Consider the following 72089-nt stretch of genomic DNA (forward strand, 5'->3'; position numbering starts at 1 on the left):
TTGTCTGGAAAAGTATGGAAATTATTATTAATAATATGTACAGTGGCTTGTGAAAGTATTTACCCCCTTGACTTTTTACCTATTTTGTAATATTACAACCTATGTTTAAATATTTTGTAATCCAACTTGTGTGTGATGCATCAGAATTAAATAGTCTAAGTTTGTGAAGTGAAGAGAGAAAAATAAAGGCATCAATTAAATTTATAAGATCAAATAACTAAAAATTGGCATGTGCATATGTATTCACCCCTTTTTTCTATAAAGCCCCTAAAATTTTCTGGTGCAAATGTGGCACCCCAGTAGATTCCAGTTGCCACAGTGGCATTGCCTCCCTCACAAGGGGGTGATGCCATGCCTGGAAGCAAGCAGGGGTACCCTAATCAGGTTTTGCTAGCATGCAACACTTCCTGGCTCCAGACCAGCAAGGGGAGCTCCTCCCCTTAGCAACTCGGATCTGGAGGCTGGGTTAGTTAGTCTGAGGAGAGCAGACAGGAGTTGAAGTCAGGACATCGACGAGCAAAGACCCAGGGAGTGGAGCTGCACGGCAGTTCACCCCAGAAGAAGCGCAGAAGAACCGGACACCGGAGTCCGAGGTTATGGGGCACCGAAAGCCCAGCAGCAGAAACCGGAGGGCTGGAGACTGCAGTTCTCCTGGCCCCATTAGATGCCCGGGGCTCAGCAGCATGATAGGGCCCAGCACTACCATGTGGGAGCGACACTCCAGGAAGGCCTGAGCTGCCTGCCATACGGGTGAGCACAAAGACGTTTTACTCAGGGACGAGGGCCACAGCATAGCTATATGCAGCAGGGCCAAAGAGGTAGCGCAAAGGGAAGGCCTACAACTCCACCTGGCTAGGTGGATCCCCCAACTTGCTTCCAGGCCGCCCGGACCTCTACTACCTGCTAGTACCCATGCCCCGGTCTGCCTAACCACCGCAAGTAAAGATAAGAGGAAACCGCCATTAAGTTGTGGACTAATTATTAACTGTGCCATCCTCTGCACTACACTGCACCACGAGTGCTACTTCCATAACAGCAACATCTACACTGCCCTGGAGCTAAACTCTGCCTGTGGAGAGCTGAACCAACTCTGCTGCATTAACCACCGCTCCAGAGGACCTGATCCGCAGAGGCGGCTCCTATTAGCCGCATACCACAGGTGGCGTCACGAACTGTATATAAAAACTCTAAATTCCCTGTAAATATCCCCTTTTATTGACCGCCCTGGGTCACGGACCGGGTCACCGCCACTGTGACATCTCCTCTAGCAATCACCGGCCCGGCACCAAGTACCCCAAGGCCCAGGAGGCACGTCACAAGCATTCACCTTCATAATTCACGCGCTCAGAGAAAAGAAGTCCACCTGTGTGCAATCTAAGTGTCACATGGTCTGTCATTTAGATTGACACACCTTTTCTCCTATTCTAAAAGGCCACAGTGGCAGCAACACCATTAAGCAAGAGGTACCACTATCCAAACAATTCCATGAAGACTAGAGATGAGCGGTGTTCGAATCGAACTGTTTGCCAATTTCAAATTCGAGCTGTTTTGGGCGGTGTTCGAGCCGTTCGACGAACCCGAACGATTTGAAAAAAATCCGGCTGTTCGAGGTTAAGTTCAATAACTGTTCGTGCACCAAAATCGTAACTGGATTTTTTCACAGTAATGCTGATAATCAATGTTAATACACAGTTTGAGAGTACAGCGGGGCGGGGGGAGGGACATGGGATGGATCTCTGCAGAAATAATGAAGATCTCCATTTTTTTTTCTCTTTACCGCATTTACAGTGGGGAGGTGCAATCTGTCAGCCTATCAGCAGCGCACACACGGAGCGAAGTGTTTTTTTTCACACAAGCAAGGGCATGTGTCATTGGCTGTGTATGTCACATGTCCTTGCCCTATAAGACCCAGCCATTTTCCCTGTCGCCACCATTTTCTCACTGCTGCAGCTGAGTGTTAGACGGCACTGCTGCTGCTGTTAGCGCTATATTGTGTAACTGAATTGCAAGTGAATTTTCTCTAAAATAGACAGAAAGGTTTAGGGAGTAGGGACTAGTTTGTAATTGCAGCCCTTTTGAGGGCTAGGTTACAGCAGTTCCTAGCACTTTTTGCCTGGCAGGTCTATTATAGTGCTGTGCAAGTGTTTTTCACAGCATTTGGCCAAATCTAGCTAAGCAAATCCTTTTGGGCCTCTTGCAGTGTGTGTTAGTCAGTGGAGTAGAGTATCTGTGTTGCAAGCTACACCACCTGTGTATGTAATACATATTTTTTACTGCACCTAGCCAAGTAAAATCTTTTGGGCATAGTAGCAGTGTGCGGTACTCATTGTATTAGGCCATCTATACCAAGCTCCACCAGCTTTGAAATTAATAATAATTTTTAGTTGCCTCTAGCCCGGAAAATAATTTTGGGCATAATAGCAGTGTGTAGTACTCATTGTATTAGGCCATCTATACCAAGCTCCACCAGCTTTGAAATTAATAATAATTTTTAGCTGCATCTTGCCTGTAAAATAATTTTGGGCATAGTAGCAGTGTGTGGTACTCATTGTATTAGGCCATCTATACCAAGCTCCACCAGCTTTGAAATTAATAATAATTTTTAGCTGCATCTTGCCTGTAAAATAATTTTGGGCATATTAGCAGTGTGTGGTACTCATTATATTAGGCCATCTATACTAAGCTCCACCAGCTTTCAAATTACTAATAATTTTAGCTGCATCTTGCCTGGAAAATAATTTTGGGCTTAGTAGCAGTGTGTGGTACTCATTGTATTAGGCCATCTATACCAAGCTCCATCAGCTTTGAAATGAATAATAATTTTTAGCTGCATCTTGCCTGTAAAATAATTTTGGGCATATTAGCAGTGTGTGGTACTCATTCTATTAGGCCATCTATACTAAGCTCCACCAGCTTTCAAATTACTAATAATTTTTAGCTGCATCTTGCCTGGAAAATAATTTTGGGCATAGTAGCAGTGTGTGGTACTCATTGTATTAGGCCATCTATACCAAGCTCCATCAGCTTTGAAATTAATAATAAGTATTAGCTGCATCTAGCCCGGAAAATAATTTTGGGCTTAGTTGCAGTGTGTGGTACTCTTTGTATTAGGCCATCTATACCAAGCTCCACCAGCTTTGAAATTAATAATAATTTTTAGCTGCATCCAGCCCGGAAAATAATTTTGGGCTTTGTAGCAGTGTGTGGTACTCATTGTATTAGGCCATCTATGCCAAGCTCCACCAGCTTTGCAATTAATAATAATTTTTAGCTGCATTTAGCCTGGATAATAATTTTGGGCTTAGTAGCAGTGTGTGGTACTCATTGTATTAGGCCATCTATTCCAAGCTCAAGCAGCTTGGAAATTATTAATAATTTTTAGCTGCATCTAGCGCGTAAAATAATTTTGGGCTTAGTAGCAGTGTGTGGTACTCATTGTATTAGGCCATCGATACCAAGCTCCACCAGCTTTGAAATTAATAATAATTTTTAGCTGCATCTAGCCCGGAAAATAATTTTGGGCATAGTAGCAGTGTGTGGTACTCATTGTATTAGGCCATCTATACCAAGCTCCATCAGCTTTGAAATGAATAATAATTTTTAGCTGCATCTTGCCTGTAAAATAATTTTGGGCATATTAGCAGTGTGTGGTACTCATTCTATTAGGCCATCTATACTAAGCTCCACCAGCTTTTAAATTACTACACTGTGTTCCAAATTATTATGCAAATAATATTTTCTCAGATTTTTCCAAATTACCTATATGAATTGCAGTCATTGTAATTTTCCAGTCAAATAACTATTAGAGTACAATTGAAAGGTTTTTGTACAAACTGCCTATGATAACAGTATATTTTTAAAAAAATAAAAAACTCAAACTGCACTCAAAATGCATGTTCCAAATTATTATGCACAGCAGAGTTTTCAACCTTTTCATTTTAATAAAGAACAAAAAAAATTGTCAGTTTTGAAATTATAAGCATTAGCAAGTTATTACAAACTGAAATCAAACAGTTTTCAACTCAAAACTTTATTCTAGGTGATGTTACATTTGCACATAGGACCGCTTGTTCGAAAGGAGCTTCTGAACTCTCTCGTCCATTGTATTTGTCAGGTTTTGGATGGTTTCTGCTTCAATTGTTTTGTATGAGGACAGAATACCCTCCCAGAGCTGTTGCTTAGATGTGAACTGCGTCCCGCCATCATAGACACTCCTTTTGATGATGCTCCAGAGGTTCTCAATGGGGTTGAGGTCAGGGGAGCATGGGTGCCACACCATAAGTTTGTCCTCTTTTATGCCCATAGCAGCCAGAGATGCAGATGTGTTATGTGCAGCATGAGACGGGGCATTATCATGCATGAAAATGATCTTGCTGCGGAATGCACGGTTCTTCTTCTTGAACCATGGAAGGAAGTGCTGTTTGAGAATCTCAACATACATTATGGAGTTCATCTTTACCCCTTCAGGGATCCTAAAAGGGACGACAATCTCTCCCCATGATTCGAGCCCAAAATATTTCTCCACCTCCTCCTTGTTAGCGCCGTTGCCGAGTTTGCATGCGGTGTCCATCAACCAGCCATCATCCACTCCATCCATCTTGACCATCGAGATCATTTCATGCATGATAATGCCCCATCTCATGCTGCACATAAAACATCTGCATCTCTGGCTGCTATGGGCATAAAAGGGGACAAACTTATGGTGTGGCACCCATGCTCCCCTGACCTCAACCCCATTGAGAACCTCTGGAGCATCATCAAAAGGAGTGTCTATGAAGGCGGGAGGCAGTTCACATCTAAGCAACAGCTCTGGGAGGGTATTCTGTTCTCATGCAAAACAATTAAAGCAGAAATCATCCAAATCCTGACAAATTCAAAGGACGAGAGAGTTCAGAAGCTCCTTTCTAACAAGGGGTCCTATGTGCAAATGTAACATCACCTAGAATAAAGTTTTGAGTAGTGTTGAGTCACCCCCGTAGTGTTCGAGTTCGGTTCGGTTCGTCGAACACCTTCGAACACCGTTAAAACCAATGGTAGGCAAACAAAAACACATAGAAACACATAGAAAATACCTTCAAAGGTGTCCAAAAGCTGACAAACTGCTCAGAAGACATAACTAACACATGGAAAAGTGACAAGTACATATAGTCATGCGAAAAGAAAAGAGGTGGAGGAGTAAAAGGAGGGGGAGACACAGATATAGGCATGTCATGCCCTTCTAAAATCCAAAAAGTGAGAAGCCGACACGGCCAGTCCGTTCCTGCCCGTGCCACCTCCGTGTCGCCAGGTTTGTGCCAGAGCCGCGGTGGACCCTGACGGCCAGCCCCGCTCTCCCAATACTGGTGCCTGCCGCTGGTTGGTCGAGCGAGCCCCCTGTGGTGGAGGCAGGTCTAAGCTTTTTAATTTAAATTGTCTCTCTAATTTGAATGAATACACTTTAAATCCTTTTACAAGGATCTATTGGAGGGCAAGTCTCATGCTAGCAGCCACGTAATTCCAGCTCCAGTAGCGTCCACTAAAGCTGCTGCAGTTAAAAAGCTTTTAGAAGGATCGAGCTCGGCGGTCCACCGCAAGGCGTCCTACCGCCAGTCCCAGCCCCTATGCCTTGGGGTGCCTCCTGATGCTCTTCATAGAATCATAGAATGGTAGAGTTGGAAGGGACCTCCTGGGTCATCTGGTCCAACCCCCTGCTCAAAGCAGGATTCACTAAATCATCTCAGACAGATGTCTGTCCAGCCTCTGTTTGAAGACGTCCATTGAAGGGGAACTCACCACCTCTCGTGGCAGCCTGTTCCACTCATTAATCACCCTAACTGTCAAAAAGTTTTTTCTAATATCTAATCTGTGTCTCCTCCCATTTAGTTTCATCCCATTGCTTCTAGTCTTTCCTTGTGCAAATGAGAATAAAGATGATCCTTCTACAATGTGACAGCCCTTGACATATTTGTAGACAGCTATTAAGTCTCCTCTCAGTCTTCTTTTTTGCAAGCTAAACATTCCCAAATCCTGCAACCGTTCCTCATAGGACATGGTTTGCAGACCAGTCACCATTCTGGTCGCTCTTCTCTGAACTTGCTCCAGTTTGTCTATGTCTTTTTTAAAATGTGGTGCCCAAAACTGTACACAGTATTCCAGATGAGGTCTGACCAAAGAGGAGTAAAGACCGATAATGACTTCACGTGATCTAGACTGTATGCTTCTGTTAATACATCCCAGAATTGTATTTGCCTTTTTTGCTGCTGCATCACACTGTTGACTCATGTTCAGTCTATGATCTATTAGTATACCTAAGTCTTTTTCACATGTACTGTTGCTTAGCTCTATTCCTCCCATTCTGTATATGCTTTTTTCATTTTTATTGCCCAGATGTAGTACTTTGCATTTTTCCCTGTTAAAAACCATTCTGTTGGTTGCTGCCCACTGCTCCAGTTTATTTAGGTCTTTTTGAATCCTCTCTCTCTCTTCTCTAGTATTAGCTATCCCTCCTAGCTTTGTGTCATCAGCAAATTTAATCAGTTTACCCTCAATTCCTTCATCTAAATCATTGATAAAGATGTTGAACAATACAGGTCCCAGGACGGAGCCCTGTGGTACCCCACTTGAGACATTCATCCAGCTGGATGTGAAGCCATTTACAGCCACCCTTTGAGTCCGATCACTAAGCCAGTTATGAATCCACCTAACAGTTGCCTGGTCCACTGCATACTTGGTCATTTTTTCAATAAGGATGGTGTGAGATACTTTGTCAAATGCTTTGCTGAAGTCAAGATATACTATATCTACAGCATTTCCCTGATCCACCCAGTCAGTGATTCTGTCATAGAAGGAAATTAAGTTAGTCTGACATGACTTGTTAGTTACAAACCCATGCTGACTCTGGTTAATCACTTCATTCTTATCCATGTACTTACATACATGTTGTTTAATAATTTGTTCAAAGATCTTTCCTGGTATAGAAGTCAGACTCACCGGCCTATAGTTCCCTGGGTCCACCTTCTTCCCCTTTTTGAAGATAGGAACAACATTTGCTCTTCTCCAGTCTTCTGGGACTTCTCCTGTTCTCCAAGAATTTTCAAAGATTATGGAGAGTGGTTCTAAAATTTCTTCTACGATCTCCTTCGGTACTCTGGGGTGTAATTGATCTGGACCTGGAGACTTGAACTCATTTATGTTAGCTAAATATTCCCTCACAATCTTCCTGTTTACAGATAACTTGGATTCCTCTATTCCTTTAAAAGGACAGTGAAGATCAGTTGATGTTAAATTTTCTTTCTGAGAGAAAACAGATGCAAAATAGGAATTAAAAAGTTCGGCCTTCTCAACATCCTCTCTTACCATTTCTCCATTTTCATCCTGTAAAAATCCTATAGCATCTTTGACTTTTCTTTTACTTTTGACATACCCCCAAAATCCTTTTTTATTGCTTTTGACATCTCTTGCAAGCCTTAATTCATTGTCAGCTTTAGCTAACCTAATACGTGCCCTGCAGGATCTGCAGACTGCATTATAATCTTCTTTAGATATGCCTCCCTCTTTCCATTTAATAAACATTTCTTTCTTTCTTTTTAGCATGTGTTTAAGTTCTGTGTTCATCCATCCTGGTTTCCTTAAATGCTTCCCATTCTTCCTACTTTTCGGTATTGTTAACGATTGTGCTTTGAGAATCTCATTTTTAAAAATTTCCCATCCTTCCTGGACATTTTTGTCCTTAAGGACATCCAGCTATTGGATCCCTCCTATTCTCTTTCTGAGTCTCTTAAAATCTGCCTTTCTAAAATCTAACCTTGAAGTTTGAGTCTTCACATGTCTTCCTCCTCTAGTTATCCAAAATTCTATAATAGCATGATCGCTGCCTCCTAGGGTCCCAGCCACCTTTACCTCCTCAACCATTTCCTCCCTGTTTATAAGGATTAGATCCAAAGTAGCAGATCCCCTTGTTTTCTCCCCTACCTTTTGGAAGATAAAGTTGTCAGCAAGAGAGGATAAGAATTTGCTTGACCTGTTAGTTTTACTTGAGAGAGATTCCCAACAAATGTCTGGATAGTTGAAATCTCCTATTACCACTACGTCATATTTTTTGGAGAACTTGGTCATTTGATACATAAAGAGTTCATCCATATCTTCAGCTTGCCCAGGTCGCCTCTAGTAAATGCCTACAATGGTGTCCTTTCCGTTGTTCTCTCCTTGTATTCTTACCCAAACAGTTTCCACAGAACTCCCAGTCTCTGAAGCTTCAATCTTTGTGCAGATATACGCTTTTCTAACATACAATGCGACACCTCCTCCTCGTTTATCAAGTCTGTTTCTTGCAAATAAGTTGTATCCTTTTAGCCTTTTATTCCAATCATGTGTATCATCCCACCAAGTTTCAGTGATTCCAATGACATCATATTCCTTTTCCTGCATTAGTAGTTCCAATTCTCCTTGTTTGTTGCCCATGCTTTGTGCATTTGTATAAAAACATTTTAGTTTGTGATTGGTTTCTCTTCCTCCCATATTTTTATTATTTAAATATTTTGTCTTTGTTCTTCCTTTCCACTTCCAGTAGCAGAGATCTCAATAGTATTTGTCAGCTGTATGGCTTTTTCTGGCCTTTTGCTTCCCTTCCCACATTGTTCTAGTTTAAAGCCCTCCTGATGAGTGTAGCAAGGCGACTTCCAAATACATGTTTTCCAGTCTTCGTAAGGTGCACCCCATCTCTAGCAAGTAGTCCATCGTATAGGTAATTCATTCCGTGATCCAGAAATCCAAATCCTTGTTGACGGCACCATCGACGTAGCCAATTGTTCACCCGTAGAATCTTATTCCACCTCATTGCTCCATGGCCATCCACTGGGAGGATGGATGAGAAGACCACCTGCGCTCCCAATTCTTTCACTTTCTTGTCTAAGTCTTCAAAGTCACTGCAGATGGTTTCCAGGTCCTTTCTTGTGGTGTCATTTGTCCCCACATGTATTAGCAGGCATGGGTAGTGATCTGTAGGTCTGAAGAGTCTTGATATCCTGTCAGACACATCTTTAATTTTTGCTCCTGGAAGACAGCACATTTCTCTTGAGGTTATGTCTGGTCTGCAGATAGCGGCCTCTGTTCCTCTTAACAGGGAATCCCCCATGACCACCACTCTCCGTTTTTTCTTCACAACATTCTTCTTTCTCCATCCAGGAGGATTCTGAGGGCTTACAAGGTTATTCATTGCTGGCAAAGTCTTATTTTGCCAGCAATGAATATCTTCACTGAGTATCCCGGGGTCCCGAAGCATTTCCTTTGAAAAAATTAAGTGTCCAAACTACAGGTGGTGTAGCTTGCTTAGCAGCTGGGATAATCCGCTGACTAGCAGACACTGCTACTAGGCACAAAGTATTTCCTGGGCTAGATGCAGTTAAAAATTTGTAATTAGATACTCTCGTTGGATGCTGAGAAAGCATTCCATAGAGTCTCCTGGCACGCCATATATTATTCTCTTAAAAAGCTTGGGGTAGGGGTCTAGGGGACCCTTTTATAGCCAAAATCACGGCCCTGTATCGCAAAATGTCACCTAGGCTGAAGATAAATGGAACTGTAGCACCCCGAGGGGTTGGTTGCTACAGAGGTATTGCACCTCACCCAGAGGTGTGATATCTCACTCTCAGATAAGGATGGAGTGTGGATCAGGACCCCGACACCTGCATGCATTACACCACATTGCCGTGGGGCAGGGCGACCAATATGCCTCTGAGATGGGCACGACAGTCCCTGTCCCTGGCTGGAGTGGGGGGAGGGAACACTGAGGAAGGGGAACCCTGTAGTGCAGGAGCAGGGAGGAAGCAGTTCCTGGGTGCATTGAGAAGGAAGTATAAAAGGTGGGCACCATCTTAGTTCAGTGCAGAGAAGTCTGAGCAGAAGTGACAGGGAGCAGGGGCTCTGCATGAGCTCTGCTCCTGAGGCGGGCCTAGCAACAGAGGCCCAGGCCTGGAAGAGGGAGAAGGAAGGAAGAGGAGCGGAGAAAGCTCCAGGAACGAGGAACGAAGGGATCCCAGGGGTGCGGACGGGCGAGTCGCCACCGCACGCCCGAATCCACCTGCGTGGAGGGGTCAGGCCAAAGGGGGAGACCGGTCCCCGAAACTAGTGGAGGCGGGAAACGACCCTCAGCTAGAAACCGGAGGCTGTGACATTTTATGTGGCGCAGCCCCTCGCTACACCCGCTAGGAAGGCACCACATAGGGTCAGGGAAACTGGTGCCAAGTTTACCAAGAGGAGGCCCGAGGCAGCAGGACAGAAGCGTTGGTAAGAAAGGCCAGACAAAGGACACACAAAAGGGGTCCTGTGAAGCGATCCAAACTTATCTGGGAGTTGTCTGAGCCCCTCACCTGGTAAGCACAGTACGACGTGGGCAGCCATTATCTGCAGAAGTGGTCTGGATAATAAGAACTGTGAGTAAAGGCCCTGGACTGCATCACTGACTCCGTGTCGTTACTGCTGCTGCCCTGCACCATCACCCCCATCGTCCGCATACACTGCCCTGAGGCTATACTCCTCACTTGGGGAGTTATGCTACGCTCTGCTGCACCCACAACACCAGCCTCAGCGGTCTGCCCTGCAGCGGCGGTTCACTCTGACCGCAATCCACGGGTGGCGTAGTCGGACATTTAAACATCAAAACCACATAAATAGTTCCGCCACTGGTTTGACCGCCCTGAGCCACGGAACCGGGTCGCCGCCACGGAGACTACAACCACCAGCATCCACCAAAAAGGGTCCGGCTCCGGGTGTCCCAAGACCCAGGGGGCGCGTCAGAACATTTTCATCACCTTTCATAATCACCAATGGGACTAGGCAGGGATGTCCTCTGTCCCCTCTCTTATACATCCTAGTGATGGAGCACCTCCTCTCATCAATTTGCCATAACCCCAATATTAGGTGGATTGAGGTGGGAGGCACCGAGTACAAGTGCTCTCTATTTGCTGATGATGTCCTAGTATATATCACTCAATCACATATATTCATCCCTGCTGTTATGGCTGAAATAGATCACTTTGTTACATGGTCAAATTTTAAAATCAATGCAGCGAAGTCTGAGGCCCTCGATGTCTCCCTCCCAAAATCCATACAGGATTCCATCCAGTCCATCTTTCCCTTTGCCTGGCCCTAACATTGTATCAAATACTTAGGAATTCCTATTCATGGAGACCTCTCCTGTCTATGTTATCTTAATTTTGGGCCCTTTATTGAACAACTCCATACAGACCACGGTTGGCAAGTTAGAACTGTAAGATTCACTACGTGAACCACTGGTGTTTTGTGGAAAAGCACATGTACACTGTGTTCCAAATTATTATGAAAAAAGTGTTTAGGAGTGATAAGGGAAGAATTTGTTTGTTTGTCAGTTAAACTCATTGATGGTGATGTGTGTCAGGGCTCTTTATATCACTGTAAGCAATTGCAGACACCTGTGCTAATTAGTTTGGCAGGTGTGTCCAATGAAAGGCAAGACTACTTAAGAAGGCTGTCCCACATTATTAAGCAGCCTACATTTTCTGCCAAAATGGGAAAGAAAAAGGATGTGTCGGCTGCTGAGAAGCAACAAATTGTGGAGTGTTTAGGTCAAGGCATGACTACAATCAACATTGTGCGATGATCAGGATGAAGTGTCTTGGCAATCAAGAAGTATGTAGCTGATTCACAGTACACACGTGTGCGTGCTGATAAGGGCAAATTGAGGACTCTTTCCTACAGGCAATTACGTCAGTTTAAAAGAGCAGCGGCAAAAAAGCATTGTCATAGCAGCAGACAAGTTTTTGAAGCTGCTGGTGCCTCCAATGTCCCCCAAACAACAAGATGCAGGGTCCTTCAGAGGTTTGCAGCTGTGCGTACGCCATCCTGTCGACCTCCTCTATCCACTTCACACAAGCAGAAACGGCTCCAGTGGGCCAAACTTTACATGAAGATTGATTTCAAAACTGTTTTGTTCATGGATGAGTGCTGTGCAACGCTCGATGGTCCAGATGGATGGAGTGGAGGATGGCTGGTTGATGGACACCCCACGCAAACACGGCTACAGCGCCAACAAGGAGGAGGTGGAGTAAAGTTTTGGGCTGGAATCATGGGGAGAGAGATTGTCGGCCCCTTTAGGATCCCTGAAGGGGTAAAGATGAACTACATAATGTATGTGGAGTTTCTCAAACAGCACTTCCTGCCATGGTTCAAGAAGAAGAACCGTGTATTTCACAGCAAGATCATTTTTTTGCATGATAATGCACTGTCTCATGCTGCACATAACACATCTGCATCTCTGGCTGATATGGGCATAAAAGGGAACAAACTTATGCTGTGACCCCCCCCGCTCCCCTGACCTCTACCCCATTCAGAACCTCTGGAGCATCATCAAAAGGAGTGACTATGATGGCGGGACGCAGTTTACATCTAAGCAACAGCTCTGGGAGGGTATTCTGTCCTCATGCAAAACAATTGAAGCAGAAACCATCCAAAACCTGATAAATTCAATGGACGAGAGAGTTCAGAAGCTCCTTTCGAACAAGGGGTCCTATGTGAAAATGTAACATCACCTAGAATAAAGTTTTGAGTTGAAAACTGTTTGATTTCAGTTTCTAATAACCTGCTAATGCTTATAATTTCAAAAATGACCATTTTTTTGGTATTTATTAAAATGAAAAGGTTGATCGAAGAGTGTGGGGGATCTAAGAGTGTGGCAACCCAGTAGTCAGGATTACTTCGAATTCTGACAATCTGAGGGTCATGTTGCAGGTAGTGCAGCAAGAAGGCACTTATGTGTCTTGTGCATCTCGGAGCCCCAAAATTATTTTCCGGGCTAGATGCAGCTAAAATTTATTATTAATTTTAAATCTGGTGGAGCTTAGTATAGATGGCCTAATAGAATCAGTACTGCACACTGCTACAAAGCCAAATTTATTTTCCAGCCAAGATACAGATAAACATGATTAGCAATTTTAAATCTGGTGGAGCTTAGTATAGATGGCCTATTAGAATCAGTGCTGCACACTGCTACAAAGCCCAAATTATTTTCCAGCCAAGATACAGATAAACATGATTAGTAATTTGAAAGCTTAAAATGGTTGGTGAGGTGATTTTAACCAATCATCAAGCTTTTACTCTCCCCAGGTTGACACAGGGGTAGAAAAGTCGTTTCGGATCCATGATTTGTTCATCTTTATGAACGTGAGCCTGTCTACATTATCAGTGGAGAGCCGCGTGCGCTTATCTGTCAGCACACCACCAGCAGCGCTGAACACACGTTCAGACAGAATGCTGGCTGCGGGGCATGACAAGATCTCCAAGGCATAAGTGGCTAGCTCCGGCCATTTATCCAGATTGGAAGCCCAAAAAGAGCAAGGGTCCAGTGACACAGTCATGGCTTCAATGTTTACTTGGAGATACTCCTGTACCATCGTCTCTAGGCGTTGACTATGTGTCAGACTTCTTGTCTCCTGTGGCATTGCAAAGGATGGGCTAAAAAAGTGGTGAAAAGATTCCACAAAATTGATGTTACCAGCAGATACTGTGTTTCTGTTACGGTTTGAGTGCTGAACACTCGACGGTCCCACGGTTGGCAAGTTGGAACTGTGAGATTCACTACGTGCACCACTGGTGTTTTGTGTAAAAGCACATGTAAGATTCTGCAACAGTCTCTGCTGATACTCCTGCATGCATGCATCCCTTTCTATGGCAGGAATAATTTCTGCAAATTTACTTTTGTACCGGGGATCTAACAGTGTGGCAACCCAGTAGTCAGGATTATTTCTAATTCTCACAATTCGAGGGTCATGTTGCAGGTAGTGCAGCAAGAAGGCACTCATGTGTCTTGCGCATCCAGGAGCACCAAGTCCCTGTTGTGTTGGTGGCGAGGTAACAATCATGCTTCCTTCCTCTGTCCTCTCCCCCCAACCTCGCACAACAGAAATGTGATCAAGGTCTCCCTCATCTGATGAGTCTTCCATCAGTTCGTCCTCCATTTCTTCCTGGGCTCCTGCACCTTCCTCACTAGTTTGGCTGCTACCATGCGCCCTGGTAAAACCATCTCCCCCACCCTCACATGCCTGCCGTTTTGGTGCTGCCGACCGTCTGGACCTTGCAGATGTTAGCCCTTCCGCATACAACTCCTCCTCCTCTACTTCCTCCACCTCCTCTTGTGCCACCAACTGACTCCGAATTCTGTTTAACATGTGCTCCAGCATGTAAATCACCGGAATAGTCATGCTGATAATGGCATCGTCAGCACTAAACATCTTCGTCGCCATTTCAAAACTGTGCAGAAGGGTGCATAGGTCCCTGATCTGAGACCACTCCTCCAGTGTGATTTGCCCCACCTCTGGATCTCGTTGGCCCAGGCTATACGTCAGAACGTATTGCACCAGGGCTTGTCGGTGCTGCCACAGTCACTGCAACATGTGCAGAGTTGAATTCCACCGGGTAGGCACATCGCATTTTAGCCGGTGAAGTGGCAGGCCCAACGACTTCTGTAGAGATGTAAGTCGCTGAGCTGCGGGATGCGAACGGCGGAAGTGAGCACACAGCGACCATGCGCTCTGCAGAAGGCCATCTAGTCCGGGATAGTGGGCTAAAAATTGCCGGACAACCAGGTTCAACACGTGAGCCATACAAGGCACGTGTGTGACATTGCCCCGGCGAAGGGCCGCACCCAGGTTTGCAGCATTGTCACACACGGCCTTCTCTGGTTTCAGGTCCAGTGGAGACAACCATTCATGAAATTGGTTCTCCAGAGCTGACCACAACTCCTCAGCTGTGTGACTCACATTTCCCAGACATTTCAAAGTAAAAACTGCCTGATGACGTTGAGCCCTACTGCCAGCATAGTAAGGAGGTGTGCAGGATCCCTTCTGTGCAGTTAGAAAGCTTGTGGCATGACCAGACAGGCTTTGGGTGCAGGTGGAGGACCGAGAGGAGGTTGAGGAGGCAGAAGCAGTGGAGGAACTTTGAGATAAAGAGGATTGACGCACAACTCGTGGGGATGGCAAGACTTGGACAGAAGCCCCTTGTCCTGCTGTCACCATAGTTACCCAGTGCCCAGTCAGCGACATGTAACGCCCCTCTCCATGCCTACTCGTCCAAGTGTCTGTGGTGAAATGCACCCTGTCACACACAGAGTTTCTCAAAGAAGCAGTGATGTTGTGTGCGACATGCTGGTGGAGCGCAGGCACACCTTTCTTTGAGAAGTAGTGCCGACTGGGCATCTGGTACTGGGGCACTGCGACGGACATAAGGTCTCGAAAACCCTCTGTGTCCACCAGGCAGAAAGGCAGCATTTCTGTAGCCAAGAGCTTGTAGATGGTGAAATTCAACCTCTTAGCTTTCTCATGGCTAGGAGGAAATGGTCTTTTACTTGTCCACATCTGAGGGACCGAGGGTTGGCTATTGTGCTTAGTCGGGGTTGATAAGGGTGTCCCCGGCAAACTGCCGGTCTGTGAGGAAGATGCAGGCGGACATGTTAGGTTGCCTTGATCCAAAGGTGGTGCTATCGATGTCGGACAGCGCTCAACACCAGCTGGTGTTACCACCTCCAAAGAAAATGATGACCTGCCAATCACGCTGGCTGTTGCGGGTAAAGAGGTGGCAGGTCTGCGTCTCAAAACAGGTGTGACTGCTGTCCCCCCAGTCACAGAGGATGAAGAGGCCGCGGATGCACAAGATATGGCAGACGGTGGTTGGCCCGGCTAGCTAGGCCGCATTGTAGCACAGTGAGCTTCCCACTGCAACTTATGCTTCATGTACATGTGCCTGTTCATGCATGAAGTACTCAAACTATGTATTTTTTGGCCTCTACTTAGCTTTTGCTGACAAATGTTACAGATAACACGAGTTGGGTCATCTTTATTGATCTGAAAAAATGCCCAGGCTATGCAAGGCTTAGCACCCATGCGACCTGAAGAGCCACCATGACTTGTGGTGAGAGGCAGAGTTGTGTTTGAGGATGCAGTTGTTGACGTGCTTCCAGTACTACGTCTCTGTCCAGGAATGCGCAACCTGACCTCGTCGTCACTAGCATTCTCCTCCACCTCCTCTGCTGACCTCATCTCTTGGCTGACTGTGGGTTGACAGTAAGTGGGATCTCCAACCTCATCATCATCACCCTGTGCGTTATCACACCCGTCGTCCTCAGAGCCAACCTGTTCCTGCCCTGACAAAAAACTAAAGTTGTCGCTCCAATCAGGTATTTGAGTCTCATCATCGTCTTCCTCATTGTCTCCACCAACAAGAGTTACAGTTTGGGAATGAGGGTCTACATTATGGTCAGAACCTTCAGCGTCTGGTCCTGGATCTGACTCATAAAGATTCTGGGCATCAGTGCAGATCATTTCCTCGTCTGGATTCACAGAAGCGCTGGAGCCGACCTCTGATTCCCAGGCTATAGTATGAGTAAACAGCTCTGCAGACTCAACCATCTGTTCTACCTCATACTCAGACGGGCAGCTGGAGATTTGGGACCTGTGAGGAAGCTAGTGCGATTGGGGTGACACCTTTAAGGACTGGAGTATTTGTGATGTTGATGTTGATGTGGAGGAGAGCACAATTAAAGGAGCACTTGATATCCGTTGAAGCACCTGCTGTTTTTTGTGCCTCATCTGGAATTCGTAGCGATTGGCGTGGCCGTAAGAAAGGGATCTTATCACATTGTCCGCTAAAAGAAGTAGACATTTTAGTTTGGCTGGAAGATGGTCTTTCTTCTGCAGATGTTACTGTTGCTTTAACACCTACCCCACGGACACAACCTTTTTTCCCCTTCCCAACACGTCTATTCCCCTTTCCACCAGCAGCAGGCCTTTTTCCACTCATTCTGGTGGTTAACTAATTCACAACTCTGGAGTTGTTTGCACAAAAAAACAATGGATGGGAACCGAGCAGAGCTGAGTGGCCAAACTGTGGTATTAGGCCAAAACTATTGGCGGGGTTAGATGCAGAAAAAAATTATATTCAATTTGCAACCTGATGGAGGTCAGTATAGATGGACTAATAGACCAAGTCCCACACACTGCTAGAAGCCCAAATATTTTTTCAGAGCTAGATGCAGAAAAAAATTATATTCAATTTGCAACCTCATGGAGGTCAGTATAGATGGACTAATAGACCAAGTCCCACACACTGCTAGAAGCTCAAATATTTTTTCAGAGCTAGATGCATAAAAAAATTATTTTTAATTTGCAACCTGATGGAGGTCAGTATAGATGGACTAATAGACCAAGTCCCACACTGCTAGAAGTCCAAATATTTTTTCAGAGCTAGATGCAGAAAAAAATTATATTCAATTTGCAAAATGATGGAGGTCAGTATAGATGGACTAATAGAACAAGTCCCACACACTGCTAGAAGCCCAAATATTTTTTCAGAGCTAGATGCAGAAAAAATTATATTCAATTTGCAACCTGATGGAGGTCAGTATAGATGGACTAATAGACCAAGTCCCACACACTGCTAGAAGCCCAAATATTTTTTCAGAGCTAGATGCAGAAAAAAATTATATTGAATTTGCAACCTGATGGAGGTCAGTATAGATGGACTAATAGAATGATGCTATGCCCAAAAGATTTTACTTCAATAGGTGCAGTAAAAAAATTGGTATTCTATACACAGGTGGTGTAGCTTGCAACACAGATAGGCTACTCCACTGACTAACACACTCTGCAATAGGCCAAAAAGCATTAACTTTGCTAGATTTAGCCAATTGCTGTGAAAAAAACTTGCACAGCACTGGCACAGACCTGCCTGGCAAAAACTGATAGGAACTGTTGTAACTTAGTCCTGAAAAGGACTGCAATTACAATTAGTTTTTACTCCCAACCTATCCATCCCTTGCCCCTCCCCCCGCCACGCTTATCACTCAAACTGTGTATTAACATTAATTTTCAGCATTACTGATAAAAAATCCAGTTATGATTTTGGTGCACGAACAGTTATCGAACATAACCTCGAAAAGCCGAATTCTTTTCAAATTGTTCGTGTTCACCGAACGGCTCGAACACCGCCCAAAACAGCTCGAATTTGAGATTGGCGAACATTTCGAGTCGAACAACGCTCATCTCTAGTTTTGAGTTGAAAACTGTTTGATTTCAGTTTGTAATAACCTGCTAATGCTTATAATTTCAAAAATGACCATTTTTTTGTTCTTTATTAAAATGAAAAGGTTGAAAACTCTGCTGTGCATAATAATTTGGAACATGCATTTTGAGTGCAGTTTGAGTTTTTTATTTTTTAAAAAATATACTGCTATCATAGGCAGTTTGAACAAAAACCTTTCAATTGTACTCTAATAGTTATTTGACTGGAAAATTACAATGACTGCATCTCATATAGGTAATTTGGGAAAATCTGATAAAATATTATTTGCATAATAATTTGGAACACAGTGTAATAATTTTTAGCCGCAACTTTCCTTGAAAATAATTTTGGGCCTGTAGCAGTGTTTGGTACTCATTCTATTAGGCCCTCTATACCAAGCTCCACCACCTGTGTATCTAATAAAATTGTTTTACTGCTTCTAACCCAGCCAATCCTTTTGGGCTAGTACCACAATTTGGCAACTCAGCTCTGCTCGGTTTCCATCCATCGTTTTTTGCGCAAACAACTCCAGAGTTGTCAGTTAGTTAACCACCAAAATGAGTGGCAAAAGGCTTGCTGCTGGTGAAAAGGGGAATAGGCGTGTTGGGAAGGGAAAAAAAGGTTGTGTCCATGTTAAACAGAATTCGGAGTCAGGTTGTGGGACAAGAGGAGGTGGAGGAAGTAGAAGAGGAGGAGTTGTATGCTGAAGGGCTAACTTCTGCAAGGTCCAGACGGTCGGCAGCACCAAGGCGGCAGGCATGGGAGGGTGGGGAAGAGGGATTAACCAGGGCGCATGGTAGCAGCCAAACTAGTGAGGACGGTGCAGGAGCCCAGGAAGAGGTGGAGGACGAGCTGGCGATGGGCATGGAAGACTCATCAGATGAGGGAGACCTTGATCACATTTCTGTTGTGCGAGGTTGGGGGGAGAGGGCAGAGGAAGGAAGCATGATTCTTACCTTGCCACAAACACAACAGGGACTTGGTGCTCCTGGATGCGCCAGACACATGAGTGCCTTCTTGCTGCACTACCTGCAACATGACACTCGAATTGTCAGAATTCGAAATAATCCTGACTACTGGGTAGCCACACTCTTAGATCCCCAGTACAAAAGTAAATTTGCCAAAATAATTCCTGCCATAGAAAGAGATTCACGCATGCCGGAGTATCAGCAGAGACTGTTGCAGAATCTTACATGTGCTTTTACACAAAACACCAGTGGTGCACGTAGTGAATCTCACAGTTCTAACTTTCCAATCGAGGGACTGTCGAGTCTTCAGCACTCAAACCGTAACAGAAACACAGTATCTGCTGGTAACAGCAATTTTGCGGAATCCTTTCACCACTTTTTTAGCCCATCCTTTGCAAGGCCACAGGAGACAAGAAGTCAGACACATAGTCAACGCCTAGAGACAATGGTACAAGAGTATCTCCAAGTGAACATCGAAGCCATGACAGTGTCACTGGACCCTTGCTCTTTTTGTGCTTCCAATCTGGATAAATGGCCGGAGCTCTCCACTCACGTCTTGGAGATCTTGTCATGCCCCGCAGCCAGCGTTCTCTCTGAACGTGTGTTCACCGCTGCTGGTTGTGTGCTGACAGATAAGCGCATGCGGCTGTCCACTGACAATGTAGACAGACTCACATTCATAAAGATTACCAAATCATGGATCTGCAAGGACTTTTCTACCTCTGTGTCATCCTGGGGAGAGTAAAAGCTTGAGGATTTGTTAAAATCACCTCACCAACCGTTTTAAGCTTTCAAATTAATAATAATTTTTAGCTGTATCTAGCCCGGAAAATAATTTTGGGCCTGTAGCAGTGTGTGATACTCATTCTATTAGGCCATCTATACTAAGCTCCACCAGATTTTAAATTACTAATAATTTTTAGCTGCATCTAGCCCGGAAAATAATTTTGGGCCTGTAGCAGTGTGTGGTACTCATTCTATTAGGCCATCTATACTAAGCTCCACCAGCTTTCAAATTAATTATCATTTTTGTTCTGTCTGAACGTGTGTTCAGCGCTGCTGGTGGTATGCTGACAGATAAGCGCACGCGGCTGTTTACTGACATTGTAGACAGACTCACGTTCATAAAGATGAACAAATCATGGATCCTCAAGGACTTTTCTACCCCTGTGTCATCCTGGGGAGAGTAAAAGCTTGAGGATTTGTTAAAATCACCTCACCAACCGTTTTAAGCAACTCTGGGGCAATTGATGCCACTTAAGTGGTGTGTGTGCCCCAAATTTTTTTGAAAAATGGAGACTCTTTTTGGAGTCCCCTTGCAGTGTTTTACATGACGTTGCCATCGTCAATTCCAGGTGTGTCGGGTCTCTCTCCCCCCTTTTAAACGTAAGAAACTACATACACTATGGCTTGGGGTAACACAGATGGTTGAGTCTGAAGAGCTGTTTACTCAGAGGTCTGCTCCAAACCTTCACTGTCTGCAAGTCAGCGTAGTAACCCAGCTGCGAAGCAAGCTGCACCGCCTGTGTATCTAATAAAGATTTTTATCTGCATCTAGCCTAGGCAGACTGTGTTGACCCCCAACCAAACCCAGACGCTCAGCCCCCTACCGCTCCCCTTTCATTGACAATACAATCATGTAACTCTTACAACTGAATGGGTGAGGATCGGTCGCAGCTTTATTAACTGTTTATACTCATTACATTAGAAATGCATTTTATTTCTGAAATAATTCAGCTTGTTGCAGCATGCCCTGTGTCTCCAGTCTCCACAACGGCAAGTTGGCCAACAAGTGTAACTCTCCAACATGTCCTTTCTATTTCCAGGCCACGGAGGATCCTGCGTACTCGTATGCAGGACTCTGACCCCCATCCATCACTCTTAACGCTTGTTCCACTCCGTCCTGGAGTCCTGACAGGAATATGTCAAGTCCAATATCCATTAACTGAACACAGTCGGGCCATATGAGGCCTGCTTTATCTCCTTCCAGTTGTCCGCCTCTGTCTCTTATAAATTTTGGCATCCAAATATTTATTAGCTGCCTTGTCCATTCGATAACAGTGATGTCTCGGGCACCTTGCCATACTGCGCTCGGTACAATCTCTGACTAATTTTGTGAAAAATTCTCTGAAGCACTCAGTGTCTAGTTTCATTATTGCTATTAGTTATGCGCTCTTGTGATAACCTAGGTTGTTTCCCCCAGCCTGTATAACTAAGATGACCGGACCTCTTGCCTCTCTCCCTACCTTGATTACCTCCATTAGTACCTGTGGCCATTGAAGGCCTCTAATACCTCTCCAGTTGAAATATGTGTTATGAAACTTTAATTTCCTCCCACCTGGGTGAACTTTCGCCCTTTTTTCTGCCCAATATATACGAGTGGCCTATCACCCACACTGTTGGCTTAGCGTCACCTGTAAAAGAAACAAACCACGTTAGGATAACAAGTCCGGTCTTATGTATGTCGCCAAACACGTGGATCGCCATCTCCCTATCCTCTGAACTTCCAATTGTGACAGTCCTGCTCTTGCTGCTTCCGTGGCCGCGCCTATGCAGAATGAGTGTGTCCCATAATCTTTGGGGTAGTTCCCTGCCGATGTTATGCATTTATTAAATATAGCTTGAAACTGGTATCTTGATAATGGCGTTCCATCAATGTGTGATAGGAAGAAATTACTTTGTGATCTGATGGTTATATATGTTTTTACTATTGCTACCCGACTCAGCATACCATTTGTGGGTTGTAGAAGTACCCAAGTGCCCCTGCCCGCTGGAACCATTTTCGATTTGCGTATGCGTAGACGTATTGCATTATTGGCTATGACTACGTCCTGGTGTAATAAACCTCCACTGGTGTTAATTTTGGATTGAGGGACTAATTCGCTTATGCATAGCGCCCCGAAGAAGGCGATCGCAAATACAGTAGACAGTAGTGTTGCTTCAAATTGTGAGTATCATGTTAATGGTGTTAGGGATATGATGTGAGAAATCAGTGTTAGTGACTCGGAATGGGACGTCTACACTCCTGACTTGGCTGACCCCTTTTCCACCCTTTTATGGATTGTCTGATGATGAATCTCTTTGTCACATGTCCCCAATTCAGTAGTTGGAAGTGAAATGCTACTCCGGTCAGCCACCGCTGTGCTGACGCCCCTAATATGCCCCTCATCAAATTCTATGGTGACTTGTAATCTGGCTTGTTCACATTGGTCAACCCGTCTGCCTGCTACTAGTCGTGTCCACTGTTCCCATGCCTTACCGTATGCTTGCCACATCGACGGGGCAACTGACACTCTGATTAATGGCATCAACTATTCTCCACTAGATCCCATTGGGAGGCTGAGCAACTGTTGCCCGATGGGTGGGCGTTGGGGAGGAGCTCTGTGAAAATCTGCCAATTGAATTGTGATAAAGCGTTAGCAGCAGCATTAGACCCCTCAGCATTGCCGCTAGTGCAGACCCATACATTGTGTTTTAGGCACAGGAACGCTAGCCGGCGTAGTAGGCCTAGCACTGGGAGAGACTATGATGCCATATTAGTAATGAAGTGCGCTAGGCTGGTGTTTTTTGTTATGAAGAGTATATTTTTGTTAGCCAGGCGCGCGCCCCATATTTCTATTGCTACCACTATTGGAAACAGTTCCAGGACTGTATGTTTTTTTGTCAGCACTTGTTCTGTCTAATACGGAGGCCATAAGTTTGTGCACCATTGGTTATTTAGTATCGCTGCATATCCGCCTGATTCTGCCGCCCCGGTGAATAATCTTAATTGAATGTTGGACTGTTTTGCTGACATAAATAACGTGTGACCGTTGAATGATTATAAGAAGGTTTTCCACACCTCTAAGTCCGCCCGTAGCTGCCTGCTGATTCTGATTGTATGACTTTGTTTAGATGCCCCTTTTGTTGCGGGCGATAAATGAAGAGAAAAAACCCTTCCAACTGGCATCACCCGGCTCGCAAACACGAGGAGACCTAGTAATACTTGCATCTGCTGTAGTGTTACTTTCCATACTGCGCAAAAAACCTAGATCAGGTGTAATGTTTTGCTATTTTTTCCCATGGGAGGCGAAACAACCTTGCTGTGGTGTCGATTTCGATGCCTAAGAAAGAATTTTTTTAGTTGTGGGGCCTATGTTTTTGGTTGGGCATAATGGGACTCCAAACCGACGAGAGATGTTTGTGAATTCGTTGTGTAAGGGGCAGCGAAAGTGGATGACCAATCGCCACATGGCAGAAAAAGAAAGGAAAAAATCAGCTCACCCACCTAGAAGATCAACAACACGGAGCCAGGAGTGCTACCAGATGAACATGACGAACCAGGAAGATCCAGCTGAACAAATCTTCTAAAATCCACTTTTTATTGGGTCATGCAAAAAATATTTTAAAAGTCCACCTTGGAGAAGAACAGCAAACACGTTTCGAACTAAAGGTTCTTAATCATTGCATAGCAAAAAAACAGCAAGGAAGTGGTATTTATACGTCATGTCCTGCTACGCACCTGTTCAAGGCTGAGTTAATCAGAAATTTAAACACACATACCATGTTAAAATCGTATAGCATAGAAACAATGCATATAAATGTAAATAATCCAAAAGAAAAGAAGAAAAAAGGAACATATATATAATAATAATCTATAAATGATCATTCATAATGATACATCAAATCATGTCTGATGTTTAAACCCGCTGGTACACGTGTATTTAAAGTATAAATCCACCAACTTTCTCTATTAAGCAGCTTTCTCCTATAATCATCCACCAAATCTCCACCAATCGCCACGGCCCACGGAAGGGACACCACAGTCAGTGAATCCTTCCTTATTTATTATAGAGTCTACCAATACTTTGGGCTTATTAGCCCAGCAGCAAAGCAAGCTGCACCGCCTGTGTATCTAATAATAATTTTTAACTGCATCTAGCCTAGGCAGACTGTGGGGACCCCCAACCAAACCCAGATTTTCTGCATCTAACCCAGCCAATCATTTGTTAGTATTGCTAGTAGCAGAGTCGCATGGGCTCTAAACCTTGCATAGCCTGTGCATTTTTTCAGATCGATAAGGATGACCCAACTCGTGTTATCTGTAACATTTGTCACCAAAAGCTAAGTAGAGGCCAAAAAATCCATAGTTTGAGTACTTCATGCATGAACCGTCACACAGATATGAAGCATAAGTTGCAGTGCGAAGCTCACTGTGCTACAATGCGGCCTAGCAGGCCGGGACAACCACCATCTGACCCCACCTGTGTCATTCTGGGGAGAGTAAAAGCTTGAGGATTTTGGAAAATCACCTCACCAACCATTTTAAGCAACTCTGGGACAATTGATGCCACTTAAGTGATGTGTGTGCCCCAAATTTTTTGAAAAAATGGAGACTCTTTTTGGAGTCCCCTTGCTGTGTTTTACATGATGTTGCCATCGTCAATTCCAGGTGGGTCGGGTCTCTCCCCCCCTTTTAACCGTAAGAAACTACATACACTATGGCTTGGGGTGACATAGATGGTTGAGTCTGAAGAGCTGTTTACTCATACTATAGCCTGGGAATCAGAGGTCTGCTCCAAAGCTTCAGTGTCTGCTAGTCAGCGGAGTAGCCACCGCCTCTAGATCTAATTAAATTTTTTTTTTTCAAATTCAAGTTTTTTTTTATTTTTGTGTTGAAAAAGTACAAGAAAATACAATATACGTAGTAAAAGGGGTAGTATAACTATAAATCTATGCATAACGACAGTACATTGGGGGGTACAGGGAGGGTTTTCCATCAATATCCAGATCAAGCATGTATTTTTCCATATGAAAGATAGAGAGAGAGGGAGCGGACCAAGGCAGACCACCAATCAATAGAGTGCTCTTATGATCATTGTTGTGCCGACATCACGGATAACTTTAGTTGGGGGCTAGATGGTAGGCGTCAGAGTTTTGCAAATCAATCCAATCCCTCCAAATCACACAATATCTATCAACATCAGCCGGTGAGATGGCAATCAAATGCTCCATCCTATTAAGGAGGGAGATCTCCGCAAACCATTCCTCCACAGTGGGTGGGTCTCTGCTTTTCCAGTGTCGTGGAATGACATTCTTAGCCGCCTGTATTAGGTAGCCTATTGATGACCTTTTATAACTACGTTTACTTATTGGTAACATTGATAAAAGGAGGGCTTCTGGCGTATTAGGGATAGTCAAACCAGTTATTTTCTCAATCATGGGAACCACCTTTGCCCAAAATGCATTTATTATAGGGCATGCCCACCATATGTGTGACATTGTCCCTTCACCCTCCCCACATCTCCAACATCTATCTGAGACCACTGGATACCATCTATGAAGGACTGCTGGTACCCGGTAGCATCTAGAGATAATTTGGAAGGAGGTTTCCTGAGCTTTGGACCCTATTGAGGTTTTATGTGTTAGGAAGAAACATTTATCCCATTGTGAGTCAGAGAAGGACTTTCCCAGTTCCCTTTCCCATGCACCGCAGAATCCTGGCCTATTGTCAGTTACCTGGGCAATGAGGAGATTATACAGTAGGGAGATGGAGTGTGTAGGGGGTGACAATGATAGGCTCAATTTTTCAAAGTTTGTGAGATCTCTATGAAGATATGTGCGCTTCTTCACAGTTGAATAGAAGCGTTGCAACTGGCTATATTCAAAATTAGCGTTTGGGGAAGTGGCTCTTCCCTGTAACAAGTCATTGAGGGGGAGCAGCGAAGTATTGGAGATGACATGAGAAAATAATATCGGATGGGATTTATTTGAACCGAGAAATCTATTTGCAGATAGTCCTGGTGGGAAATCTGGATTATCTGAAATCGGGAGCAAGGGGCCCTGGGGGTCGATTGAGGATAAGCTTTTTTTTTGGGATCTCAAAGCCAAAGCAGTGGCATAAGTACTATATGACATGAGGCCAAGAGAGGGGACAATTAAATGGGCACACTATGGGAGAGTGGTAAGAGCTTTCGGACAATTGGATTGAGCTATTTTGACCCACAATTTCCCTTCCGAATGATGGAAGAAGTCCAGGATTCTAGCGTGTATTGCTGCCATGTAATACCTTCTACAATCCAGAAGGCTTAGGCCCCCCTTTTGTTTGTGTCTGATCAGAAAGTCACCCCGAAAGCGTGGACGTCCACTTGCCCAGATAAATCTGCAAAAGCTACTGCGTAGTCTTTTCCAAAAATTTGAGGCAATTACCATGGGAATGGTTTGGAAGAGGTATAAGAGTTTAGGTAGGACGTTCATTTTTAGTATATTTATTCTGCCGAACCAGGAAAAATCCTTCACCGGCCAAGAAGTAAGATCTCTCTTCAATAAAGGGCCCAAAATTAAGATAAAATAGATGGGAGAGGTCTCTATGAATACGAATTCCTAAGTATTTGATACCCTGTGAGAGCCAGGCAAAGGGAAAGTTGGACTGGGTGGAATCCTGTATGGATTTGGGGAGGGAGACATCGAGGGCCTCAGACTTCGCTGCATTGATTTTAATATTTGACCATGTACCAAAATGATCTATTTCAGCCATAACAGCAGTGATGGATATATGTGGTTGAGTGATATATACTAGGACATCATCAGCAAATGCAGAGCACTTGTACTCGGTGCCTCCCACCTCAATCCCCCTAATATTGGGGTTATCGTGAATTGATGAGAGCAGGTGCTCCATCACTAGGATGTATAAGAGAGGGGACAGAGGACATCCCTGCCTTGTCCCATTGGTAATTATGAAAGGTGATGATAATGTTCCATTTATCTTCTGCCTAGCTGATGGATTGCGATACAGGGCCATGATTTTGGCTATAAAAGGGTCCCCTACCCCAAGCTTTTTAAGAGAATAATATATGACGTACCAGGAGACTCTATGGAATGCTTTCTCAGCATCCAACGAGAGTATCTAATTACAAATTTTTAACTGCATCCAGCCCAAGCAATACTTTGGGCCTAGTAGCAGTGTCTGCTAGTCAGCGGATTAACCCAGCTGTTAAGCAAGCTACACCACCTGTAGTTTGGACACTTAATTTTTTCAAAGGAAATGGTTCGGGACACTCAGTGAAGAGCATCGGGGAGGCACCACAAGGCACAGGGGCTGGGACCGGCGGTAGGACGCCTTGCGGTGGACCGCCAAGCTCCTTCCTTATAAAAGCTTTTTAACTGCAGCAGCTTTAGTGAACGCTACTGGAGCTGGAATTACCGCGGCTGCTGGCATGAGACCTGCCCTCCAATATATCCTTGTAAAAGGATTTAAAGTGTACTCATTCAAATTAGAGAGACAATTTAAATTAAAAAGATTAGACCTGCCTCCACCGCAGGGGGGCTCGCTCGACCCACCAGCGGACAGGCACCAGTATTGGGAGAGGGGGGCTGGCCGTCAGGGTCCACCGCAGTTCTGGCACAAACCCGGCGACATGGAGGTCGCATGGGCAGGAACGGACTGGCCGTGTCTGCTTCACACTTTTTTGGTTTTAGAAGGGAATGACATGCCTATATCTGTGTCTCCCCCTCCTTTTACTCCTCCACTTCTTTTCTTTTCGCATGACTATATGTACTTGTCACTTTTCCATGTGTTTTCTATGTGTTTCTATGTGGTTTTTTTTGCCTGCCATTGGTTTTAACGGTGTTCGAAGGTGTTCGACGAACAGTTCGACGAACAGTTCGGCGAACATACGGGTGTTCGACGAACCGAACTCCAACACTACGGGGGTGGCTCAACACTAATGAAGACCAAGGACATCTCCAAACAAGTCAAGGACAAAATTGTTGAGAAGTACAAGTCAGAGTTGGGTTATAAAAATATCTCAATATTTGATGTTCCTCTGGAGTAGAGATGAGCGAATTTGTTTGCCATTTCAAATTCGGGTTCGCCAAAAAATCGGCTCTGACCATGATCATCCCTGATTTAACATGCTGTTACATCTGCGTGACAGTGTGGCAAATCAGGGATGTTCATGGGCGGAGCCGATTTTTTGGGCGCGAACAAGCTGGAACCCCGAACATGAACCCGAATTTGAAATGCCAAACAAATTCGCTCAATAATACTCTGGAGCAGCATCAAACACATTATCATCAAATGGAAAGAACATTGTACCACAACAAACATGCCAAGAGAGGGCCGCCCATCAGAACTCTCAGCCCAGGCAAGGTGGGAATTAAACAGAGAGGCAGTACAGAGACCAAAGGTAATGCTGAAGGAGCTGCAGAGTTCCCAAGCAGCGACTGGAGTATCTGTCCATATGATCACAATAAGCCATACACTGAATAGAGGTGGCCGGTGTGAAATCGTGAGCAGAAAAAAGCCTTTACTTACACAAAAATTGTATGGCTCATTTTGAGCTTGCCAAAAGACATGTGGGAGACTCCCCAAAAGTATGGAGAAAGATGTTGTGGACAGATGAAACCAAAATTGAAGTCTTTGGCCCCCAAGTTAAATGCTATCTCTGGCACCAAACCAACATAGCTCATCACCTCAAGAACACCGTCCCCACAGTGTAACATGGTGGTGGCATCATCACGTTCTTTATATGAACTGATGCAAACCCTCCAAAAAAAAGCTGTGAAATTGTCAGGTAGCAAAACACAAAAAAATGCCAAGGGGGTGAATACTTTCGCAAGCCACTGTACATCAAGAAAAGTTAATTGGATATGTATGTTTCATTTTACTGTTTAAAGCACCTTCCATTTGGTACAGATCTGTAGGATAGTATCTTTAGAATTTGATGCACTTGGGCAATTTCTCCATTTGATCTTCTGATCTTGCACGGTTTCATCAGAGCTACTGTATATATGGTATCTATAGCAAGATTTACATTGGAACTTATAAATGAGCAAATTAATTCTAAAAGAATCAAATTTGTTTAAATTTCCCAAAATTCTTGGAGTCCTCTGTTTGTTAACAGAGTTTTCCAGTATGTCAATATTAATCACCTATGTTTCTGCTGGGTGACCAATGTTAGATCAGTGAGTATTTACCTTTTGTAATCTACACTGATTTGCTGATTGAAGTAGCCACAGCTCGCTGAAAATGACAAAGAATCAATATTTTCATTATGGCTGGTAGAGATGAGCAGATTAATCGGCAGAGGATGAACTTAGAGTCTAATTTGACAAAATTTGCAGGCTTCCACAAATTGGAACACTCTGCTCTTTGATTCTCAAGGATCTGCCAAAACAAAGGCCCCCCACCATTTCACATACTGCTGAATGATGTCAGGCATGGCCGTGTGGGCTTCCCCATAATTCCCTGCAGCTATCACATTACATGGTCTACTGCAGACAATCAGGGGGGGGGGGCGCTATCCGTCCACCTAAAGATAAAATAAAAAAAAACCTTGTCGTGATTGATAGGCACACATAAATTGGCCAAATTATGTGCAAAAAACCTTCATTTTTCTAAGTGACATTAGTCTAGATACAATATTTTTTATATATTCATGTATGGAGTGCCGAAGTTCTTTTTGCAATTGAGATTACTTTTTTCTTCAGAGCACCCGAATAGACCAGTGAGCGACCCCTCTCTTTTTTCTATTAATCATTTTTGGGATCCCGCTCCTGGAACATTGCAGCAGGTACGTGTTCACACTATTAGAAGTTTGACAGCCTTTTTTCTGACCATGTGCCCCTCCCATTCAGTCACAGGTGGTTTTAACTAGCTCTACCAGCCCATACATTGTAGGTTAAAAGCCCAAGCAGAGACATATTGTTCATACAGGCTTACAGCCCAAGAGTGGCATATCCAGTGGTAGCGTAGCGTAGTTTCCCATCATACGAAGGTGACCTTGTTGTGGTTGATGGGCACACATAAATTGGCCAAATTATGTGCAAAAAAACTTCATTTTTCTAAGTGACATTAGTCTAGATACAATATTTCTTATATATTCATGTATGGAGTGCCGAAGTTCTTTTTGCAATTGAGATTACTTTTTTCTTCAGAGCACCCGAATAGACCAGTGAGCGACCCCTCTCTTTTTTCTATTAATCATTTTTGGGATCCCGCTCCTGGAACATTGCAGCAGGTACGTGTTCACATTATTAGAAGTTTGACAGCCTTTTTTCTGACCATGTGTCCCTCCCATTCAGTCACAGGTGGTTTTAACTAGCTCTACCAGCCCATACATTGTAGGTTAAAAGCCCAAGCAGAGACATATTGTTCATACAGGCTTACAGCCCAAGAGTGGCATATCCAGTGGTAGCGTAGTGTAGTTTCCCATCATACGAAGGTGACCTTGTCGTGGTTGATGGGCACACATAAATTGGCCAAATTATGTGCAAAAAAACTTCATTTTTCTAAGTGACATTAGTCTAGATACAATATTTCTTATATATTCATGTATGGAGTGCCGAAGTTCTTTTTACAATAAAGATAAAATAAGGCCTAATCTGATTCACGTGAGATACAGTATAAAGAAGTGCTCTAGCTGTCATTTATTAAAATTGTGAATTGATTGATTTGAGATATATTGCAGTAACAGCATGTTAATAGCAGTTATTTTATTATTCTTCACACACTGCAAACAAGGAGGACAGTATTAAATCCTTCAGTTTTATTTTTTCTACTAAAATAAAATCCTGAATCCTAGGCTTGTGTGTCTTGTATAGAGTGCAATGCAAATAGGTCAAGAAATTTTATTTTACTTTGTAAAGAAAAATCTCTATAACCCAAAATGTTAAACACAACTGTTTAGCTTACACATCAAGCGCATTGTCAAAAAAAATGTTTGTTTTCTTGCACACTTCGACATTGTAAAAGGCCAATATTAGACTCATGCACACTCCACCTAAATATGGTGGTCAGCTGCAGGTGCTTGCTTTTGGGATATGAATCTTCCTAGCTTTTCTTGTCTTGTCCTATTGAATAAAGGCATGTGGCCATCTTTTTTTAAATGAAAGGTCACATTTTAGTTTTGGAATAATTGTTTTGATTGTCAAGTTTAGCATCTCTACACCCACAACTATACTGAATGCTGTTGCTGCATGTTCAATCATGGTTGTGGACTTAGGTGTAGCTTCTTCACAACATCATTTTAAAGTGACATTTTAAACTTACATTACATTTTTGTTGAAAGGGGGATAATATGTAATTTGTATTTGAGTTGCATTTATCAAGTACCAAAACACCATTGATTTTTGAAGCGCCTTACCTTCCATTCATGTACCTACTTTTTTCCGCAAAATAATAGAACAGAAATTTTGAAACAAATATACCCACGTTTTACTTTTTGTGTACCTATTTTGATATTCAAGTTTATCAATAATACACCACACAGCTCTACTGTGGTTTGTTGCAGTGTTTTTAGGTGTGGTTCCTACCACTTGGAATTTTTTTACATGGTCCTTTTTGGCCACAGTGAATTAATATGCTTTAACCCAAAATTCGCAAACAAAATATTTCAGGAAATCGAGACATTTAACTATGCAGGTCTGTATTGACACACCTGTTTAAAGTGTCAAATTGGAGACACATACAAGCCACTTAGATATTACAGGTAGGCTATGTTGAATTATCCTTTTCGAACATCATGTGAACCCTTCCTAGCATTTCTGGATTATTTCACATTTTTAGTGGGTTGGCTAAGAAAGTTTACAAAGTTTTGTAAATGAATTAAATGTTATATTTTTGTCCAAACTGTATGTTAAACCGAAATGTGGCACCTGAAATGGACGTGATAGCATGATAGAAAAAAAACTAATTTCTTAGAAAGAAATGTGGGAACTAAAAGCAGCATCCCTGGCAGCAACGGTCCCGGCAGTAGTAGAAGCAAATGCAGGTCACACATTGTCTCCTTTGGCAAGCATGTGGGGAGGAAGTGTAGGGCAGTGGAATATATGTCACAAAACTCTTCTCAATCACAGCAGGATAATGTAGCCTCTGACAGCGACAGCTTCAGGTGGAGTCAGTGCTTTGCTCAGTCCACCTCCTTTGCCTCCATAACACTTAATGTTGTGCAGAGTAGAAATTCAATTACATCTATGTTAACTGTTTTTGTTTTGTTCCATAGTGCCCTAAACCACAACACCCAGAGGGCTAAAGAACATACAACGCCAGATCAAATTTCTTCCAGTTGATTTATTGGAAGAGATGAGCAATCAGCTTTTATACTCGGATTACATGGGGCTGAAGTAGATTGAGAACCTGACTATAATGCAAATCTGTGCTGATAGCTCTACATGCTGAGGTGGTATGGGCAAAGACAATAATAGAACTCTGGGCCAGGGCAAATCACAAAGTAGGAATCAGGCAGAGAGCAAGGAGCTCAAGTCATACAGAGGAACGTGCCAGCCAAATTAGAGATGACAATCATGATGATGATCGAGATAATTATGTGATGAGCAAGACTTGTGAGGGATGCCAAGAAGGTGATGTCATCAGAAGAGCAGTTTATTGGCCTCAGCGATACATAGTGCAGGTGATGTGTGTCTAAAAAATCATTTGGGGCAAAATCTGCTTGTTCTGTGGTTAGCTCTGAAGCATGTGATTTTGCAACTATTGTTAATGTAGGAGCCTCAACAGTGCCTAAAAGCTGTGGTGGTGGTTGTGATGTGATATGGAATTTTTTTCCTGGTTTTCAGTGGACCAATAAGCAGTTGAAATATAGGCAGAGTACCACAACTTTGATGGCTGAAGACTTCACTCATTTTTTTGACTCATCGAGTCAGTATTTTGCACAGCAGCAATACAGCAGCGAAAGACCAGTTGTCTGGTCTTCCACGGTACAAAAAGAAGAACTGTGTCATCCGTAGCAAAATCATCTTCCTGCATGACAATGCAATCTCATGCTGTAAAGAATACCTCTGTATAATTGGCTGCTATGTGCACAAAAGGATGCCGCCATCCTACGCTGACCTCATCCCTACTGAGATCCTCTGCAGTATCCTCGAGCAAAAGATCTATGAGGGTGGGAGGCAGTTCACATCAAAACAGCAACTCTGGGAGGCTATTTGACATCCTGCAAAGAAATTCAAGCAGAAACTATCCAAAAACTCACAAGTTCAATGGACGTGAGATTTGTGAAGGTGATATCAAAGAAGGAGTCCTATGTTAGCATGTAACTTGGCCTCTTAAGATGTTTTTGTTTGAAAAATAATTTTATTGCAGTAAATGTGACATCTTAATGCTGCACATTCAACAAATGACCATTTTCAGTTCTTTGCAACCCATACATTTTTTCAAAACTCTGTTGTGCATAATTATTTGGAACAATGCATTTTGAGTTTTTTTTTTAGTTTTGGGAAAAATAGTTATCTTTCTTAGGTTTGTCCAATAAAATGTGATTTATACTCTAAATGTAATAATAATCCATAGCAGCACCTCTTGTGTTCTTTATTCTTCTGATATAAAATCAACATGGATAGTTCACTATGGGCTGATTTAGATAAACAAAATACAGACAACGGGTATTTTAGGAGTTAAGATTGATATATAATGAATTTCCAAAGACATAGTATTTCTGCCACCAATTATTTGAACTATTGTTTTACTTTGTGGTGTAATATAATAGCTGTATGGTTCTGATGTGTGTCCCTACTGATTGTCCTAGCTTTCTATTAGAAGGAAAATTTATGTATTAATATATTGTGGTGGTGAGACATTTCCCTAATGCAGTTTGTACCAGCTCAACTCGATAGATACTGATCCGGTTCCTATCCCTCTATTACACTTTAGCAAAGAAGACCCAGTCAGTCTCCAATCTGACTCAGTGAGTGTTCACATAGTAGCATTCCTCTATCACAGCTTTATACAATCTTTCTACAGTTTTCTTGCAGCTAACTTATACATCATTTCCTTGACACATCTGTCACTTACACTTCTTGAGGTGTCTGAAGTGGCTCAGAGCACTGCCTCTACTACTCTTCTCACTAGAGTTCTGTATTCCTATTCCTTTTCTTTACTACATTAACCTCTAGATCTGACCCTGGCTGTGGGATGCCACTCAAGAAATAGTACACCCCATTATGTCTTCACTCCAACCAACCCTTCCTATATGTCCTCTTGGCTACACTCACCAGAATGCCATGGAGGAACGACTATTCACAAAACATCATCACAATGTCTCAACCTGGAGAAGACCTTATATGTGACTAGCTCCTGACAGTCTAAATTCCCTATCGCTATATTTTTGGATTGTGGGAGGAAACCAGAGAACCCGGAGGAAACCCATATAAACACAGAACATACAAACTCCTGGCAGATGTTGTCCTTGGTGGGATTTGAATGTAGGACCCCAGCGATCCAAGGCAACTGTGCTAACCACTGAGCCACTGTGATGATAGGATATTTAGATTGTGAGTCCCAATGGGGACAGTGATGATAATGTCTGTAAAGTGCCGTGGAATATGATGGCGCTATGTAAGTAATTAAAATAAAGCAATAAATAATATATTTGAAGATGTCTTAAGATTTTAGAGATGTGAGGTGGCTACAAAACAATATAAGCACAGACAGTACTGTCTCACAGTTTCTACTTCTGCATGATGCTGGTATAGATAGTTTTTGAGTGATTGTTTTGTGCTAATATTTTAGTGTTATTTTGGTGGCCACCACTTGGGAAATCTTTCCTAGGGGATGCAGTATGTTATAAAATTATATAGGCACAGATTGTCTTCTATTTTGAAATTATGTATGTACATAGATAATACTATCTGCAATTCCATCTCATATGACAATACTGCAGCCTCTGTCACTTATATAGCAATCAACAATGCAAGAAAGAATTTCCAAAAACGGGAACTGGATAAAAAAAACAAGACAGATAGACAATTCTACTACATAATAAAAAAGGAGTTAGATATCAAAATGATACTGTCAGCAGGATTTTAAGTGGAAATTAAATGGTGTAAAAAATATAATTTCAGTGTCTTTCATTATACAGTACATTCATATAGTTCATGCTCGCAAAGAATTTTTACAATTTGTTCCCAAGTTATTTTAATAAAATAATTATTTGGCAGATCTGTGTGATCTATAGAACGCCATCCTTTTAGCTAAGAGGCATCAAATAACAATAACACATTGTAATCAATGAACCATAAAACTAAAGAATACACTTGAGAAGCATATAAAATAAATTACAACATTGTCAGTTCAATTAACTGGCATCCTTTTTAAAAGGGCACTGGATGTTTTGAACATATTGCTTAAGGCAAAGATGACTATTTAAAATTATTGATATCTGGTCAATTAATTGCAATCCAAAAAGGCATAAATAAGACCAGAGTGACAAACATCAAATTTCTAAGTATCTGTAGCATTTTGATCAATAGTTGGGGCCACATGGTCATTTAAAGGTCTCACCACTTTAAATATTTCTTTCAAGGACAATTTTATTAGGGAGATGAAATGTTGATTGTGCAACTCTCCCTTTATCTTGGATATTAATACTTAATTTGCTGTTTATATGAGATTTGCACAAGAGCCTGAAGATATTCTTTTGTTAAGTTGTAAGATATGACCTTCGAAACTGGTATAAGCACTGAGGGCTTATCAAGTCAATGGTAAGATAGACAGGGAACCCAGCATTAAAATATTAGGCTTTATTCAGACATCTGATTTTCTCACGAGAAAAACATACTGATTATGTTGATCAGAGTTTGATCAGAGTGTGGTCCGATTGTCAGTAGTTTTTCTCCTTTCTGACAGTCCATGAAAATCGTACGTCACTCGATTGACATCTGAGTGCAGTCTGATTTTTTTCACCAACCCTTAGACTTGCATTGCCTATTTTGATCCAACTCTCGGATAAAAATCGGACATGTTTTCGTGATTGTCTGGACATGTGAATGGCCCCAAAATCACAGACATGTGAATGGCCACATACAATATCATAATTACGAGTGCTATCTGTGAAAACCATGAATAGCACTTTTGCGCAAAAAACAGACGTCTGAATGAAGCCTAAGCTAAAGGTCTGCACGCAATTAACTTTTTTCTATGTTTATTATATTTAAAAATACAAAACTGCAGTTTTCTTATTATTTTAACTTTATTGCCTTCCCAATTATGTATAGGGGATGATTGGGGGAGGTGGAGGGAAAAATGTATAATTATATAAGCACAGTATATATCTCATTACTGCACCGTAGGTCAGTGTTATAAGGCTGATGACTTGTTAAAGACCTTGTATATTTAAACACATAGTGCAATAAAGGTAAAATATAAACTTCACTTCATTTAATTGTATGAAGACTAATTTGGTCTTCTCAAACTCTAACATTTCAGAGGAAGCAGACTGGAGCAAAAGACTTTGGGGCCAGTTCATCAAAGCTTTTACGCCACAAAAGTGGTTTAAAAGCTTGAAACGTCACATTTTTTTTAAACGTTTAGTTGCAAAGAAAAACTGCGATTTTTGGTGTTTTCACACCACTTTGGATAAGCGCTGCCAAAATCAGTGCAGCTGGGGATGAGCGAGAGCAGAACAGGATGTGGTAACATCCGCCCAACTGATTCATGAAGAGTGGAGAGGGAAGTTAGTGGACTTAAGCTACCCCTTGCCAAGTTGGCTGGTATACTGTTAGGCATAATGCCATATGATTTTGCTTGTTCTTGTTCTGTTTGTTTCTTTACACCATTTCATTTTATTTGCAGTCCACAGCCTTAGAAGAGGAACATGATGGCATGTGAGATTTATGTGTTTCCAGAGCATGGACTTATGATTTTTTTGTAATTGTCTATTCATTTCCAGCAATGCATTCCCTGTTTGTGCTGTGTCCTTGTGGGAAATGCTAAATCATGCTAATTCTGCAGCAGTTTACGATTTAACATCTGTTGTCCAGCACAAACTGAGGCAGAAAGTGTGTGAATGACAGACAAAGGTTCATTAGACACTGCCTTTCTTAATAATAGTAATAATCTTTATTTTTATATAGCGCTAACATATTCCACAGCAATTTACAGACATTATTATCACTGTCCCCATTTGGCCTCACAATCTAAATTCCCTATCATTATGTCTTTGGAGTGTGGGAGGAAACCAGAGAACCTGGAAGAAACCCACACAAACACAGGGAGAACATACAAACTCCTTGCAGATGTTGTCCTTGGTGGGATTTGAAGCCAGGACCCCAGCGCTGCAAGGCTGCAGTGCTAACCTCTGAGCCACCGTGCTGCCAATTTCTTGCATTCAGTGTCAGTTGCAGAGGTAATGTGTAGCTTGCAAGAACTAAGTTAATGAGTACTGACTGTCACATGAGCAGTGGAAACGTTTAACGTTTTGAATTGTGAGCAGCGCCAGATTACATAGAGGAAACTGAATGATACAAAGTTTCGTTCTCATAAAGGTGAGACCTCTTGCATTCATGTCCATGCTGAAAAAGTGGGAGAGGAATGTGAGGAGCCACTTACTGAAGACTATCAGACTTTTCCAGCACAGAACTCCGTTTCCGTCAATATTATTAATGTATTTTATTAGACATTTGCTTGCTGTGTTTTATTAATGTTCTGCTTGCTCGTCAGTTTATGTGCACTAATTTGTAAAGTGTCCAGCATTCCAGTAATCTCTTTAGTATCTCAGGAGCCTTAAGCCATTGTTCAAACAGCGACTAGGCCCATTGTGTGGATGTGGAAAATAGATCCAGTGGAGCCATCACAACAGGGAGTCGCACATGCAGTCCCAGGTGATGAGTTCGGCCTGAGAAAAATACTTCCACTAATGCACACTTAACTTTGAGGTGGCTGATTCCAGTGAAAAGAAGCCACATGTTTGGTGAGGAGTAGCGTGGAATGTCATCGAAGGATAGGATCGAGACTGAAGTCTTGTAGCCCAGGGATGGATGGATGGTCTATGGAGTGTGGGAGATCAGTACTGACAGTACTGGATAAACATGTTACAGTTGTGGGATCGGTCGTTTGGATTTAAACTTTCATAAAGGACTGTTACTACTTGATGTGACATGCAGAAGTAGCGCTGTTGCTTTAAAAGCATCCATTAGCTATTAGAAGTGACACAAGCACAGGAGACAGGAAGAAGTGTTGTTATCTAGAAGCATCCAGCAAATAGAGGGGTTAACACAGTCAAACGAGACAGGGAGGGTTTTAGCAGAGATGCTCGGAGCTCTTTAGAGCGCCAATCAACATGCAGGGATTGCCTGCCACTCACTGTAATTCCGCAGCAATGTTGGTTGTGGCATTACAGTGATTGGCTGGCCGCACAGCGTCATCAGGTCTATATCAGACCTGGCACCGCTGTGCTCGTCTGTCTACTCCGCAATCAGGCAGTGTAGGGTGAAGTGCTGCTGAGCTAGGGAGAGATTTGGTTGTGTATTAGGTAGTGTAGGGAGAAAACAAGTACATTACTCATATCCATCTCAACAAACAGTCCTTCTGAGGACTAATCCATCTGCAGAGATATCAGGCAGGCAGCGTATATAGGCAGGCAGGCAGTGTATATAGCAGACTGCAGTGCATATAGCACAGGAGGCTCCATTCCAGTTCTGCCTTCTGCTGCTGTTAGACATTTTTAGACAAAGGCCCAGGGGCCAGGAATAATTTTTTTGGAATCTTAATCCTCATTATTTGCTTAAAAACAATCCAGAGAACACCGTTTTTATGCGCCATTTGCTTGATGGCACTGCAGAATACAGCCAGGTCCTTTCCATATTACAGCGCTAAAAATCCAGCTATTTAAAACTGTGGTTTGTCGGTCACACGGATCACATATAATTGCGTTGAAAATACTGCCATTTTTGGCCTCTATTCAAATTTTTTTTTTAGTGTGTCAGCAAAGTTTTTGACACTGGTTTGCTGTTCAAAATAGTTGCCTACAGGCCAGGTATTTAAAACTGTGGTTTCTCCGTCACACGGATTACATATAACTTCGCTCCAAATTCAGCCATTTGTAGTGAGCGTGGAAGATATTGTCCTCCATTTAAAATGGGCAAGGCACGTGGCAAGGGACGGGAAACTAGACGTGATGCTGATGGTGCATGCAGAGGCAGAGCCCGAAATTGCAAGCTGAAATTGTGCCACAACAAACGCCCACAACTTCTTGCCCGACCTTCCTGTCCCAATTCCTAGGGGACCGCAGCACAGTACTATTGAACCCAGAGCAGTGTCAAAAGGTTGCTGGTTGGATAACGGATAATGCTACCAGTCACTTTGCCACCACCACCACCCTGTCTTCCACAGGGTCAAGTCTCAGTAGCCGTGAGTCTGGACTGCATATTCCTCTCCCTGGTCCTCCTTCCTCCCACCATGCTGAGTGCCCGTAGACAACTGATCCCACACTTGTAGCACATAGCAGCATCAGGAAGCACGTCCACGTCCTTGTCCCATAGCTGCATTCAGTTGTCCATACCCCAGTCCATGGAATGCAAGTCGGACCTTGGGACTGAATGCATCCTCCCGACGCAAAGGATTGCGGGCACTAGGTCAATCAGGCTTGCCACCACTGTGTATAGCTCCTGCACCTCATCCTCCTCAGCCTCCTCCTTCTCTTCAGCCTCCATCTCCAAAATGACCACATCTGTCACAAGTTGGAAGCACTGCAGCACTGCCTCGGCCAAGCAGCAACAGGCTGTGCTGAAGCTAATATGCTAAGATGACAATCCGCACAATGCTGAAGAACTGTGGACAGCTCTGAAAGAGCAGGCAGATCGGCACTGGAGGGAGCATACAAAACACCGGGAAGACATTGGATGGTGAGTATAAACTTTATTTTTTACTTTAAATTCTTTTTTTTACAAGTTCTATGGTACCCAGGTCTGGATGAGAGTCTCCTCTCCTCCAGACTTGCGAAACGTTCCGCACATTGAAACGCATATAATCCGTGAGTACAAATGTACTGACATGGGTTATATGCGTCTCAATGCAAGTCAATGGCGGCGATTACGCCGAGCTTCCGCAAAATTAATGGACATGCTGCGGATTTTTGAGCGCAGCATAAACGCTGCGGAAAAAAACGCAGCATGGGCATTGAAAGTGCGGCTTGTCATTGGGGACCATGGGGGGTGGATTACCAAGTGTTTCCCAAGCGTTTATGCTGCAGAAATTCCGCAGCATAAATGCTTGTAAAACGCTACGTGGGCACACAGCCTTATTCCTGAAGTGGACAGGTTCACAAAAATGGGGCAGTAAAACACAAGGACACAGTAAAACAAACATATAAAAATACTCTGTTGTAAAAAAGTAACAGTAAACAGCAAGTGCTAGTAAAAAGGTGACAAAAAACAGAGTATTTGGTTGACACGTTTTTTGCAAAAAATGTATACTAAGCCGCTCTACCAACGTAAAAGTAACCCACATCACAGCAGTCCCTATCTGATGTATTTAAAAACTGATCATGTGCATAGTACCTATATGAGCAGATCTGACAGCGTGTCCACATGGACAATACCTGTCAGATATGCTCATATAGCTACTATACACATGATCAGTTTTTAAATGCACTGCTCAAAAAAATAAAGGGAACACTCAAATAACACATCCTAGATGTGAATGAATGAAATATTCTCATTGAATGCTTTGTTCTGTACAAAGTTGAATGTACTGACAAAAAAATTATGCACAAATCATCAATGGAAATCAAATTTATTAACCAATGGAGGCCTGGATTTGGAGTCACCCCCAAAATTAAAGTGGAAAAACACACTACAGGCTGATCCAACTTTGATGTAATGTCCTTAAAACAAGTCAAAATGAGGCTCAGTATTGTGTGTGGCCTCCACGTACCTGTATGACCTCCCTACAATGCCTGGGCATGCTCCTAATGAGGTTGCGGATGGTCTCCTGTGGGATCTCCTCCCAGACCTGGACTAAAGCAGCCGCCAACCCCTGGACAGTCTGTGGTGCAACGTGACGTTGGTGGATGGAGCGAGACATGATGTCCAGTTGTGCTCAATTGGATTCAGGTCTCGGGAACGGGCGGGCTAGTCCATTGCTTCAGCAATAGATGCAAATTATTGGCAATCATCAAGATACCCTCAATAAAGGAGTGGTTCTACAGGTGGGGACCACAGACCACATCTCAGTACCAATGCTTTCTGGCTGATGTTTTGGTCACTTTTGAATGTTGGTTGTGCTTTCACACTCATGGTAACATGAGACGGACTCTACAACCCACAGAAGTTGCTCAGGAAGTGCAGCTCATCCAGGATGGCACATCAATGCGAACTGTGGCAAGAAGGTTTGGTGTGTCTGTCAGCGTAGTTTTCAGAGGCTGGAGGCACTACCAGGAGACCTGCCAGTACACCAGGAGATGTGGAGGGGTCCATGGGAGAGCAACAACCCAACAGCAAGACCGCTACCTCCGCCTTTGTGCAAGGAAGAACAGGAGGAGCACTGCCAGAGCCATGCAAAATGACCTCCAGCAGGCCACAAATGTGCATGTGTTTGCACAAACAGTTAGAAACCGACTCCATGAGGGTGGTATGAGGGCCCGACGTCCACAGATGGGGGTTGTGCTCACAGCCCAACACTGTGCAGTACGCTTGGCATTTGCCACAGAACACCAGGATTGGCAAAGTCACCACTGGCGCCCTGTGCCCTTCACAGATGAAAGCAGGTTCACACTGAGCACATGTGACAGACATGAGTCTGGAGACGCCGTGGAGAGCGATTTGCTGCCTGCAACATCCTTCAGCATGACCGGTTTGGCAGTGGCTCAGTAATGGTGTGTGGTGGCATTTCTTTGGAGGGCCGCTGTAACGGGTCTGGGAGGCGGAACCTCTGAGCTACTATACAAGGGGGCGGTCCTTGTAAGGGAGCGGGTGGCGACCAGGGTAGACGGGCAGGCAGTCACAGCAGGTGACTGGGACAGTCTCTGAATGAACGGGCAGGAGGTCACGGCAAGTGACCGGGGCAGTCTCTGGATGAACGGGCAGGAGGTCACGGCAAGTGACCGGGGCAGTCTCTGGATGAATGGGCAGGAGGTCACGGCAAGTGACCGGGGCAGTCTCTGGGTAAAGGATTGGTACGACCTGTGGCGGCAGATGATAGACGTGAGCTCCCAGGTGAGCAGGCGAGAGTCTCTGGATAATCGGGTGGTCACAGCATGTGACGGCGGAGCCTCCAGGAAGACCAACAGACAGGTAGCAGATGAGCGCTCCCAGGTGAGCGGGCAGGAGTCTCTGGACAGGCGGGTGGTCACAGCACGTGACGGCAGAGCCTCCTGGTAGGCTAGCAGACAGGCAGCAGATGAGCGCTCCCAGGTGAGCGGGCAAGCTGGTCCTTAGACAGACTGACAGGAGTTGGAAGGCAGACCGTCGGACCTCAGGCAAGCAGGCAGGTAGAAGATGTGCGCTCCCAGGTGAGCGGGCAAGCTGGTCCTTAGACAGACTGACAGAAGTTGGAAGGCAGACCGTCGGACCTCAGGCTAGCAGGCAGGTAGCAGGATATCAGGCAGGAATTAGACAGCAGACTGGCAGGAATCTGGCAGGTATCTGGCAGGTAACTGGCAACGGGACCTGAGGGCTGAAGCAGAGTAGTGAACAGTGCTACAACATTGCTCGGGCACCTCCATTTTGGAGGAGGTGCCTTTTATATGGGAGGTCCTCCGGCAATTGGCCGGGGACTCCTTAGGACGGCGCGCGCGGTCCCTTTAAGAGAGGAGGAGGAGCGCGCGCGCGCGCCCTAAGCACACTGCCGGGGAAGGAGCGCGTGCCGGAAGCAGCGGGGGGAGAAGCGCTGGAGGACGCCGCGCCAGGAGCGGGGAGGTGAGAGGGACGGCATCTCTGCCTAGAACGGGGCAGAGACGCCGATGCTACAGTACCCCCCCCTTTAGGCCCCCTCTTTTTTTGGCCAGAAAGAAATTTCTCAAGGAGAAGCGGGGCGTTGATGTTCTCCCTGGGTACCCAAGTTCTCTCCTCAGGACCAAACCCCTTCCAATCTACCAGAAAAAAGGTTTTTCCTCTTACCCTCTTGGAGGCCAGAATACTCTCTACCTCAAAGATGTCATCAGCGGAAACCAGAGCGTCATTATCCCAGGCCAGCTCCGAGGCAAGGGTACGGAACCGTATGGCATATTGGCCCACGGTGAGACTTCCCTGACGGAGGCGTAGCAGAGATGATGCGGATGAGGTCTTCCGTCCAGGTTCGTCGAAGACTTTCCGGAAAGCCGTGAGAAAGGCAGCCAAGTCGGACACCAGGGGGTCTCCTCTCTCCCATAGAGGATTTAGCCAGGCCAGGGCCTCTCCGGTGAGATGGGACATGATGAAGGCAATTTTGGCCCGGTCGGAGTTAAACTGGTGAGACAGGAGTAGAGATGAGCGTTGTTCTACTCGAACTGTTCGCCAATCTCAAATTCGAGCTGTTTTGGGCGGTGTTCGAGCCGGTCGGCGAACACGAACAATTTGAGAAAAATTCGGCTGTTCGAGGTTATGTTCGATAACTGTTCGTGCACCAAAATCATAACTGGATTTTTTCTCAGTAATGATGAAAATTAATGTTAATACGCAGTTTGAGTGTACAGCGGGGCGGGGGGAGGGGCAGGGGATGGATCTCTGCAGGAACAATGAAGATCTCCATTTTTTTTTCTCTTTCCCGCATTTGCAGTGGGGAGGTGCAATCTGTCAGCCTATCAGCAGCGCACACACGGAGCGAAGTGCTTTTTTTCACACAAGCAAGGGCATGTGTGATTGGCAGTGTATGTCACATGTCCTTGCCCTATAAGACCAAGCCATTTTCCCCGTCGCCACCATTTTCTCACTGCTGCAGCTGCGTGTTAGACGGCACCGCTGTTGCTGTGTGCGCTATACCTTGTTAATTTCAAGCCAATTTTCGCACAAATATACAGATAGCTTGGGAGTAGGGAATAGTTGTGATTGCAGTCCTTTTAAGGACTAGGTTACAGCATTTCCTACGACTTTTATCAGGCAGGTCTGTGCTCTTAAATAGATAGATTGTGGGAGTAAAGACTAATTGTAATTGGAGTCCTTTTCAGGACTAGGTTACATCAGTTCCTATCAGTTTTTGCCAGGCAGGTCTGTGCCAGTGCTGTGCAAGTTTTTTTCACAGCATTTGGCTGAATCTAGCAAAGCTAATCCTTTTTGGCCTATTGCAGAGTGTGTTAGTCAGTGGAGTAGCCTATCTGTGTTGCAAGATATACCACCTGTGTATAGAATACCAATTTTTTTACTGCACCTAGTGAAGTAAAATCTTTTGGGCATAGCATCATTCTATTAGTCCATCTATACTGACCTCCATCAGGTTGCAAATTGAATATAATTTTTTTCTGCATCTAGCTCTGAAAAAATATTTGGGCTTCTAGCAGTGTGTGGGACTTGGTCTATTAGTCCATCTATACTGACCTCCATGAGGTTGCAAATTAAAAATAATTTTTTTCTTCATTTATCTCTGAAAAAATATTTGGGCTTCTAGCAGCGTGTGGGACTTGTTCTATTAGTCCATCTATACTGACCTCCATCAGGTTGCAAATTAAAAATAATTTTTTTCTGCATCTAGCTCTGAAAAAATATTTGGGCTTCTAGCAGTGTGTGGGACTTGGTCTATTAGTCCATCTATACTGACCTCCATCAGGTTGCAAATTAAAAATAATTTTTTTCTGCATCTAGCTCTGAAAAAATATTTGGGCTTCTAGCAGTGTGTGGGACTTGGTCTATTAGTCCATCTATACTGACCTCCATCAGGTTGCAAATTGAATAAAAAAATTTTCTGCATCTAGCTCTGAAAAAATATTTGGGCTTCTAGCGGTGTGTGGGACTTGGTCTATTAGTCCATCTATACTGACCTCCATCAGGTTGCAAATTAAAAATAATTTTTTTCTGCATCTAGCTCTGAAAAAATATTTGGGCTTCTAGCAGTGTGTGGGACTTGGTCTATTAGTCCATCTATACTGACCTCCATCAGGTTGCAAATTAAAAATAATTTTTTTCTTCATTTAGCTCTGAAAAAATATTTGGGCTTCTAGCAGTGTGTGGGACTTGTTCTATTAGTCCTTCTATACTGACGTCCAGCAGGTTGCAAATTAAATATAATTTTTTTCTGCATCTAACTCTGAAAAAATATTTGGGCTTCTAGCGGTGTGTGGGACTTGGTCTATTAGTCCATCTATACTGACCTCCATCAGGTTGCAAATTAAAAATATTTTTTTTCTGCATCTAGCTCTGAAAAAATATTTGGGCTTCTAGCAGTGTGTGGGACTTGGTCTATTAGTCCATCTATACTGACCTCCATCAGGTTGCAAATTAAAAATAATTTTTTTCTGCATCTAGCTCTGAAAAAATATTTGGGCTTCTAGCAGTGTGTGGGACTTGGTCTATTAGTCCATCTATACTGACCTCCATCAGGTTGCAAATTGAATAAAAAAATTTTCTGCATCTAGCTCTGAATAAATATTTGGGCTTCTAGCGGTGTGTGGGACTTGGTCTATTAGTCCATCTATACTGACCTCCATCAGGTTGCAAATTAAAAATAATTTTTTTCTGCATCTAACCCAGCCAATAGTTTTGGCCTAATACCACAGTTTGGCCACTCAGCTCTGCTCGGTTACCATCCTTTGTTTTTTTGTGCAAACAACTCCAGAGTTGTGAATTAGTTAACCACCAAAATGAGTGGAAAAAGGCCTGCTGCTGGTGGAAAGGGGAATAGGCGTGTTGGGAAGGGGAAAAAAGGTTGTGTCCGTGGGGTAGGTGCAGAAGAAAGACCATCTTCCAGCCAAACTAAAATGTCTACTTCTTTTAGCGGACAATGTGATAAGATCCCTTTCTTACGGCCACGCCAATCGCTACAAATTCCAGATGAGGCACAAAAACAGCAGGTGCTTCAACGGATATCAAGTGCTCCTTTAAGTGGGCTCTCCTCCACATCAACTTCAACATCACAAATACTCCAGTCCTCAAAGGTGTCACCCAAATCGCACTTGCTTCCTCACATCTCCCAAATCTCCAGCTGCCCGTCTGAGTATGAGGTAGAACAGATGGTTGAGTCTGCAGAGCTGTTTACTCATACTATAGCCTGGGAATCAGAGGTCGACTCCAGCGCTTCTGTGAATCCAGACGAGGAAATGATCTGCACTGATGCCCAGAATCTTTATGAGTCGGATCCAGGACCAGACGCAGAAGGTTCTGACCATAATGTAGACCCTCATTCCCAAACTGTAACTCCTGTTGGTGGAGACAATGAGGAAGACGATGATAAGACTCAAATACCTGATTGGAGCGACAACTTTAGTTTTTTGTCAGGGCAGGAACAGGTTGGCTCTGAGGACGACGGGTGTGATAACGCACAGGGTGATGATGATGAGGTCGGAGATCCCACTTACTGTCAACCCACAGTCAGCCAAGAGATGAGGTCAGCAGAGGAGGTGGAGGAAGATGCTAGTGACGACGAGGTCAGGTTGCGCCTTCCTGGACAGAGACGTAGTACTGGAAGCACGTCAACAACTGCATCCTCAAACACAACTCTGCCTCTCACCACAAGTCGTGGTGGCTCTTCAGGTCGCATGGGTGCTAAGCCTTGCATAGCCTGGGCATTTTTTCAGATCGATAAAGATGACCCAACTCGTGTTATCTGTAACATTTGTCAGCAAAAGCTAAGTAGAGGCCAAAAAATACATAGTTTGAGTACTTCATGCATGAACCGGCACATGGACATGAAGCATAAGTTGCAGTGGGAAGCTCAGTGTGCTACAATGCGGCCTAGCCGGCCGGGCCAATCACCGTCTGCCATATCTTGTGCATCCGCGGCCTCTTCATCCTCTGTGACTGGGGGGACAGCAGTCACACCTGTTTTGGGGCGCAGACCTGCCACCTCTTTACCCGAAACAGCCAGCGTGATTGGCAGGTCATCATTTTCTTTGGAGGTGGTAACACCAGCTGGTGTTGAGCGCTGTCCGACATCGATAGCACCACCTTTGGATCAAGGCAACCTAACATGTCCGCCTGCATCTTCCTCACAGACCGGCAGTTTGCCGGGGACACCCTTATCAACCCCGTCTAAGCACAATAGCCAGCCCTCGGTCCCTCAGATGTGGACAAGTAAAAGACCATTTCCTCCTAGCCATGAGAAAGCTAAGAGGTTGAATTTCACCATCTGCAAGCTCTTGGCTACAGAAATGCTGCCTTTCCGCCTGGTGGACACAGAGGATTTTCGAGACCTTATGTCCGTCGCAGTGCCCCAGTACCAGATGCCCAGTCGGCACTACTTCTCAAAGAAAGGTGTGCCTGCGCTCCACCAGCATGTCGCACACAACATCACCGCTTCTTTGAGAAACTCTGTGTGTGACAGGGTGCATTTCACCACAGACACTTGGACGAGTAGGCATGGACAGGGGCGTTACATGTCGCTGACTGGGCACTGGGTAACTATGGTGACAGCAGGACAAGGGGCTGCTGTCCAAGTCTTGCCATCCCCACGAGTTGTGCGTCAATCCTCTTTATGTCAAAGTTCCTCCACTGCTTCTGCCTCCTCAACCTCCTCTCGGTCTTCCACCTGCACCCAAAGCCTGTCTGGTCATGCCACAAGCTTTCTAACTGCGCAGAAGGGATCCTGCACACCTCCTTACTATGCTGGCAGTAGGGCTCAACGTCATCAGGCGGTTTTTACATTGAAATGTCTGGGAAATGTGAGTCACACAGCTGAGGAGTTGTGGTCAGCTCTGGAGAACCAATTTCATGAATGGTTGTCTCCACTGGACCTGAAACCAGGGAAGGCCGTGTGCGACAATGCTGCAAACCTGGGTGCGGCCCTTCGCCGGGGCAATGTCACACACGTGCCTTGTATGGCTCACGTGTTGAACCTGGTTGTCCAGCAATTTTTAGCCCACTATCCCAGACTAGATGGCCTTCTGCAGAGGGCACGGTCGCTGTGTGCTCACTTCCGCCGTTCGCATCCCGCAGCTCAGCGACTTACATCTCTACAGAAGTCGTTGGGCCTGCCACTTCACCGGCTAAAATGCGATGTGCCTACCCGGTGGAATTCAACTCTGCACATGTTGCAGCGACTGTGGCAGCACCGACAAGCCCTGGTGCAATACGTTCTGACGTATAGCCTGGGCCAACGAGATTCAGAGGTGGGGAAAATGACGCTGGAGGAGTGGTCTCAGATCAGGAACCTATGCACCCTTCTGCACAGTTTTGAAATGGCGACGAAGATGTTTAGTGCTGACGATGCCATTATCAGCATGACTATTCCGGTGATTTACATGCTGGAGCACATGTTAAACAGAATTCGGAGTCAGGTGGTGGCACAAGAGGAGGTGGAGGAAGTAGAGGAGGAGGAGTTGTATGCGGAAGGGCTAACATCTGCAAGGTCCAGACGGTCGGCAGCACCAAGGCGGCAGGCATGTGAGGGTGGGGGAGATGGTTTTACCAGGGCACATGGTAGCAGCCAAACTAGTGAGGAAGGTGCAGGAGCCCAGGAAGGAGTGGAGGACGAACTGATGGAAGACTCATCAGATGAGGGAGACCTTGATCACATTTCTGTTGTGCGAGGTTGGGGGGAGAGGACAGAGGAAGGAAGCATGATTGTTACCTCGCCACCAACACAACAGGGACTTGGTGCTCCTGGATGCGCAACACACATGAGTGCCTTCTTGCTGCACTACCTGCAACATGACCCTCGAATTGTGAGAATTAGAAATAATCCTGACTACTGGGTTGCCACACTGTTAGATCCCCGGTACAAAAGTAAATTTGCAGAAATTATTCCTGCCATAGAAAGGGATGCACGCATGCAGGAGTATCAGCAGAGACTGTTGCAGAATCTTACATGTGCTTTTCCACAAAATACCAGTGGTGCACGTAGTGAATCTCACAGTTCCAACTTGCCAACCGTGGGACCGTCAAGTGTTCAGCACTCAAACCGTAACAGAACCACAGTATCTGCTGGTAACATCAATTTTGCGGAATCATTTCACCACTTTTTTAGCCCATCCTTTGCAAGGCCACAGGAGACAAGAAGTCTGACACATAGTCAACGCCTAGAGACGATGGTACAGGAGTATCTCCAAGTAAACATTGAAGCCACGACTGTGTCACTGAACCCTTGCTCTTTTTGGGCTTCCAATCTGGATAAATGGCCGGAGCTAGCCACTTACGCCTTGGAGATCTTGTCATGCCCCGCAGCCAGCGTTCTGTCTGAACGTGTGTTCAGCGCTGCTGGTGGTGTGCTGACAGATAAGCGCACGCGGCTCTCCACTGATAATGTAGACAGACTCACGTTCATAAAGATGAACAAATCATGGATCCGAAACGACTTTTCTACCCCTGTGTCATCCTGGGGAGAGTAAAAGCTTGATGATTGGTTAAAATCACCCTACCAACCGTTTTAAGCTTTCAAATTACTAATCATGTTTATCTGTATCTTGACTGGAAAATAATTTGGGCTTTGTAGCAGTGTGCAGCACTGATCCTATTAGGCCATCTATAATAAGCTTCACCAGATTTAAAATTAAAAATAATTTTTAGCTGCATCTAGCCCGGAAAATAATTTTGGGGCTCCGAGATGCGCAAGACACATAAGTGCCTTCTTGCTGCACTACCTGCAGCATGACCCTCATATTGTCAGAATTCGAAGTAATCATGACTACTGGGTTGCCACACTCTTAGATCCCCCAAACTTTTCGATCAACCTTTTCATTTTAATAAAGACCAAAAAAATGGTCATTTTTGAAATTATAAGCATTAGCAGGTTGTTAGAAACTGAAATCAAACAGTTTTCAACTCAAAACTTTATTCTAGGTGATGTTACATTTTCACATAGGACCCCTTGTTCGAAAGGAGCTTCTGAACTCTCTCGTCCATTGAATTTGTCAGGTTTTGGATGGTTTCTGCTTCAATTGTTTTGCATGAGGACAGAATACCCTCCCAGAGCTGTTGCTTAGATGTGAACTGCCTCCCGCCATCATAGACACTCCTTTTAATGATGCTCCAAAGGTTCTGAATGGGGTAGAGGTCAGGGGAGCATGGGGGTCACACCATAAGTTTGTCCCCTTTTATGCCCATATCAGCCAGAGATGCAGATGTTTTATGTGCAGCATGAGATGGTGCATTATCATGCAGAAAAATGATCTTGCTGTGAAATACACGGTTCTTCTTCTTGAACCATGGCAGGAAGTGCTGTTTGAGAAAATCCACATACATTATGGAGTTCATCTTTAGCGCCTTCAGGGATCCTAAAGGGGCCGACAATCTCTCTCCCCATGATTCCAGCCCAAAACATTACTCCACCTCCTCCTTGTTGGCGCTGTAGCCGTGTTTGCGTGGGGTGTCCATCAACCAGCCATCCTCCACTCCATTCATCTGGACCATCGAGCGCTGCACGGCACTCATCCGTGAACAAAACAGTTTTGAAATCAGTCTTCATGTAATGTTTGGCCCACTGGAGCCGTTTCTGCTTGTGTGAAGTGGATAGAGGAGGTCGACAGGATGGCATATGCACGCCCCAATGGCAAACATGGTGGAGGCGTAGGTTTCCTCCTATCGGAACTCTGCGCTTTCACCAAAATCCCACTGCCACCCTCCGTTACACTCCCCTCTTTTGAGGTGCACTGTGTGCGCATCTATTCCCCCTCCAACCTCCAACTGGCCGTCGTTTACCGACCCCCAGGGCAAGCCACCACCTTCTTAGACCATTTCACTACCTGGCTGCTTCACTTCCTTTCCACTGACATCCCCACTATCATAATGGGTGACTTCAACATCCCCATTGACACTCCCCACTCGTCTGTCTCTAAGCTCCTATCCCTCACCTCCTCCTTTGGACTCACTCAATGGTCTTCCACACCCACCCACAAAGATGGCCACACACTAGACCTCATCTTCACCCGCCTCTGTTCCCTATCTAACCTCTCTAACTCACCACTCCCTCTCTCTGACCATAACCTCCTCACATTCTCTACCCTCTCCTCTCCGGGTGCACAATCCCCACTCCACAAACTCACACACCCTCGTAGAAATCTCAAACACCTTGACCTACACTCTCTCTCTGAATCCCTCCTTCCTCTCACAGACATAAATTCCTTGCACGATGCAGACGTTGCTGCTGCTTCATATAACACCACAATAGCTGCAGCTCTAGACTCGATCACCCCTCTCACACACACCACACCTCGCACATTCAACAGGCAACCCTGGCACACTAAACTTACCAAAGAACTGCGCCGGGCCTCCAGGGTTGCGGAGCGGAGATGGAAAAGGTCTCACTCCATCGAGCACTTCATCGCATTCAAGCAATCCCTCACTAATTTCAAGTCCGCACTCACTACAGCAAAACAAACCTACTTCTCATCTCTCATATCCTCCCTATCTCACAACCCTAAACAGCTATTTAACACTTTCAACTCTCTCCTTCGTCCCCCAGCACCTCCTCCCTCTTCTCTCATCTCAGCCGACGACTTTGCCTCATTCTTCAAACAGAAGATTGACACCATCAGACAAAACTTTGGCCTAAAGTCCACACAACCCCTCCTCATATCTACTCAACCATCCTCCTCCAAACCCCACTTCTCCACCATTACAGAAGGTCAAGTCTCCTCTTTACTCTCCAAATCACACCTCACCACCTGTGAACTTGACCCAATCCCATCCCACCTCATCACTAACCTCACCTCAGTCTTCATCCCAACCCTAACCCACCTCTTCAATCTATCACTAACAACCGGAGTCTTCCCCTCATGTTTCAAACATGCCGCAATCACACCCATCCTCAAAAAGCCCTCCCTTGACCCTTCCTCTCTGACCAGCTACCGCCCCATATCACTTCTCCCCTTTGCCTCAAAACTTCTAGAACAACATGTCCACCTTGAACTGTCCTCCCACCTCTCCTCCTGCTCCCTCTTCGACCGTCTACAATCTGGCTTCCGACCGCATCACTCGACTGAAACTGCCCTCACCAAAGTCACAAACGACCTACTAAATGCCAAATCCAAGCGACACTACTCCATCCTCCTCCTTCTGGACCTGTCATCTGCCTTTGACACAGTGGACCATTCCCTCTTACTCCAGATTCTCTCATCTCTTGGCATCACGGACTTGGCTCTATCTTGGATCTCCTCATACTTAACAGACAGGACATTCAGCGTCTCCCACTCACGCACCACCTCCTCATCTCGCCCCCTATCTGTCGGTGTCCCCCAAGGTTCAGTTCTAGGACCCCTGCTCTTCTCCATCTACACCTTCGGCCTGGGACAGCTCATAGAGTCTCACGGCTTTCAGTATCACCTCTATGCTGACGACACACAGATCTACCTCTCTGGACCCGATATCTCCTCCCTACTAACCAGAATCCCACAATGTCTGTCCGCCATCTCATCCTTCTTCTCCGACAGGTTTCTAAAACTCAACATGGATAAAACAGAGTTCATCATCTTTCCACCCTCTCATTCACATCCCCCATCCGACCTATCCATCAACGTCAATGGCTGTTCACTCTCCCCAGTCCCACAAGCTCGCTGCCTTGGGGTAACCCTGGACTCTGATCTCTCCTTCAAGCCACATATTCAAGCCCTTTCCACCTCCTGCCGACTCCAACTCAAAAACATCTCCCGGATCCGTGCATTCCTCAGCAAAGACTCTGCAAAAACACTAGTGCATGCCCTCATCATATCCCGCCTCGACTACTGCAACCTCCTGCTCCGTGGCATCCCTTCCAACACTCTTGCACCTCTCCAATCTATCCTAAACTCTGCTGCTCGACTAATCCACCTGTCCCCCCGCTATTCCCCGGCCTCTCCTCTCTGTCAATCCCTTCACTGGCTCCCTATTGCCCAGAGAATTCAGTTCAAAACTCTAACCATGGCATACAAAGCCATCCACAACCTGTCTCCCCCATACATCTGTGACCTAGTCTCCCGGTACTTACCTGCACGCAACCTCCGATCCTCACAAGATCTCCTGCTCTACTCCCCTCTTATCTCCTCCTCCCACACTCGTATACAAGATTTCTCCCGTGCTTCCCCCCTACTCTGGAACTCTCTACCCCAACATATCAGACTCTCGCCGACCGTGGAAACCTTCAAAAGGAACCTGAAGACCCACCTCTTCCGACAAGCCTACAACCTGCAGTAAACACCACTGCACGACCAGCTCTACCCTCACCTACTGTATCCTCACCCATCCCTCGTAGACTGTGAGCCCTCGCGGGCAGGGTCCTCGCTCCTCCTGTACCAGTCGCTGACTCGTTTTGTTAAGATTATGTAAATGCTTTTGTTATGTATATCCCAATCACATGTAAAGCGCCATGGAATAAATGGCGCTATATTAATAAATAATAATAATAATAATAATGCACAGCTGCAAACCTCTGAAGGACCCTGCATCTTGTTGTTTGGGGGACGTTGGAGGCACAAGCAGCTTCAAAAACTTGTCTGCTGCTATGACAAGGCTTTTTTGCCGCTGCTGTTTCAACCTGACGTAATTGCCTGTAGGAAAGAGTCCTCAATTTGCCCTTATCAGCACGCACACGTGTGTACTGTGAATCAGCTACATACTTCTTGATTGCCAAGACACTTCATCCTGATCATCGCACAATGTTGATTGTAGTCATGCCTTGACCTAAACACTCCACAATTTGTTGCTTCTCAGCAGCCGACACATCCTTTTTCTTTCCCATTTTGGCAGAAAATGTAGGCTGCTTAATAATGTGAGAGAGCCTTCTTAAGTAGTCTTGCCTTTCATTGGACACACCTGCCAAACTAATTAGCACAGGTGTCTGCAATTGCTTACAGTGATATAAAGAGCCCTGACACACATCACCATCAATGAGTTTAACTGACAAACAAACAAATTCTTCCCTTATCACTCCTAAACACTTTTTGCATAATAATTTGGAACGCGGTGTACATGTGCTTTTCCACAAAACACCAGTGGTTCACGTAGTGAATCCTACAGTTCTAACTTGCCAACCGTGGTCTGTATGGAATTGTTCAATAAAGGGCCCAAAATTAAGATAACATAGATGGGAGAGGTCTCTATGAATAGGAATTCCTAAGTATTTGATACCCTGTGAGGGCCAGGCAAAGGGAAAGTTGGACTGGATGGAATCCTATATGGATTTAGGGAGGGAGACATCGAGGGCCTCAGACTTCGCTGCATTGATTTTAAAATTTTACCATGTAACAAAGTGATCTATTTCAGCCATAACAGCAGGGATGGATATATGTGATTGAGTGATATATACTAGGACATCATCAGCAAATAGAGAGCACTTGTACTCGGTGCCTCCCACCTCAATCCACCTAATATTGGGGTTATGGCGAATTGATGAGAGCAGGTGCTCCGTCACTAGGATGTATAAGAGAGGGGACAGAGGACATCCCTGCCTTGTCCCATTGGTGATTGTGAAAGGTGATGAAAATGTTCTGACGCACCCCCTGGGCCTTGGGACACCCGGAGCCGGACCCTTTTTGGTGGATGCTGGTGGTTGTAGTCTTCGTGGCGGCGATCCGGTTCCGTGGCTCAGGGCGGTCAAACCAGTGGCGGAACTATTTATGTGGTTTTGATGTTTAAATGTCCGACTACGCCACCCGTGGATTGCGGTCAGAGTGAACCGCCGCTACAGGGCAGACCGCTAAGGCTGGTGTTGTGGGTGCAGCAGAGCGTAGCATAACTCCCCACGGGAGGAGTATAGCCTCAGGGCAGTGTATGCGGAGGATGGGGGTGATGGTGCAGGGCAGCAGCAGTAACGACACAGAGTCAGTGATGCAGTTCAGGGCCTTTACTCACAGTTCTTATTATCCAGACCACGTCTGCAGGTAACGGCTGCCCACGTCGTACTGTGCTCACCAGGTGAGGGGCTCAGACAACTCCCAGATAACTTTGGAGCGCTTCACAGGACCCCCTTTGTGTGTCCTTTGTCTGGCCTTTCTTACCAACACTTCTGTCCGGCTGCCTCGGGCCTCCTCTTGGTAAACTTGGCGCCAGTTTCCCTGACCCTATGTGGTGCCTTCCTAGCGGGTGGAGCAAGGGGCTGCGCCACATAAAATGTCAGAGCCTCCGGTTTCTAGCTGAGGGTCGTTTCCTGCCTCCACTAGTTCGGGGACCGGTCTCCCCCTTTGGCCTGACCCCTCCACGCAGGTGGATTCGGGCGTGCGGTGGCGACTCGCCCGTCCGCACCCCTGGGATCCCTTCATTCCTCGTTCCTGGAGCCTTCTCCGTTCCTCTTCCTTCCTTCTCCCTCTTGCAGGCCTGGGCCTCTGTTACTAGGCCCGCCTCCGGAGCAGAGCTCATGCAGAGCCCCTGCTCCCTGCCACTTCTGCTCAGACTTCTCTGCACTGAACTAAGATGGTGCCCACCTTTTATACTCCCTTCTCAATGCACCCAGGAACTGCTTCCTCCCTGCTCCTGCACTGCAGGGTTCCCCTTCCTCAGTGTTCCCTCCCCCCACTCCAGCCAGGGACAGGGACTGTCATGCCCATCTCAGGGGCATATTGGTCGCCCTGCCCCACGGCAATGTGGTGTAATGCATGCAGGTGTCGGGTCCTGATCCACACTCCATCCTTATCTGAGAGTGAGATATCACACCTCTGGGTGAGGTGCAATACGTCTGTAGCAACCGAGCCCTCGGTGCTACAGTTCCATTTATCTTCAGCCTAGGTGACCTATTGTGATACAGGGCCGTGATTTTGGCTATAAAAGGGTCCCCTAGACACCTACCCCAAGCTTTTTAAGAGAATCATATATGGCGTGCCAGGAGACTCTATGGAATGCTTTCTCAGCATCCAACGAGAGTATCTACTTACAAATTTTTAACTGCATCTAGCCCAGGAAATACTTTGTGCCTAGTAGCAGTGTCTGCTAGTCAGCGGATTATCCCGGCTGTTAAGCAAGCTACACCACCTGTAGTTTGGACACTTAATTTTTTCAAAGGAAATGCTTCGGGACCACGGGATACTTAGTGAAGAGCATCAGGAGGCACCCCAAGGCATAGGGGCTGGGACTGGCACTAGGATGCCTTGCGGTGGACAGCCGAGCTCGATCCTTATAAAAGCTTTTTAACTGCAGCAGCTTTAGTGGACGCTACTGGAGCTGGAATTACGCGGCTGCTGGCATGAGACTTGCCCTCCAATAGATCCTTGTAAATGGATTTAAAGTGTATTCATTCAAATTAGAGGGACAATTTAAATTAAAAAGCTTAGAGCTGCCTCCACCACAGGGGGGCTCTCTCGACCCACCAGCGGACAGGCACCAGTATTGGGAGAGGGGGGCTGGCCGTCAGGGTTCACCGCGGCTCTGGCACAAACCCGGCGACACGGAGGTGGCACGGGCAGGAGCGGACTGGCCGTCTCGGCTTCTCACTTTTTGGATTTTAGAAGGGCATGACATGCCTATATCTGTATCTCCCCCTCCTTTTACTCCTCCACCTCTTTTCTTTTCGCATGACTATATGTACTTGTCACTTTTCCATGTGTTAGTTGTGTCTTCTGAGCAGTTTGTCAGCTTTTGGACACCTTTGAAGGTGTTTTCTATGTGTTTCTATGTGTTTTTGTTTGCCTGCCATTGTTTTTAACGGTGTTCGAAGGTGTTCGACGAACAGTTCGACGAACAGTTCGGCGAACACACGGGTGTTCGACGAACCGAACCGAACTCGAACACTACGGGGGTGGCTCAACACTAGACAGGAGTTCAAAGTGCAGGGTGCACTGATTTATGAAGCCCCGAGCCTGGGCGGAGTCGCCTCCGAAACGAGGAGGTGCAGAAAGCCGGGGTCCGGGGTAGGATACCATGTTATTAGTGGGCAGTGGAGCTGCCGGATTGCGAGTCATGGCACTGGCGGTGGTTGCAGGCAGAGCAGTCAGAGTGTCCAGGCAAGAATGGACATTCCGCAGGTGACCCAGGATGGACTCCTGTTGGGACCTCTGACGGGACAGTTCATGACACAGGTCCGAGAGCGAGGGAGCTTGGGTGCCACCGGGTTCCATGGCCCGAGCAAACTGTAACGGGTCTGGGAGGCGGAACCTCTGAGCTACTATACAAGGGGGCGGTCCTTGTAAGGGAGCGGGTGGCGACCAGGGTAGACGGGCAGGCAGTCACAGCAGGTGACTGGGACAGTCTCTGAATGAACGGGCAGGAGGTCACGGCAAGTGACCCGGGCAGTCTCTGGATGAATGGGCAGGAGGTCACGGCAAGTGACCGGGGCAGTCTCTGGATGAACGGGCAGGAGGTCACGGCAAGTGACCGGGGCAGTCTCTGGGTAAAGGATTGGTACGACCTGTGGCGGCAGATGATAGACGTGAGCTCCCAGGTGAGCAGGCGAGAGTCTCTGGATAATCGGGTGGTCACAGCATATGACGGCGGAGCCTCCAGGAAGACCAACAGACAGGTAGCAGATGAGCGCTCCCAGGTGAGCGGGCAGGAGTCTCTGGACAGGCGCGTGGTCACAGCACGTGACGGCAGAGCCTCCTGGTAGGCTAGCAGACAGGCAGCAGATGAGCGCTCCCAGGTGAGTGGGCAAGCTGGTCCTTAGACAGACTGACAGGAGTTGGAAGGCAGACCGTCGGACCTCAGGCAAGCAGGCAGGTAGAAGATTTGCGCTCCCAGGTGAGCGGGCAAGCTGGTCCTTAGACAGACTGACAGAAGTTGGAAGGCAGACCGTCGGACCTCAGGCTTGCAGGCAGGTAGCAGGATATCAGGCAGGAATTAGACAGCAGACTGGCAGGAATCTGGCAGGTATCTGGCAGGTAACTGGCAACGGGACCTGAGGGCTGAAGCAGAGTAGTGAACAGTGCTACAACATTGCTCGGGCACCTCCATTTTGGAGGAGGTGCCTTTTATATGGGAGGTCCTCCGGCAATTGGCCGGGGACTCCTTAGGATGGCGCGCGCGGTCCCTTTAAGAGAGGGGGAGCGCGCGCGCCCTAAGCACACTGCCGGGGAAGGAGCGCGTGCCGGAAGCAGCAGGGGGAGAAGCGCTGGAGGACGCCGCGCCAGGAGCGGGGAGGTGAGAGGGACGGCGTCTCTGCCTAGAACGGGGCAGAGACGCCGATGCTACAGCCGCACAGCCCTCTATGTGCTCCTCAGACCCCTTGTGAGACCATATGCTGGTGCGGTTGGCCCTGGGTTCCTCCTAATGCAGGACAATGCCAGACCTCATGTGGCAGCAGTTCCTGCAAGATGAAGGCATTGAAGCTAAGCACATCTGGGACATCATGTCTCACTCCATCCACCAACGTCATGTTGCACCACAGACTGTCCAGGAGTTGGCGGATGCTTTAGTCCAGGTCTGGGAGGAGATCCCACAGTAGACCATCCGCAACCTCATCAGGAGCATGCCCAGGCGTTGTAGGGAGGTCATACAGGCACGTGGAGGCCACTCACAATACTGAGCCTCATTTTGACTTGTTTTAAGGACATTACAGCAAAGTTGGATCAGCCTGTAGTGTGTTTTTCCACTTTAATTTTGGGGGTGACTCCAAATCCAGGCCTCCATCGGTTAATAAATTTGATTTCCATTGATGATTTGTGTGTAATTTTGTTGTCAGTACATTCAACTTTGTACAGAATAAAGCATTCAATGAGAATATTTCATTCATTCACATCAAGGATGTGTTATTTGAGTGTTCCCTTTATTTTTTTGAGCATTGTATTTAAAACCTGATCATGTGTATAGTACCTACTGTATATGAGCAGATCTGACAGATATTGTCAGACATGCTGTCAGATCTGCTCATATAGGTACTATAAACATGATCAGTTTTTAAATACATCAAATAGGGACTGCTCTGATGTGGGTTACCTTGACATTGGTAGAGCGGCTTAGTTTACATTTTTTGCTAAAAAACGTGTCAACCAAATACCCTGTTTTTTATCACCTTTTCACTAGCACTTGCTGTTTACTGTTACTTTTTTACAGCAGAGTATTTTTATACATTTGTTTTACTGTGTCCTTGTGTTTTTCAGTCTTTTGGTGGTGTGAACACTGTCCTACAGATTTGTTCACCGTGTGCATGTCCCATGTGTTTGTATTAAAAAATGGGGCAGTACCAGAAGGCCCATCTTACGGAACTATTAAAAAAAACTCCCGTCTGAAAACGCTGGCGGCAGAGATCACAGTTTGTTGCACAACCAAGGAGTATAGACGAGAGAGACACAACTTCAATCCTGCAGAGGCAGGGGAGCACTGTCAAAGTTCGGGAGAATTTTCTCAGCCGCTCCCATCACACAGGCCCTGAGGTGCGGGGTACACTCACAAGGAGTGCACAGTTTGGGATGGTGCTGAGGGAGTACCTTGCCGACCTTACCAATGTCCTCCGTGATTCCTCTGTGCCTTACAATTATTGGGTATCCAAGCTAGATACATTGAATGAACTGGCTCTCTATGCCTTGGAGGTCCTAGCCTGCCCTGCCGCTAGCATTTTATCATAGCGGGTTTTTAGTGCCGCTGGTCGAATTATAAGTGATAAGCGCAACCGCATGTCAACTGAAATTGCTGACAGGCTGACTCTTATAAAAATGAATAAGGGCTGGATAGGGCCAGACTTCTGAACACCACCGAATGATAGCAGCGTAACAAACTCAAATCCAGTGTCTTTTTTTGGGAGGTGTATTCCCATGCTCCTCTTCACACTTACACATGGGTATACGCTTCCTGATTTTGGCTATTTCCTCTTGTCCTCCTCCTTCTCCTCATCCTCATCCTCCACCACCATATCACCAGGGTGACCGTGGTCCGTGATGCAACACCCACATAATTTTTTTTAACGGGGGTTTATGATGCCCGTAGAAAACATTTTTTATACAGTATGTTCATGTATACCCCCCAGGGGTAAATGTTTGTCAGCCCATACCGTTAGTACATGGGCATTACAAGTATAGGAGAACACTCCTTTCTAATGGGAACATTTTTTATGAGGCCCTCCTCCACGTCTCTTCCAAGGGGCATTGGAGTGCTTCCCAATTTTTGGCAGCCCTTGCATTCACTGCATAGGCCAACACTATGGGAGACCCACTTCCTAGTAATGGGAATATTATTTTTCAGGAGGCCCTCCTCTACGTCTCTTCCAAAGGACATTGGAGTGCCTCCAAATTTTTGGGAACCCACTGCATAGGCAAACACAATGGGAGACCCATTTCCTAATAATGGGAACATTGTTTTCAGGAGGCCCTCTGACCACCACGTCTCTTCCAAGGGGCATTGGAGTGCCTCCAAATTTTTGGCAACCTTTGCGTTTTTGTATGTTTTATCGTGAGTCTGTAAAAGTGACGTAATACCTCTGACAACGTTGTTGACAGAAGTGACCTGGGAGTCAGATATGATTATGTAGCGCCCCGAGGGTTCGGCCGCTACAGGGGTATTGCACCTCTGCCAGAGGTGTGATATTCCACTCCCGGGTAAGGATGGAGTATGGACCAGGGCTCAGTTAGCTGCATACAGCACACACACCCCATTTCCGAGGGACAGCTCAACGGTGCTCCCACTAGACAGAAGTGCAGGCACGACTGACTATGTCCCTGTCCGGAGTGGGGAGGGGGGTGGAACACCCAGTGCTGTAGGGGCAGATAGGGGTTGGTTCCTGAGCGTAGGAAGGAGCCCATTGGTTGCTGGTCACCTGGGCTCATGGTCAGAGGGAGGTATAAAAGGTGGGCGCCATCTTAGATCCAGGTTCGTTCTGTCCAGAGAGGAGAAGACAGGGAGTAGAGGCTCTGTAGGAGCTCTACTCCAGGAGGGCCTAGTGAGAGGCCGAGGAGGAGAGAGGAGAGAGAGAGAGGAGGTGAAGTGGAGCTGAGATTACGTCTCATTCCATCTCCACAAGAAAGGAACAGAAAGGAACAGAAAAGGAGAAGAAGAGAGAGAGAGAAACAGAAGGGCTCAGGAACAAGAAGGTGGAAGGGACCCTAAGAACCCACAAGAATCCAGGGTGAAGGGTCAGGCAGATTAAGGGTGCCGGATCCCAAGTTGGTGGAGGAGAAACTACCCTCAGCCAAAGACCGGACGTCGTGATCATTTATTGGTGCGACACCTCATCAAACCTGCTAGGAAGGCACCATATAGGACAGCGGAGGACGGGGCCCACGTTTAACCGCACAAGTCCGCGGCAGCTGGACAAAAGTGGGTCACTGGTGAGGCAGGCCAGAGGAAGGATTAAAGGGGGTCCTGTGCCATGCTCCTGAGCTGCCTGGGAGTTGACCGAGCCCCTCACCTGGTGGACGCAGCACGGCTCGGGCAGTCATTCCCTGCAGAAGTGACTTGGATATTAACCGTGAGTAAAGACCCTGGACTGCAGTACATTGTCTGTGTGCTTTTTCACTCCTCCGGCACTACCGGTACTGGGACTCTCACTACCATCACTCCCACCATCCACTACACTGCCCTGGGGCCGCACTCTTCCCGTGGGGAGTCACATTATCCCAGCTGCATACATCATCAGCCCCAGAGGTCTGCCCTGCAGGGGCGGTTCCTAATAACCGCAATCCACGGGTGGCATAGTCGGACATTATCTAAAGTACAGTAGCAGACTACCATTGGTCTGACCACCCTGAGCCACGGGACCGGGCCGCCACTACTACCCCCATAGTTTCCCTATCGCCCGGATCCGCGTGCCCCACGGCCCAGGGGGCGAGTCACTTACAGGGGTCTTCCCCATGCTGTTGCCATGTCATTTGAGCACTGTTCCCATCGATTTGGGAAATTTTTTAGGCCCTCTGAAGACCGCTGGGGGGAGCTATATGAAAAATGCTTGAGTTTCCCATAGACTTACATTGGGTTCGTTGCTCGGGTCGAGCACCCGAGTATTCCAATGTGCTCGACCCGAGCATCGAGCACCCGAGCATTTTATTGCTCGCCCATCACTACTCATAAGACTTAACATGCACTGGCTGTGCGGCTTCTTTTCAAATGCTACTGTTCTATCGTTCATGAGGACTCTTGTAAAGTGTGTCTGGTCAGCAAGTGAAACAACCCCTATGTGCCTGAGAGAAGCTGCAGCACATGGTCTATTATTGCCCTGAGTAACGGTTCTCTCATGATTCCAAAGAATTCATGTAACCTGTCTCGCCCCTATCTGAACCTAGCAGCGTGCGTGTAACATTGATACCTGTTCTTTCATCATTTTATCTGTCATCTGGAGGATTGTGGACTCAGGCTATAGATTATACTGGCTGGAGATACAAAATCTGTGGCCGACCAAAAGTTGTTAGACAGTGAGTATTGCCTGGCACAAAGTCCATGGAACTACCATCCCGGGAATGGGATCTTGTGGACTGAGACAATTGTATTTTGGCCATTTACCTGGAGATGTTGTAAAACCTTGATATAAGGAATAAAATATTGTTGTCTTGTTAACCTGCCCATGTGAATATTTACAACACACAACCTCATTTCTTCACAATTATTATAGCGCCATTTATTCCATGGCGCTTCACATGTGAAAAGGGTATACATAATAAAAAACAAGTACAATAATCTTCAATAATACAAAACACCCACTGGAACAGGTGGAGAGAGGATCCTGCCCACGAGGGCTCACAGTCTACATGGATGGATGAGGATACAGTAGGTGAGAGGAGAGCTGGTAGTGCAGCGGAATGATGAAACAAGGGTTACTGCAGGTTGTTGGCTTGTCGGAAGAGGTATGTCCTTAGGTTCCTTTTGAAGGATTCTACCTTCCACCTATCTGTCAAAACTATAAACAGTTCTCGGCTATTTAAACAGTCGTGTGCACCTGCCATAAGACAGAACAATGAGATAGGTAGCAAGAAAAGAAAAAAAAACAGACTGACCTGAGAGCCGGCAAGGTGAATAAGACATACTATAACTGTTATCTTATCACAAACTGAAAAATATTCAGTCCCAGCAGGATAAATGGACACACAAATCTGATGAGTAAATCTGGACAACGGGAGCAGAAAGCAAAGGATGGTCAACAACAGCTCTGGTCAATAACAGTAAATCCATCAGTACATAATTGTCAGGCAGAGAGGTCATTGAAGGGAATGTAGGTCAATGACAGAGTGCACAGCAAGGTACCAGAACAGCCAGCCATCTAACATACTGGTAGCACTAGAGGGACAGCAGCCAAACACAAGACAAAAAGGGTCATTAGAGGTCAGACAGTGTCAATATTGCAAACACAGGTTCACAGGGCACTACATGCACAAATTACAATTATGGGTTACTTCTAGGCACTAATGCACTATTACAGACACACTAATGTTATATGTGATCTAAGTAAATCAAACTGACACACAAGCCTGAGCCGGCACAGTTGCCATGTCTGTGGTTGTCACAGCTCCGCTTTGCAAATGCTGCAGGCAATATGTAGTATTATATTACAAACATGTATATGAATAGCTGACCACATAGACGAGTTAGGTCCACCAAAGTGAGAGTCATTCTTTGTTATCTGCTCTCTGTCTAATAGATCCCGCTCTACGATGCTGTCCTGATTGGGGCAATTATCAGGGGGTTGGTTAAATAATCTGACCAAAACAATGTCATTTTGTTTTTCCAGAGGCTACATCTGGTATTGCAACTTAATTTTAGACAAAATCCACAGACAAGAGAGGCAGTTTTGGAATAAAAAGTAGACTATTTTTTTTCCTAATCCTTAAAAACTACGTATTTTAAGTCTACTGGTTTTATTTATGCATACTCTTTCTATACACATTCATGGCTGCAACATATATATTCATATTTCCACTATATTATATTATCATGATTTTAACATGACAGCAATTCCAAGAATTCCTAACTAATTTTGAATGGGTTCTTTAGGATTTTAACATTATGTTTGTTGGGGATTTAAGCTTAATCCCTATCAATCTGCCTAGGAAATATAGCTCATTGTAAGGCCATGTTCACACATTCAGTATTTGGTCCGTATTTTACATCAATATTTGTAAGCCAAAACCAGGAGTGGGTGAAAAATACAGAAGTGGTGACTAGTGATGAGTGAGTACCGTAATATTCGTAATCGCTATACTCGTAACGAGTACTTTGTAATAATCGCATATTCGTTCCGAATAGTGAGTACAATGTAAGTGAATGGGAAATGCGAGTAATTTTCTGCTGGACCCTACAAAGGGGTCTGGGGGCTTGAAGAAAAGGCTGAAATGTATGGGAAAGTGATGAAACAGAATGCGAAGAGCCTGGAGAATGTGCCTGCATGCATTTCTGACTCACATATGGTTTCTGGGAATAAGTTTGTCGCAGTATAACGCCACTTTTACAGACACACAAGAACAACTACCAAACCTAACCTAAATTGCATTTAACAGTCCAAAAAGGTTAAGAAACAGTTTTTCCTGCACAATTACTTGTACATAAGGCTAAATAAACCAGAGAAACCAAAAAAAAATATCCCTTTTAGCGTTTGTTCACACATACTGTTGTGGCTTTTTTTTGCCTTTTACAATTGGGAGGGCCCTGACTTATACATTTTGTAGGTCCCTCTGTCATATATCATTTTTAGTTTGCCCCAGCATTTTACAAGAACAGCTAGAACGAACCAGTAGGTATGTTGATCTTTGACCTGAGAGGCCTCAGGTGGCTCTGTAACATGCGTTTTGGAGGGACAGCTGTTACTAAGAAATTTGGGCGGTCCCTCCATCTTTCACACTCTGATAGTGGAATGCATAGCAGTTCACAATGTGCTCATTGTAGCGTTGGGCTTGACCCTCCTCCTCCTCCACCATGTGATACTGCGGCCCTAAATTCAAATGTTCAGAGGGCCTGCAGTAGGCAGGAAAGTTGGGTTTTGTGAGAGCCCTTGTGTGGCCCTGTAATATACATTTTGAATTCCCCCACTCTAGAAATTTTGGAGGTCCCTCTTGTGTACATTTGAGAGTGCCCTCACTTATTCATATTGTAGGGCCCTCACTCTATTATTTAACTCATTTAAGGGCAGAGACTACAGAGAAAAAGGCCAAGAGACATTGAGTACTAGAAGGTAGCAGTGAGTGCGGCCTGCGATCCTCAGGTATGGCTGAACTCTGTGAACCAAAAAAATAAAGCTGCACTAGTCAACTGGATGACGAGCTCAAATATATCACTTGTGCAAGTCAATGGACAAAGGATATATGGTGCACCCTCTCCAGGATAGGTTTGAGAAGCTTCTCCAAATGGCTTAGAGATTTTGATTGTCAATACTCCCCAGATTATATAGCAAGAGAAGACTTCTTCATACTGTACTACTTTGTCCAATGCAGAATGTGCATCGTATTGCCAAAAATTACTCCTGGGGGCTGTGTCATAGGTTCAGGAAGATTCTATGACAAGGGTCTCCCTTGACAAACATTATCTACAATGGAGTACTGTTGTAGTTGAGGCCCTCAATTCAAGTTTTAAGAAGGCCATCAGTCGGTCATCAACAGTCAGTATAAATTTCTATTGAATGTGTATCCCCTATCTCAGTCACAATGTGGCACAAGCCAGACATGTTTTTTTGCCAAATAGGGTGACTGACTGTACATTTCTATTGACTATGTATCCCCTATCTCAGTCACAATGTGGCACAACCAGTGACAAGGGACTCTAATGACAAATATTAGTTTGGTAGGACCATTGTACATTCCAGATTTGTCCACTGCACAATGTGCATAGGGTTAGTAAAAATTCATGGTTGATGCAGGAAGCCACCATCCCAAGGGTCTCCAATCACAAATAGTAGTTAGGCTGGAGTAGGAATACTGTCCTGGTTTGTCCACTGCACAATGTGCATAGAGTTTGTAAAAATTAGCCCTATTGGCTGAGTTATGGTTGACTCACTATTTTAGCTGTGACAGCTAGCTTGGCTTGTGCCATCAACATCTGAAAATCTGTCAACAAAACCCAAAATGCCAAAAAAGCATGTGGTAAAGGGACGTGGACGTGGACATGGTGTTGCCAGTGGTGCGCGAGAAGGCACTCAGTCTTTGTCAGGTCAGAAGAAGCTTGATGCATCCACTATGTTCCTGGAAAAATTTCCCGGTCTGGAACGTAAACGTGTGTGAAAGCCAGAAGAGTGAGAGCAGATTCTGTCTTTGATAGCAGACAAGGCCTCTATGCATTTGTCAAGCAGCAACAAATCTTCCACGACCACACAGTCTACTATGGATACACAGAAGGCTAGCCCATCCAATCCTGAAGCTTGTTCTCCTTCCTCCCGCCATTATCAGTCACAGGAGACATATGACCCCAACTTGGCCACTCCGAGGATCTGTTTGGTATGTATCCTTTGGTTGTCTCTGGCCTATCACCGTGCAGCATTGAAGAGGGACAAGAGTAGTGTTGAGCCACCCCCGTAGTGTTCGAGTTCGGTTCGGTTCGTCGAACACCCGTGTGTTCGCCGAACTGTTCGTCGAACTGTTCGTCGAACACCTTCGAACACCGTTAAAACCAATGGCAGGCAAACAAAAACACATAGAAACACATAGAAAACACCTTCAAAGGTGTCCAAAAGCTGACAAACTGCTCAGAAGACACAACTAACACATGGAAAAGTGACAAGTACATATAGTCATGCGAAAAGAAAAGAGGTGGAGGAGTAAAAGGAGGGGGAGACACAGATATAGGCATGTCATGCCCTTCTAAAATCCAAAAAGTGAGAAGCCGACACGTTCAGTCCGCTCCTGCCCGTGCCACCTCCGTGTCGCCGGGTTTGTGCCAGAGCCGCGGTGAACCCTGACGGCCAGCCCCCCTCTCCCAATACTGGTGCCTGTCCGCTGGTGGGTCGAGCGAGCCCCCCTGTGCTGGAGGCAGCTCTAAGCTTTTTAATTTAAATTGTCTCTCTAATTTGAATAAATACACTTTAAATCCATTTACAAGGATCTATTGGAGGGCAAGTCTCATGCCAGCAGCCGCGTAATTCCAGCTCCAGTAGCGTCCACTAAAGCTGCTGCAGTTAAAAAGCTTTTATAAGGATCGAGCTCGGCTATCCACCGCAAGGCATCCTACTGCCAGTCCGAGCCCCTATGCCTTGGGGTGCCTCCTGATGCTCTTCACTGAGTATCCCGTGGTCCCGAAGCATTTCCTTTGAAAAAATGAAGTGTCCAAACTACAGGTGGTGTAGCTTGCTTAACAGCCGGGATAATCCGCTGACTAGCAGACACTGCTACTAGGCACAAAGTATTTCCTGGGCTAGATGCAGTTAAAAATTTGTAATTAGATACTCTCGTTGGATGCTGAGAAAGCATTCCATAGAGTCTCCTGGCACGCCATATATGATTCTCTTAAAAAGCTTGGGGTAGGGGTCTAGGGGACCCTTTTATAGCCAAAATCACGGCCCTGTATCGCAATACGTCACCTAGGCTGAAGATAAATGGAACTGTAGCACCCTGAGGGCTCGGTTGCCACAGAGGTATTGCACCTCACCCAGAGGTGTGATATCTCACTCTCAGGTAAGGATGTAGTGTGGATCAGGACCCGACACCTGCATGCATTACACCACATTGACGTGGGGCAGGGCGACCAATATGCCCCTGAGATGGGCACGACATTCCCTGTCCCTGGCTGGAGTGGGGGGAGGGAACACTGAGGAAGGGGAACCCTGTAGTGCAGGAGCAGGGAGGAAGCAGTTCCTGGGTGCATTGAGAAGGGAGTATAAAAGGTGGGCACCATCTTAGTTCAGTGCAGAGAAGTCTGAGCAGAAGTGGCAGGGAGCAGGGGCTCTGCATGAGCTCTGCTCCGGAGGCGGGCCTAGTAACAGAGGCCCAGGCCTGGAAGAGGGAGAAGGAAGGAAGAGGAGCGGAGAAGGCTCCAGTAACGAGGAACGAAGGGATCTCAGGGGTGCGGACGGGCGAGTCGCCACCGCACGCCCGAATCCACCTGCGTGGAGGGGTCAGGCCAAAGGGGGAGACCGGTCCCCGAATCTAGTGGAGGCAGGAAACGACCCTCAGCTAGAAACAGGAGGCTGTGACATTTTATGTGGCGCAGCCCCTCGCTACACCCGCTAGGAAGGCACCACATAGGGTCAGGGAAACTGGCGCCAAGTTTACCAAGAGGAGGCCCGAGGCAGCCGGACAGAAGGGTTGGTAAGAAAGGCCAGACAAAGGACACACAAAGGGGGTCCTGTGAAGCACTCCAAAGTTATCTGGGAGTTGTCTGAGCCCCTCACCTGGTGAGCACAGTACGACGTGGGCAGCCGTTACCTGCAGACGTGGTCTGGATAATAAGAACTGTGAGTAAAGGCCCTGGACTGCATCACTGACTCCGTGTCATTACTGCTGCTGCCCTGCACCATCACCCCCATCCTCCGCATACACTGCCCTGAGGCTATACTCCTCCCGTGGGGAGTTATGCTACGCTCTGCTGCACCCACAACACCAGCCTCAGCGGTCTGCCCTGGAGCGGCGGTTCACTCTGACCGCAATCCACGGGTGGCGTAGTCGGACATTTAAACATCAAAACCACATAAATAGTTCCGCCACTGGTTTGACCGCCCTGAGCCACGGAACCGGGTCGCCGCCACGGAGACTACAACCACCAGCATCCACCAAAAAGGGTCCGGCTCCGGGTGTCCCAAGGCCCAGGGGGCGCGTCAGAACATTTTCATCACCTTTCACAATCACCAATGGGACAAGGCAGGGATGTTCTCTGTCCCCTCTCTTATACATCCTAGTGACGGAGCACCTGCTCTCATCAATTCGCCATAACCCCAATATTAGGTGGATTGAGGTGGGAGTCACTGAGTACAAGTGCTCTCTATTTGCTGATGATGTCCTAGTATATATCACTCAATCACATATATCCATCCATGCTGTTATGGCTGAAATAGATCACTTTGTTACATGGTCAATTTTAAAATCAATGCAGCGAAGTCTGAGGCCCTCGATGTCTCCCTCCCCAAATCCATATAGGATTCCATCCAGTCCAACTTTCCCTTTGCCTGGCCCTCACAGGGTATCCAATACTTAGGAATTCCTATTGATAGAGACCTCTCCCATCTATGTTATCTTAATTTTGGGCCCTTTATGGAACAACTCCATACAGACCACGGTTGGCAAGTTAGAACTGTAAGATTCACTACGTGAACCACTGGTGTTTTGTGGAAAAGCACATGTACACTGTGTTCCAAATTATTATGCAAAAAGTGTTTAGGAGTGATAAGGGAAGAATTTGTTTGTTTGTCAGTTAAACTCATTGATGGTGATGTGTGTCAGGGCTCTTTATATCACTGTAAGCAATTGCAGACACCTGTGCTAATTAGTTTGGCAGGTGTGTCCAATGAAAGGCAAGACTACTTAAGAAGGCTGTCTCACATTATTAAGCAGCCTACATTTTCTGCCAAAATGGGAAAGAAAAAGGATGTGTCGGCTGCTGAGAAGCAACAAATTGTGGAGTGTTTAGGTCAAGGCATGACTACAATCAACATTGTGCGATGATCAGGATGAAGTGTCTTGGCAATCAAGAAGTATGTAGCTGATTCACAGTACACACGTGTGCGTGCTGATAAGGGCAAATTGAGGACTCTTTCCTACAGGCAATTACGTCAGGTTGAAAGAGCAGCGGCAAAAAAGCCTTGTCATAGCTGCAGACAAGTTTTTGAAGCTGCTTGTGCCTCCAACGTCCCCCGAACAACAAGATGCAGGGTCCTTCAGAGGTTTGCAGCTGTGCATACGCCATCCTGTCGACCTCCTCTATCCACTTCACAAAAGCAGAAAAGGCTCCAGTGGGCCAAACACTACATGAAGACTGATTTCAAAACTGTTTTGTTCACGGATGAGTGCCGTGCAGCGCTCGATGGTCCAGATGGATGGAGTGGAGGATGGCTGATTGATGGACACCCCACGCAAACACGGCTACAGCGCCAACAAGGAGGAGGTGGAGTAATGTTTTGGGCTGGAATCATGGGGAGAGAGATTGTCGGCCCCTTTAGGATCCCTGAAGGCGCTAAAGATGAACTCCATAATGTATGTGGATTTTCTCAAACAGCACTTCCTGCCATGGTTCAAGAAGAAGAACCGTGTATTTCCCAGCAAGATCATTTTTCTGCATGATAATGCACCATCTCATGCTGCACATAAAACATCTGCATCTCTGGCTGATATGGGCATAAAAGGGGACAAACTTATGGTGTGACCCCCATGCTCCCCTGACCTCTACCCCATTCAGAACCTTTGGAGCATCATTAAAAGGAGTGTCTATGATGGCGGGAGGCAGTTCACATCTAAGCAACAGCTCTGGGAGGGTATTCTGTCCTCATTCAAAACAATTGAAGCAGAAACCATCCAAAACCTGACAAATTCAATGGACGAGAGAGTTCAGAAGCTCCTTTCGAACAAGGGGTCCTATGTGAAAATGTAACATCACCTAGAATAAAGTTTTGAGTTGAAAACTGTTGGATTTCAGTTTCTAACAACCTGCTAATGCTTATAATTTCAAAAATGACCATTTTTTTGGTCTTTATTAAAATGAAAAGGTTGATCGAAAAGTTTGGGGGATCTAAGAGTGTGGCAACCCAGTAGTCATGATTACTTCGAATTCTGACAATATGAGGGTCATGCTGCAGGTAGTGCAGCAAGAAGGCACTTATGTGTCTTGCGCATCTCGGAGCCCCAAAATTATTTTCCGGGCTAGATGCAGCTAAAAATTATTATTAATTTTAAATCTGGTGAAGCTTTAGTATAGATGGCCTAATAGGATCAGTGCTGCTGCACACTGCTACAAAGGCCAAATTATTTTCCAGTCAAGATACAGATAAACATGATTAGTAATTTTAAATCTGGTGGAGCTTATTATAGATGGCCTAATAGAATCAGTGCTGCACACTGCTACAAAGCCCAAATTATTTTCCAGCCAAGATACAGATAAAAATGATTAGTAATTTGAAAGCTTAAAACGGTTGGTAGGGTGATTTTAACCAATCATCAAGCTTTTACTCTCCCCAGGATGACACAGGGGTAGAAAAGTCGTTTCGGATCCATGATTTGTTCATCTTTATGAACGTGAGTCTGTCTACATTATCAGTGGAGAGCCGCGTGCGCTTATCTGTCAGCACACCACCAGCAGCGCTGAACACACGTTCAGACAGAACGCTGGCTGCGGGGCATGACAAGATCTCCAAGGCGTAAGTGGCTAGCTCCGGCCATTTATCCAGATTGGAAGCAAAAAAAGAGCAAGGGTCCAGTGACACAGTCATGGCTTCAATGTTTACTTGGAGATACTCCTGTACCATCGTCTCTAGGCGTTGACTATGTGTCAGACTTCTTGTCTCCTGTGGCCTTGCAAAGGATGGGCTAAAAAAGTGGTGAAATGATTCCGCAAAATTGATGTTACCAGCAGATACTGTGGTTCTGTTACGGTTTGAGTGCTGAACACTTGACGGTCCCACGGTTGGCAAGCTGGAACTGTGAGATTCACTACGTGCACCACTGGTATTTTGTGGAAAAGCACATGTAAGATTCTGCAACAGTCTCTGCAGATACTCCTGCATGCGTGCATCCCTTTCTATGGCAGGAATAATTTCTGCAAATTTACTTTTGTACCGGGGATCTAACAGTGTGGCAACCCAGTAGTCAGGATTATTTCTAATTCTCACAATTCGAGGGTCATGTTGCAGGTAGTGCAGCAAGAAGGCACTCATGTGTGTTGCGCATCCAGGAGCACCAAGTCCCTGTTGTGTTGGTGGCGAGGTAACAATCATGCTTCCTTCCTCTGTCCTCTCCCCCCAACCTCGCACAACAGAAATGTGATCAAGGTCTCCCTCATCTGATGAGTCTTCCATCAGTTCATCCTAGACTTCTTCCTGGGCTCCTGCACCTTCCTCACTAGTTTGGCTGCTACCATGCGCCCTGGTAAAACCATCTCCCCCACCCTCACATGCCTGCCGCCTTGGTGCTGCCGACCGTCTGGACCTTGCAGATGTTAGCCCTTCCGCATACAACTCCTTCTCCTCTACTTCCTCCACCTCCTCTTGTGCCACCACCTGACTCCGAATTCTGTTTAACATGTGCTCCAGCATGTAAATCACCGGAATAGTCATGCTGATAATGGCATCGTCAGCACTAAACATCTTCGTCGCCATTTCAAAACTGTGCAGAAGGGTGCATAGGTCCCTGATCTGAGACCACTCCTCCAGCGTGATTTGCCCCACCTCTGGATCTCGTTGGCCCAGGATATACATCAGAACGTATTGCACCAGGGCTTGTCGGTGCTGCCACAGTCGCTGCAACATGTGCAGAGTTGAATTCCACCGGGTAGGCACATCGCATTTTAGCCGGTGAAGTGGCAGGCCCAACGACTTCTGTAGAGATGTAAGTCGCTGAGCTGCGG

Source organism: Phyllobates terribilis, unplaced genomic scaffold (genome assembly GCF_046119375.1).
Source record: "Phyllobates terribilis strain yellow unplaced genomic scaffold, ASM4611937v1 Scaffold_3__8_contigs__length_932513732, whole genome shotgun sequence".
NCBI lineage: Eukaryota > Metazoa > Chordata > Amphibia > Anura > Dendrobatidae > Phyllobates > Phyllobates terribilis.